Source organism: Solanum tuberosum, unplaced genomic scaffold, assembly GCF_000226075.1.
Source record: "Solanum tuberosum cultivar DM 1-3 516 R44 unplaced genomic scaffold, SolTub_3.0 scf00453, whole genome shotgun sequence".
NCBI lineage: Eukaryota > Viridiplantae > Streptophyta > Magnoliopsida > Solanales > Solanaceae > Solanum > Solanum tuberosum.
In genome coordinates this window covers 325,695-396,531 of record NW_006239393.1, presented here as the reverse complement: position 1 = coordinate 396,531, position 70,837 = coordinate 325,695, and the positions used below count along the sequence as shown (strand labels likewise).

Below are 70,837 nucleotides of genomic sequence, written 5' to 3'. Positions count from 1 at the left end.
ATGACATGATATTTGAGAGCCAATAGGTGGATGAAGGATAGTTTGGCACCCTTTCCAATAGTTCGAGGATATTTTAAAAATCTTTCTTTCCTTACTTTTTAATAAAGATTTTGTACTCTTTTCCTTGCAAATCTTTTTGTAAGTAAAAATAAACGTATAAATCAATATTAATTTTTTGGGAGGCTTAAAACGAAAGTTTTACTAGTCTTCACTTTGAATCGTACTTGTATCACATAACTCAATATGGTATTATCATATGTATAAGAGGATTTGGAATTTGAAGTTTATGAAATTCATAAAACGTTTTAGATTAATTTATACAACAAAAATGAGGCAAAAATATTTCTAATATATAAAAAATGACTGACAAATAACGTTCTTCAACTTTTATATCTAAACATACCCTCAACCTTTAATTTTTGACTTAAGGTTACCCCTCAAACAAATTTTGAATTTGGTCAAATTTTGCTCTTTAAAATAGTATGTGGCCTATTATGATTTGTCTTGTTTTTTTTTTAAATTTTGAATTACATAAAATCTATCCATAATTTGAACTCACCCCGCTCCTGACCCATTTTTCTTTAAGCCCTTGATCATTCATCCTCATTAGAATGTATTTGGTGTTCCAAATAAAAGTATCTACTGTGATTCACATGTATATAGAGTAAAATAACTATGTCACTCGCCTTAGTGAAACAATACGTAATTATTTCAAATTAGTAAATATGAAAAAAATGTTTGTAAATTACTTCTTCAAAATGAACAATTTTAAAGAAAATACAAAAAATTAAATTGGATAGCACCGTATAAATGTTGTAATTATATTATCATACAATATTGTTTCATAAATTGGAGAAAAAATGTTGAGAGTAGATGATCAATCCATACAAGAAGCATGATACTTCAGAGTGCTCTCCATGAAATATCTTCTCTATAAAAGTAAAATAAAATTATCCACAAAGACAAAGGACACAAATTCAAAATAATAATATGAACAAATACATTGGAAACGAGAATAAAAAGTATGGCATTGCATTGTCATAGTTAACAACATAGTATAAATTTTAGTAACAATCAAACAAACATTATATATACCTAAATAATAATATAATAAGTAACAATGATCTGAACAACTTATAAAAAATACAGTAAACTTAAGTAATAATCAAAATAAATATTATATTTCAATAACAAACATAATAAATAACAATCATCCGAATAATCTGTAATTACAAGATGAAGTAAGAGAAAAAAATATTTTCTTTTTTTCTTTCAATTTGTTTAAAAGTAGATGTTCATTTTCACACTTTGGTTAAAACAACAGAGTACTTAATATTGTTTGGTTGTTTTGAGACGTGGATCAATGTCAAGTACAATAGTTCTACATAAACAATCAACAAAGATTTATTTTTTTTGTTTATCATGTCAAATCAAAGACATCTAATAAAGAAATAATAAAGAGAAACATGTGCCAAAACTCTAAAATAGACAAGAATACGGTATGCAATCCCAAAATTAGTAGCAATAAATTATAAATGTCTAAGTCCGAAGAGATGGATCAAAAGGTAGAGAAGAATCAATGGCAGCTTGGAAGAAGTAGCTCAGCCTTGAATTCAAATGTCACTTGTCTCACAATTGAGATTTTGATGCAGCCGCCTGAATATATCATGTACTCAACAAAAAAAGAGCAAGTACAATATCAGTATACAACCACAATGTATCGATAGGATTGTAACACCTTGGTCTTAGAAAGAGCTAAATTTAGAAAGAGCTAAATTGAGTTTGGTACAAGTTACTCTTCGACTGTGAGTTTTGGGTCAACTTCAAACTATCATAACTTTCAGCACATGATGAGTTAGGTGGCCCATGAGATATCAAATCAAAGGTCGTTGAGTCCTTTTTTCAACACCGCCAAGTTTGCTAAATTCCAAGTTTGGATGAAGGATATGCCCGTTTGAGTGCAACCTGTCTAGTTAAGAAAATTCATCCGTTTTAAGGAGGGGTGTTTCGATCTTTTCCTTACCCACTAGGCCTACACGTTTTTTTCACCCTTTTTGGGGTCTAAACTGATTGGAATCCGTTTTAGTCATTCCAAAAGAGCTTAGTTTTTTTTTTTTGAGAAGTTCAAGAGGAGAAAAAGAAGAACGTTCAAGATTCTTGCAAGTTTTGAGGATTTTTGCCAAGAATTAATTTTTTCGAGATATGTAAGCTCTCATAGTATTGTGTTTGTTCATGTAACACCTCAAAATTTTTTGAGCTAAAATTCAAACCATTCTTTATTGTGACTAAGATTTTATCGAGAAATTTAAATTAATAACTTTTTCAAATTTAATTTTCACTTTTCCTATAGTTCAAGGTAATTTTAGCCATTTCCCCTAAATTTTATAGGAAGAAGGCAGCAATTGTAGCCATTAATAAAAATTGAAAAAAAAAGGGACTATACACATATAAAACCGATGTGACATTTTTTTAATCTATCAAAGAGAAGAATTGAGATCACTTATCTTATTACATGAGAAAGTTGCCGGGCGAAAGTATTTTTAAGGTTGCTAATAGTTTGTGAATAAAATTAATAATTTTTTTGAATTTGAATTTCACTTTTTACCATTAACATTTATTAATAGTGAGATGAAAAATCGATAGTGATGAAAAGACAAAGGTGTCCTTCCATCCTTTCTTTCTCAACTTCCTCTTTCTCCCCTCTGAAAATTCCCATTTTGCTTCTTCTGACTAGGGTTTTGGTATCTCTCTTTCGATATTCTCCCGTTCATCGGATATATATGGTCGGAATGAGACTCCTTCCTGAAGATTCCGACGTCGCGCCGGCGCGAACATTGGCAGCAACTGACTTGATCTCCGACGACGATCGATCAGTAGCGGCGGACTCGTGGTCGATAAAGAGCGAATACGGAAGTACACTTGATGATGAACAACGTCATGCTGATGCTACTGAAGCTCTCGCCGCTGTCAATAACCGTGCAGCCTCCGATTACAGGTTTTGTCCCCTCTAGATGCAAAATTTTAGGAGCTAATTCGTTAAAAAATAAATTATGCTTGATAGATAAGTAATTAAGTCTGAACTTCATAGAAATATTATTTAAGAACTATTTGATGCTGGAAATGATGCTATTGAAACTGCATTATAAAGTTAAACTTGAATAAAGTGGAAGCTGACAGTGTAATATGAGTATTTTATGGGTTGTACCAGGTTAGTCACAGGGGCTTAGCCAACGCATACTGAACGGGTACTAATTAAGCCGGTTAGTGACTAGTTAAAACACCGGGAGTGGTCTGATCCCCTGTTTGATCAGACCTCTCCGAGAAAGATAAAAAGCAAACTCTCATAGTGCGGAACCCAGCTCCACCAATTTCTTCGCAAGTTAGGTGAGGTACTTCTTTTGGTTTGATTAGGGGGTCGCCCCAGCAGATGCCATTAACTTTGGCGCGAATTTGTATTTGTGTTCAAAATTCTATTAATATCTATAAATAATTTATGTAGAATCCATCCAGTAAGTTGTCTTTTCTAAAATTTAGAACCCATAAACTCAAAATTCTAGCTTCACCTCCGATTAGTCGTCAGCTTTTGCAGGTAACGAATTCTTGTTTATTATGGTTATTGACATTAAAGTAATCTGATTGTGTAGAAATTGTTTACCCAGTGTCAGTGTTTTGTGGGACTACATGCTGTTGTTGTCGGTGTATAAAAACTAAATCGTTTCATTTTGCACTGGGCTAGACAATTTTATTTGGAGCTAATTAATAATGGAAATGATGCTGAATAATGCTGTTGGGGTTGCATTGTAAGGTAAATCATGAATAAAGCAGTAGCTGAAACTGCATGTTTACGGGTTCCACCATTAATAAAAATGCTTCAGATCATTGATTAGGAACATCTTCCTAAAAAATTGCCAAGTGATATTGCTCTTATGTTGATTTCTCAAGCTGTAAATTCCAACTGCTAAAGCTTTAATAAGCAAATATCTGATTTTTCATCTGTGTGTACGAACAGTTCTGACAAGGAGGAGCAAGATGCTGAAGGAGTGTCTTCAATGCTTGGTTTCCAGAGCTATTGGGATTCTGCGTATGCTGATGAATTGGCAAATTATCGCGAGCATGGTCATGCTGGTGAAGTTTGGTAAGAATTAGCTGGCCAAAAGAAAGCAATGTGTTTCCTTTTCATCCATCCAGTAAGATATCTTTTACTTTTTTGTGATCATTGTGGATCAAACGTTCAACTTGTAGTTACTTAAAACTCGTTGAAGCATATGGGTGATAGCATGTAGCAATAAATTCTTTTTTTCCAGATTACCTGAAGAGGGTAATCAACTAAGAAAAAAGTAATCTACATTTACATTTGTGTCTTTGTGGACAACTTATTAATGAGGTCCTTTGGTTGGTTATCTTGAGTAACAGATCTGATTATATTAGCAGCCTTGCTGGAAAAAGGGTCTGGCTTCAGCTCTGTCATTTTTACAAAGATTTGGTTCAGCTCAGGATATATTTTGTTCGGTTATAGATATGGAAGACAATTTTTGGGCTTTCTTTCCATCTTTTACAAAGATTACCATTCCCAACCCCTAAAAGATAACCTGAAAGAGGAAGTGGTGATGGGATAGTGATTCTAACATTGGATTATTATGTTCCTAATAAATGATAATGATAAACAAAACATTCATGAATGATTTTAATCTATTATTTTCCCTATCTTTCTATAGGTTTGGTGCTGATGTTATGGAAATTGTTGCTTCATGGACCCGAGGTTTGTGCACTGGCATTTGTCAAAATCACTTGTCAAATCATGTAGGTGATGGCGAGCAAGTTGGGGTACATGAGAAGGACTTGGCTGATTGGAGTGTGCTTGATATTGGGACCGGCAACGGTCTGCTTCTTCAAGAGTTCGCTAAACAGGGGTAAAGTTGATTTCCTCCTAGCTATTACTGTATGCTACCCATTCCCTCACTCCGTCATTCTATAACTGCTATAGGAGCTTTTCTGCGAACTATTTGGCGCAATCGCTACAAAATCTTGAAAGTTCCATAATGCTGCGTTGGAAATTTGCAGTTTGTGTAATTGTTAAGATAGTAAACTGTGATCAGTCAAGGTCACAGTTGTACATGAAAAGCATATGGCTTTAGAGAAGAAGTGAAGTGCACATTTGTGTTTCTGCATCTTCTATATACTCCCTCGAATCCAAAATAATTGATTTGTTAGCCTCTAAAAGTTGGTCTAAAATAATTGATGTTTCACAAAACCAAGAAGTATTTAACTCCTTTTCTCAATTTTTCCCTTGATACATTCCTAATTCCCATGATAATTATGTCAACCTAAAAAAAAATCATAACTAAGGGTATTTAGTCAAACCCCCATTTCTAGGAGTAAGTGAATTCCTTAATCTCTGTGTCCAAGCCTAAAATATCAATTATTTTGGATCGGAGGGGGTATTTATTTTTATTTTCATTTTGAAAATGCTAATCTATGCGACAACTTTTGTTTTTATCAGTTACCCTGCTTGATGGTTAGTATTTCCATCAAAAATCGTATATTAAGGTCTCACGGGCAGGAATAGATGATCTATTCTAGGGTGGGAGGTAGCAGGTACCCGGTAGAATAGTCGAGGTGTGTTGAAAGTTGGACCAGACTCCTGTTATAAAATAATAATTAAGTGAATAAAATATCCGTTCTAAGAAATGTCAGATGTAAAACAATTAACATTTAGAGCACAGAAAATTTAATTCAGAAAGCATATTTCAAAAAGAAATAAGCATACTGATGAATGATGAGATAACATATGCAGATCTTCCTTTGAGTTACTTTTGAGTCCTTGGTTGCATATATTTTGGGCTATTTTCGTCTTTCCTGTCCATTTATCCATCATTTATCCATCCTTTCCTTCTTGTTTTGGGCTAATCCTGATATGCTGTAGTTCAGGAGCTCTTTCATCTTGCATGCATGCACATTCTTATTCTGCATTTTGACTTGTTCATAGTATCATTTACTTTTGAGGTGGTGGATAGTTATACATATTCATGTTGCTTCAAAGAGTAGACACCTATCTTCATGTTTAGGCAAGATGATGTATGCATATCTACCCCCACACCCCACCCAAAGGGAAAAAAAGGTCTACTTGAGAAGCTTTTACAGTGATTGATTTAATGGTAGTTAAGGCATGTGTAACTCCAGTGGTTCTATAATGAATTCTAAATCAAGTTCATCATAATAGCAATTCACTGCTTCCATCTTAAATATTTTATGACCTTTTTTTGTTTAATTTCTTGTGTCATGAAATGTTTGATCTAATTTTTAATTCCTCATCCCGTTAGTGGTAAAATTCTCATTGTATTTGGGGTTGACCTAGCAATCTTGATTGCAAGTTGAGAAGCCTCAACTATAAAGATTGGTTGATTTCTTTTCTGCTTTGTCTATATAATCTCGAAAATATTTGAAATAGGGAAACCAAAAATTAGAAAGGAAGAGATGAACTACCTTGATGGCTACTTTATGTTTACCATGAAAGTGCATCTAGTAGTTCAAATTCACATGTCCACCCCCCGGTTTGGGCGTGGGGGATAGAAGTTGTTGGTGTCTAAGAGATCTTAGTTGTTCAATTATGTAAGGAGAGTGCTGTTTTCTAGTTACAGTTGCACATATTTTTCTTTGAAAATGCTGAGGTATCTTGATTTAAGAAACACTCGTAAATGCTTCCTAGTGCACCTGTTTATTTTAAGTCTGAACTTTCAAATGCATTTGTTGCTTTGTTAAACATACATCTGAAGGTTAGATTCTTATTATCGTTTATTTATTGTGGAGTTAGGTTTTCAGATCTCACCGGAACTGACTATAGTGAAGGAGCAATAGACCTTGCGAGAAGGCTTGCGGATCGTGATAGTTTCACCAATATCAAGTTCTTGGTAAAACTGAACTTTATCTCTGAATGTGAACAGTTACTTAAGTGTACATAGAGCTGTTGCAATCCAGTATATGAAAAAACAAATAAAAGCAAAAAACAGTAGTCTCTACCTTGCTTTTGTAGTTTCATGTTACTTCTAATTGCTCTTCTTGTTCTCCTACATGCTAAGTGGTGATCTTGTTCTCCTACATGCTAAGTGGTGATCCCTATTTAGTACATTGTTGGTTATAATTGTGTTTCTGCATGTGCAATTACTTCTAAATGAAAATGACTTAAATTTTGATGTTACTTTGTAATCTGGAATGGTAAAGTTGCTGCCATGTGACCAGGTGGTCACGGGATCAAGCCTTGGAATTGCCTCTGGCAGAAATGCAAGGAAAGGCTGCATACAATAGGCCCTTCCCCAGACCCTGCGCATAACGGGGAGCTTTAGTGCACCTGGATGCCCACTTTGTAATCTGGATATTCCCATAAAATACTGTGTACACGAAAGAACTTTGTTCAAGTCTATAGTGGCAATAGAATGGGATATGGTGCTAAATGTAATACGTCTACTGAATTCTGCAATAGAGAACATAACTTGTCCTACCAGTTTACTCTATCTTTATCATTGATTTCATGTACTTGCTATGTGCGGTTTACCTATCTTGTGTTCTTTAGTTGCTAGAAAATGATTATTCTCAAACAACTTTTGATTGGTGTCAAGGTTGATGACATTCTTGAAACAAAATTGGATACAACGTTTCGGCTTGTTTTGGACAAGGGGACCTTAGATGCCATTGGACTGCATCCTGATGGTCCTATCAAAAGGTAGGTCTGTTGTATGTTAACATTTTTGTCTTTTTGTATTATGCAAGTTATGTTAATATGTTTATGTTTATCTTTTTATATACAACTGCAATTACTTATAGCAACTCCAATCATATTTCACGGTAAATATTGTCGCCTTTATCGGTAGTGCCTTCTCTCATATGACACATTTCTTGTGGCCATTTTAGGATTATGTACTGGGATGCTGTCTCAAGGATTGTTGCTCCTGGTGGATTATTGGTGAGTACTCCAGCCCCTGTCCTCCTCTAATTATTAAAATGGTCGTGAAGCTTACTAATTAGAAGTTTGTCGGTGTTCCTCCAAATGAGAAAAAGAGAGATCCAGAGAAATCTCTACTAGCACTATATTGAAACTGTGAAATAGGAGTTATATTCCTTTCGCGAATTCTTGTCCTTCCCTAGAATAGTCTCTATATTCCGTGGTGTCTCTTATTATTTGACTCTGGACTTGTCCTCTAAATTTTTGTATACAATTTATTTATTTATTTGCTTCATGTTCTCAAAGTAAATTTATCTTCCACTTGCCTGAACGGTCACTATTGTAGGTCATTACATCATGTAATAGTACGAAAGATGAACTGGTAGAAGAAGTGGAGACTCTCAATCAAAGAAAAAATGCTGTTGGAAACCAAGAGGCCTCTTCAGATCCCCCTCCATTCCGTTACCTTGACCATGTTCGTACATACCCTACGTTCACATTTGGAGGATCAGTAGGCTCACGTGTAGCCACCGTAGCATTCATGAGGAACTGAATCAATTATCCCCTGCATTATTTTCGGTTTATTGACACTCTTGTTGCTCCTATAACTGTGCGTGTATGTATGAACGACTTTGCATCCGTGGAAACGCTTGTGGAAACTCAGTTTATGGATTTATGCAATGTGGGAGAACTTGATGTAGTTTCTGTACAGGTTTCTCAGTATTTTGATTTTTGCAAGGTGGGACTAGTTGATATATAGTTTCAATAGAGGCTAAAGTTTCTCATCCCTGCCAACAAGTGATGTGGTGGAGTAGTAAATATTCTTTCATCATTAACTAATGATTTCGGATTCAAATCTCTTTGAATATGGAGTCGCTTTTGGTAGGGAGAATTTTACTATTTATGTGGGACTTCTCTGAATCTGGATTTGGTCGGGTCTCAATGTGGATATCGAATAAAAAGAAAATGCTTCTCAACTTCCCCAAAGAAGAGGAGAGTATCAGTCAGCTGCAAACATAGCTTTCAGCTTTCCCCAGACTGGATTATGGGAGAGGGTGGTGCGGGTGTACATAGTCTTATCCCTATTTTGTGAAATACAGAAATTATTTTTAATAAATACTTGACTGGAGTAAACATATAAAAAAATAAGTTTGTAAAATAAATACATACTGAAAAAGTCGTGTTAAAAACAATTATGAGAAAAACAAGTAATAACATAATAACGGAAGTGAAGGAAAAAACATCTACTAATAAGACAACTTAACAATACTCGAGTAGGATTAGAATATTTACCTAACACATTGATATTTGAATCAATGGTTTAGCACCTAACGAATCATTGATTTGTTGAGATTTATGATTAGAGAGAGAAAAAAAATACATTAACAATTAATTAGAGATTAAATATGTTTAATAGAAAATTAGATTCATTGTATAATAATTTTTCATTACTACTATTTACTGCATAGATAGTGTTTTAAGCTATCTTGGTAACAAAATGGTCAATTTATGCAACTTTTTTAAAAAATAAACGGCGATGTAGGCAAAACTTTATGGCTGTAAAAATGAATTTGCAAAAGGTTATAATTGAGTAGAATGAACTTACAAGAGCTTAATATGACCTTTGAAGTTCAAGTTGCACATGTTATATTATCCGGGGAAAAGACCTGATATATCTATCAAATTTGTTATTTAGAGCTGATATATCATTCGTTATAAAAGTGACTTATATATATCCTTATTGTTACACAAATGACCTATATATACCGTTTTCCTCTAACGAAAGTAAAAAAAAAGTTTTTAAATTAATTTTTATTAAAAAAAAAAGAGAAGATAATCCATGTAGGGGTATATTTGATCCTTCTCACATGGTTTTTACTTTTGACTATTTTTATTCATCGATTAATTTGAATTTATTATTTTAATGGTCATATTTATTTATTTTTCACTTAATTTCTTGTAAAATTTATTATAGACGCCCCTATACTTTTTTACACATATAAAAACTATATTACAATATAGCCGTAAAAAATTAATTTTAACTTTATTAACTTTTTAATCTTTATCCACTCACATTTCTTTCTTTTTATTTCTCTTATTTTTGCACTAAAGTATGCAAGAAAAAAAAAACTCAAAGAAATCAAAAAATAATTTATGTGTGAAAAAGATTAAATATATGATTTTTAAAAAATTAGAAGTTATTTTTGTCACTTTTGTAATGGTAGGGGTATATCTGAGCCACTTTTGTAACAATAGAGATATATATGAGCCTTTTTTGTAACGGTAAAAGTATATGTGAGCCGCTTTTATAACGAATATATGTTAGCTTTAAATAACAAAGTTAAGAGGTATACCAGACCCTTTTTCCTATTATTAATCTTGATGTGTACTACAGTTCTAATAATAGATTAATATGATAACGTGCACAGATGAAAAATCATAATGCTAAAACATGTTACTATTTAATAAAATATACGGTGAGTAAAACAAGTGAAAATTCAAAACCTCAATCGAGTTGTAACTTTTTATCTAAGAGCTTTTGGGATTATCTGCGGAGATTAGGAATTATAATTAAATTTAAATATTTTTTTAAAGAAATGTATAATTAATTTTTTATCTGTTAATAGTAATATAGCAAAACAACCCACGAATATGGATAATATATGTAAAGTTTGTGATCTTGAACATGAATATATAGAACATATATTATTCAAATATTCTCGATCTTTACTTATGTGGAAACAATATCCAATAAATTTTGTCTGATATTAGAAATATTATTCACCTTTTTTGTGGTTAATTTTACTTGTTCTTTAATACTATTTCTTTCCTAAATCTGTAAAATTATTAAATTTGAGCTTAATATTATTTGACAAATTAAAAAAGGTATAGAAATGCTTGAGTATTTAATAAGGAAAAGTTAAAATTATGAGATATTGTTTCTAAAATCTGTCTATTGAGTATGAAGAACCTAAAAATCACTAATTAAAAAAGAGAAAATACATAAATCCCCCTTGAACGTGGCAGTAAAATTTACTTTAGCACTTTAACTCTACGGGTAATCATTTACCCCCTAATTTCTTTTCAAGTGAATTTAAATACACCCAAATAGCTGACGTGACGAGTTAAAAAAATTATACAGCACGTAAATATCAAAAACTAAAGAGAAAAAAAATAAATGGGTCCTAATATTTTTCTTTTTAGCCAATAAATTTCTTTCCTTCATCTTCCTCACACCCTACCACCCCAGCCCATAGCACCACCATCCCCACCCTACTCCTTCATCTTCCTTACACCTCACCCACTTGCACCACCTCTTTCTTCTTCTTTAAAACTCCCATCCCGACCCTATTTCTCCTCTTCGAACCCTCACCCCCACCATTTGTCTTTTTCTTCAGATCTCGCTGCCTCAATCATCACCTGCCTCGCCCTTATCTTCTTTTTCTTCGTTGAGTTTTCCATCTTCTTTCTCCTTCTTTGAAATGCCCCACCCCCATTTCATTTCGATTAATCAAAGGGTGTGATGAATAGGAAAACAAAATGGAAAAATCAACAATTTGTTCTTGCTTCAAATGGTAGTCTTTGAATGTGATGAACTTGAAACTTTTTCTAATGAAAAATTTGTAATTTTTTCATCTCAAATTAATTTTTCAGTTGTTATTATTCATTTGTTTTGATAATATTTCTCAAAAATTGAATGTGTTTTTGTGAGAATAGTTTTGAGATCTTCGATCACTATTTCAATTGTGACTTGAGTTTATTCAATTGCAATCTTGACTGAGTTGAGGAACAAGCGAGCTCATTTTTTGAGATTTTTTTACTTTCAAAATTATGAATAAATAAGAAGAAACAAAAAAAGAATAAAAAAAATTAAAAATTAAATAATGTTCACTATGACGTTGATATGGTAATGATGTGGCGCTCATATATCAATGATATGGCGTGTGTGGATTGCACTATCCATTGTGAGACTGATATTATAATTTTAGAATGATATTAAATTCACTTGAAAAGGTATTAGGGGGTAAATAATTATCATAAAGTTAAAGTGCTAAAGTAAGTCTTGCTCTTCAATTAGAAATCATCATGTGCTTAAACTAACAAATCGGAGTATTTAATTAGAGAAAATACATAAAATTCTTTTTACATTAGTACCTATTTTAAAAAGGCAAAATGGTCTGGTGAATCCTAATACTTGTATGCATTTGTATTGTGAACCATTCTACTTACATCTTTGTCATCTGGACCCATGAACCCATCTAAACTCAACCTGTTGAACCCTTTCAACTCATCGTGACTCTCAATCACGCTGATGTCACACTCCATGTCAGATAAAATTTGCCACATCATTTTTTATTTTTATAATAATTTCTTTTTTAGACAAAAGAAAAATCATAAAGTTTTGATGCAATTTTGACAAATTAAATTTCAATTTATTATTCTTTTAAATTAAAATTTTGTGTCTCCTCACATCATCTTCCATTTTCACCAGTCTCCATCTTCATCGCACACCCTCACCATTTTTCTTTCCTCATTCTCCAACCTCCACAAATCCAGAAACCCTAAGCCGCCGCACCAGCTCCTCGCCACTCACCATCACCGACCGCTGTGAACCATTGCCGATCGTTGCGAACCACTAGGACCCCTATGCTCTCCATCCTCTCCGGCATATCAAAAGGCCAAGAAACTCCTCACTGCCTCCAGCGTAACAACATGCTAGGAGGCTCATCGCTGCCTCTGGTGTACTAGACCACCTAAAGAAGATGGAAGAAAGAAAAAAAAAGGGTCGGGCAAGGATGGGATGGTTGAAAAAGTAGGTGGATTGGTTGAAGAAGAATGATTTTTTTTTCTTTTCTAAGTTTATTATTTTATTCTCTTATAATTTAAATATTTTTTTAAATTTAAATATGGTGTTCACTTGCCTTAATAGGCGTGTAGCCTCACTCTCTTGCCAACTCAACCATTTTAATGCCACATAAGCATGGTCAATGATCAGAGGAATTTGATATATTGTGTTTTATTGAGTGTAAGGGTTCAGATGACAAAGAGGTAAGTAGAAGGGTCTATAATACAAATTGGTACAAGTACAGGGGTCCACCAAACTATTTTATCTTTTAAAAAGATATTTAAGTTTTGCGGGGTATTATGAACCCCTGAATGATGTTATTTGATATTATCATTTTTAGCCACTGGCTGAGAAAGTGTAGCTCACTCTCACTCTCTCCATGAGAGAGATAGATGAACCAAAATATTTTCTATTTGCTTTTCTTTTTTTGGTTGTACTTTATTGTTTTTTCTCTTTTTTTTTTTGTCAATTTTTATTTTCTATTCAATTCTTTGTTTTTCTGGTCTTCTACAACGGCATTGATAAGTGATTTTTGTCATTGTATTTGATTTTTTAAATATGAATGATGAAACGGCAATAAAAATGACAAGAAAAATAAAAAAAGAGATAATTACTATTAACCCCCATTTTATTCGATGAAAAAAAAACATTTTTAGATGACAAAGAGATGTATTTTGGATTGTGTTAATAATGAATTTCATCGGTGATGTTTAATTTTTCAATAGAGATGATGAAAAGATAATAAAAAGTCAAAGGAAAACATGAAGAGGGAGATAGTCACCGGTAATTACCATTTTATTCGGTGAAAAAAAAAGTTTTTTGATGACAAAATATGATATTTTCCCTCTACTTCTTTGGTCTACTTCACTATCTTTTTTTTATCTTTAGTATTAATATATTGACGTGATCTTGAAATAATGAGAATTAAATTTTGTAACAACGACACTCGTCTTGTGTTAAGAAATTATATTGACTCTTTCTTAATCCTCGAGGGGGAGGGTTTTGGATTATTTTTTTTATATATAAAAAGTTATTCTTTTCTCTTTTTATTTTTAAAATTTAAGATATTTTAACACGTGACAATCAAGGATTGGTGCGTGAGTCGGCGTGACATAACTTAATTTCTTATAAGTGGCGTTGATGGAAAAATAAGACAATAGTCATTTCTTAAAAGTAACATAACTTCATTTCTTGAATCCAGTGGTCTTGATCTTGATCACTTGAATTCTTGAACTTGTTGTAGTTTATAGAGAAATCTGCGTCTTTTGATCCATGAGTTTTCTCTAACTTCTTGTTCGAATTCTTGGTTCCTTTTCTGAATTATGAAGACCTCTTTTTATAGTTTTAAAATAGATGAGTTGTGATGGAAACAAGATTCCCTTCGGCTAATCAGATTTAACTGACATGACATATGAGCTTTATGGAGCGAATTTTAATTAATTTCATATTTATTGGATATAAATAACTAACTCAATTATATTAATCCGTAATAATTATTCGGACTAATATATTCATGAATTTAATATAATCCAAATCATTTTATAAATTTATATTTGATAAATTTTAAATGATTACAGAACATATTAGAATTTTATAATTAACGGCTTATTGGTGTGGGGGCGAATTATTTAATTTCCTTATCAGATAAACCGTTAACCCGTTAAAGAATTGCCATACTTACTCTTTTATATTAGATTTATTAGCCTCATTTAAAATGTTGTCATAATATTATTATATATTGGTAGTCCTAAAGCCATAAAGTCAAAAACTCAAAAACCTATTTACTTTTATATTGTATTAACTATTATATTACTATTAATTTATATTTTTTTTGCAATATAGAAGAATTTTATAATTTAACGGCATTTAAAATAGTGAAAAGTGTCCTTTTTTTATAGGTGAGTTCATGAAAAAGAAGAAGCAAATGTTAGCCAATACACCATCCGATGATTGCTAATCCGATATCAAATCAATCGATATTTTATTAGTTGACTAGCAGATTAGTAAATTTAAAATTCAATATTTGATAAATCAAATCACTAAGCGAAATTACCGCCCTATATGCAACCCCTACTTTGGATACTTTTGAAAAACTGCTTTGTCCATGGATCCCTAATCAATTATGTTGGGATAGCGCCACTTCTAAAGTGATTACTAATAGGAAGATTTTTGTACGTGTTATCGATAATGGATGAAAAAATGTGAAAATATTATTCCACGCTAAATATATTTGGATATGATTCAAAACGAATTACTACTTCATGCGAGATATAAGTGATGTATGAAGACATTTGAACACTATCAAACATGTTTGATCGCATCGATTTTTTATACATTTCTAGATGTTTGAATAAAATAGCTTATAATTTAACTAAATTTTCTATTTCTTTACTAAGAGATATTTCATCGGAGACTTTTTTTCAAGTTGAATTATACATAATGCTAACAGTTTGTTTGGATAGTTGTTAGTTGTTATTTATTATACTGTGTTGTTAGTTTAAATGCGCTATTTATTTCAATTCTTATTTAAATTATATCGTATCACTATATTCATAGTTAGTTAAAAATGAAAAATCTCATTTTAGGTAAGGAGCGATTTGGTTTGATCGCATTGTTATCTTTATTTTTTTTCTTTATTTTGTCTGTACTTATTATTTCATAATTCTAATTTTATTCTTTACCTTATCTTTTATTTATAGTAACTCTACTTTGTATCTCTACAATTCTATTCTTACATGTTTAAAATTCAAATATTCTTGATGCGTTAGATTGCATAATAATAAAAAATAATATAATCATTCAAACATTCTATTAGTTAAAATATACGATATATTAAAAAAATACTAGGCAATACAAAGTCGATGAAAAAAAGGAAAAATCGTTACCGTAACGAAATCAATTTTTAGACCAAATCAAAAACAAAATAAAATTTTGTAGCCTATATAAATGAATCTTCTCGGCCGCCTCTCCTCATCCTTTAAACCCTAATTTACAATTCCCACCAATCGTTTTTCCTCCCTCTCTCCCTCATCCAGTTCTCGATTGCTCTGCTTTGTTTCATTGGTAAGATTTTCGATTATTGATTTTTCATCGTTAAACTGCATGATTCTACTTAGATCTTAGTTTTTTTTAGCCTTTTAATCGATTGCGTTATTGAATTGATGTTCATTGCGTGGCTATTGATTATGTTGTGTAACTGCAGCTAGGTTTTTGATTGCTTTTTTTCTCTCCTAATTATTCATGTAAAACTGTGTAGTTCTATTTAGATCTTATTTTTTGCCTTTTTAATCGATCGCGTTATTGAAGTTGTTGAATTGATGTTCATTGCGTGGGTTTTTGATTGATTTTTCTTCTAATTATTGACGTATGTTTTAAAATTTTTCATCGTTAAACTGGATAGTTCTACTTAGATCTTATTTTTAGCTTTTTCAATTGATTGAGTAATTGAAGTTGTTGAATGGATGTCCATTGCATGTTTATTGATTCTGTTGTGAAAGTGCAGCTAGGTTTCCGATTGCAAGTGCTGCTAGGTTTTTTGATTGCTTTTCTCCTAATTATTCACTTTTTTTTTAAAAAAAAAAATCATCTTCAAACTTTTTAGTTTTACTTAGATCTTAATTTTAGCTTTTTAATTGATTGCGTAATTGAAGTTGTTGAATGATTTGTTTCATTGCATGGTTATTTATTCTGGTTATTTATTCTGTTGTGCAAGTGCAGCTAGGTTTTCTGATTGCTTTTTCGTCTAATTATTCACTTATTTTCTTAAAAAAATTCATCGTTAAACTGTATAATTCTACTTGGATCTTATTTTTAGCCATTTTAATCGATTGAGTAATTGAAGTTGTTGAATGGATGTTCATTGCATGGTTGTGTGAGTGCTGCTAGTTTTTTGATTGCATTTTCTTTTATTTTTTTCATCGTTAAACTGCAGAGTTCTACTTAGATCTTATTTGCAGCTTTTTAATTGATCGCATTATGAATTTTAAAGTTATTGAATGGATGTTCATTGCGTGGTTATTAATTCTATTGTGTAAGTCGCAGTTTCGTTCTGATCTAATTTGTTTTCAGTCTTATTTCTGATCTATTTGGTTTTTAGTTGTTCGATTGAGAGAGACTATATTAACTGATGTGTGAGGACTCCTAATTTGGTTTAGAACACAGATTATTAGTATTGGAACGAAAAACAAGTGGAACACATATAGGTAGTTCATATAGCATATTATATCTTGTTTGGGATTGATCGATTGGTTGTGCCTGCCGTTCAAAAAACAGCTTATTTGGTAGCTGTTTTGCCAAAAGTGAGCTGAATTATGAGTAGTATTAATGAAGTGGGTGTGCCTGGATGTCTTACTTAAGTACTGAATGGCTCTACTGGTTGTTGGTTAATTTTTTGGTTTAGTTGTTCAAGGAGTGGAACCTAACTAGACTCCCCCACCTCCGTTGGGGGATGGCTATGCTATGGTAAAATTTCACAGTAATCATGTAGGTTATTTAGTTTGAAAAGTATGAAGACTTTGGGCATGGGTGATATATATGTGGTCTACTTTGGAACTTTGCAATCTTAAGTTTCTCTTTGAAGGGTTTCTAGAGTAATCAATTTGAATGCTTATTTATGCACTGATAAAATTACCTAAGAGAGCGGTGTCTTTCTTTGGCAGATTTATTATTTTGTACCTTTATTGTTTCATTTATTCATCTCTATGAATTTTCCAATTTGTTTCAAATTTTTTTGTTAGAATAGGTGCCGTTTTTCTAGCCTACTATGACCTATAAAGGAGTTCAATTTTAAATCTTAAGTGTGAAATCTTTGTCTGCAGTCTGTCATGACATTCATATTATTTACTTTCTGTACCTTGTTCTGACTCGTGGCTCTTCTCTTTGAAGGTTGAAGGTAGTCTGCTTTCTGTAGATTTTCAAAGCTGTGGTCTAAGTGAAACTTCTTTTATGTCCGAACAAGCCATCTTCTATTTGGGATCCATTGGATTGCTTGGAGAGTATTGTCCTTGGTCAAGAAAAAAGAACCGTCATTTCTCTGGTCAGGTTGACTGTATGCATCTCGAATCATTCAAAGAAGAACAGTTAGACTTTTCTGGTCGTTGGAAGGCACAACCGGCACTTAACAATTGCGCTGCTGTAGAGTTCTCTGAACATTCCTAACACTTCATCCAGGACTCTTACTTAATCAAAGATGGCTTTGCAGAACATAGGTGCCAGCAACAGAGATGATGCCTTCTACAGGTATAAGATGCCCAGGATGCTTACCAAGATAGAGGGCCGTGGGAATGGCATCAAGACAAATGTGGTGAACATGGTTGATATTGCCAAAGCATTAGCAAGGCCCCCGTCCTACACAACAAAATATTTTGGAAATGAGCTTGGGGCTCAGTCGAAATTTGATGAAAAATCTGGAACTGCCCTTGTCAATGGAGCTCATGAAACTCCCAAGCTTGCTGGTCTTCTTGAAAACTTTATTAAGAAATATGTTCAGTGCTATGGTTGCGGAAATCCTGAAACAGAGGTCATAATAACCAAAACTCAGATGATCCAACTAAAATGTGCTGCATGTGGTTTCCTTTCTGACGTGGACATGAGGGACAAGCTGACAACTTTTATACTTAAGAATCCGCCTGAGACGAAGAAGGGCTCCAAGGACAAGAAGGCTATGAGAAGAGCTGAGAAGGAGCGTCTGAAGGAAGGCGAGGCTGCTGATGAAGAGCTGAAGAAGCTGAAGAAAGAAACAAAGAAAAAGGTTTCCTCCAAAGATGCTAGCACAAAACCTAGTTCTAAAAAGAAACATGGTAGCTCCGATGAGGATCGTGCTTCACCTCCTAGAAGTCATGTTAATGTGAAAGAAGAGGAGGATGAAGATGATGATGACGATGTCCAGTGGCAGACTGATACATCGTTGGAAGCTGCTCAGCAGCGTATACAAGAACAGCTAAATACTGCGACTGCTGAAATGGTTATGCTGTCCACAGTTGAGTCAGAGAAGAAGAAGTCCAAGGCCCTAAGTCCTAAAGCTGCTTCGGTGACACCAGAGATTTCCAAGACCGAGAATGGAGTGACAAACCATGAGAGGCTCGTTGGAGAAATAAAAACAAATCTAGCAAAGGGAGTTATTGCCAGTAAATTGCAATCCTTTTTGGGTTCTCTCTCTGGATCTCCTCAGGAAGTTATTACTGCTTTGTATGAGGCACTCTTGGATGGTGTTGAGAAAGGATTTGCCAAGGAGGTTATTAAGAAGAAAAGCTACCTTGCTGCCATTGCTCAAGACGAGGAGTCTCAACTACGATTGCTTCAAGCTATAGAAGAGTTCTCTGGGAAATCCAACTCAGTTGCACTGAAGGAAGTGGCTCTGGTTTTGAAAGCTTTGTACGATGATGATCTGTTGGAAGAGGAATATATAGTACAGTGGTACAACAAGGGTGTTACTGCGAACAAGGACTCCAAAATTTGGAAGAATGTCAAACCCTTTGTCGAATGGCTACAGAGTGCTGAGTCCGAATCCGAAGAGGAATGAGATCAGATTGCTGTCTGGTGTGCTTTAGTTTGCTTTCCCTGAATGACCACCATATTTTAAATTCATGTTTTTTTTTTTTTTTAATTTTTTTTTTTTTATGTTTGTGTTGTTTGTTTGCCTTTGGTGCAGACTCGTATTGGGTCCATATTGCAAGACTCTTTTGCCTCTTGCCTTTTAAGTGTCTTTTACGTGAGTAGAACTTTTAATTATCATGTTTTGGTGTTGAGTCATACACTCCAACCTTGTCTTGCTGTTACATTTTATAAGTCATGTTATTATATTATATGCTCCGTTGTACTGAACAAAAATCCTTGAGTTTAAAAATGTTAAGCTTAATATCAATCAACAAGTGCATATACAAAGTAGCCATTCATTGAATGGACAGCCACCAAATGTGTTGGATTGACAACATTATACAGTCATCTGTTTTATAATATTTCTTATATTATATTAGTTCATGCATAATTTGTGTCCACTTGACAAAATGGTGATGTGCCACTTTGGTGACCAGACAATCCATATAGTTTAAAGTGGTATAGTTCTTCAACTATGTATTTGCAAAATCAGTACACATTCAGTCTTTAGCTAACGTTTTCTACAAAATATCAAGTCATCAATGGAATGCATTAATTTTCATCATATTCGGACATCGGTATATGTGCATAAAAACAATGATTTGGGCAACCAAAATTTAAACTGAAAATAATGACGACATAACTCATGAAACAACAACAAAAATTGTTATAATGTACCATATGCAAATTGTAAGATTAGAAATTAAAAATCAAAGAAAAAAGACTTTGCAATTATACAATTTGTTTAAAATTTCAAAGTTCTATTTAATAAGAACTAACTAAAATTTCAACTTCAAATTAATCTATTTCAAATCATTTCCAAACAAGACATGGGAACCATTTTTAGCTTTTTCTAAAAGTATAATACATAAATGTATTATTTAATTTGACTTTAACTGACAATTATATTTTTAACTTTTACTCTGCACAAATAAATCGTACATAACAGAACACGTGCATTTATTTGTTTAATTCTATTGTGCACATTCTAAATTAGAGGGTATGGATATGGGCCGAATCCAAGTTAAAGGGTGTTTATGTCTTTTGATTTTTCTAAACTCTTCTCTCTCAATTTTTCTTTCAAACCCTGTGTATAAAATTATAAATGAAGGAAACTTCTAGACCGGTTCTCCTCTATCACCACCACTTCCCTATCCTTTATTATTAAACCCTATTCTACGTTTTTCTTCAATTGCTCTCCTCATCGTATTGCAGATTGCTCTGCTTCGTTCGATCAATAAGGTATTTTTGATTACTTTTTGTTCTTATTTTCATCTTATTCTATGCTTTATCAATTGACTAGCGGAATTTTGAAGTTGTTAAATCAATGTTCATTGCGTATTTAATTACGTTATACAACTGTTCATCGTCGTCCTGATCTATTTTGTTTTAGTGTTTTTTTGTTCCGATCTGTTATTTGAATTGATTGATAATATATTTTACTGATCTGATGGCCCCCAAGGCCTAGCTCGAGTGGCAAAAGGTGGAGGATTTGTGACTTAGGTCGCAGGTTCAAGCCCCACACCATGCAAAGTGAAGCCCGTTATTTAAGTGGAGAAGGGTAGAGGGGCGGGCCCATTATCCACCGAGTTTAGAAGGCTGTGATTGGTCCAAAGGGCGGGTCACAGACGGATTTCTCGGTTATCAAAAAAAAATAAAAATAAAATATTTTACTGATCTGATGAGATTATTAGGCGGATGTTTTTAGAGAATTTTCTAGCTTTAGATGAGTCCTAATTTGGCTTTAAAGACTTATTTTTTGAATCGGAGAGGAAATAGGAGAAATAGAGGGGAATGGAGATAGGTAGTTCATATATCAGATTCCAAATAGTTTGGCATTGATTGAACGGATTTTGTATGTTTTCATCTGTATAAAATGGACACTGATTTCTTTAGTCGGAGTAGATTGTGAAAGAATAGTTTATTTTGATAGTTGTTGCCTGTATTTGTGGTGTTCTCTTTTTGTCAAAAGTGAGCTGAATGTCTCTACAACTTGAAATGAGTCGAGTTAGTGCGAAATGGATATAGATAGTTCATATGTCAAATTCCAAATAATTGCATTGATTGAATGGATTTTGTACGTTTCAATCTGAATAAAACGGACATTGATTTCTTTAGTCGGAGTGGATTGTAAAATGATAGCTTATTTGGTAGTTGTTGCCTATATTTGTGCGGTTCCCTTTTAGTCAGAAGTGAGATGAACAGTGTTATTAAAAGCGAGCGTGAGAAGCGAAGCTGGTATCGCTTTTTTTTTCAGTACAGCGAGCCTATAGTGAAAAAGCGAGCTTCTTTGGTCCCAGAATTGAGAAGCGAGACTTCAGTAAAAAGCGAGAAAAAAGCTCATTTTTCTGCTTAAGCAACAGTAACTAGTTCTTTTTTAAAAAAAAATAAAAAATTGTTAAAACATTTTGCGACTTCTTTCTGAACATTTCCCACTGTTTCACTTCTTCTTCTTTGCTCTGTTTCTCTACTGCGAGCTTGCGCTAAGGTTTTCTTTTTCAACTTGTAATCTTCAATTTTCTCTGTTTTGCAATATAATCTTCTCTGCGATTGTGCTACAGCGTTGTCTTTTTTTTTTTCCTTACTTTTTTTGCAATTTTTTTACTCTATTTTGTATTTATTTCTCTGTTTTGTGCTGTTTATGTCCATACTCTGCAATTTTTCCTCTTTTTTGTAATGGTTTTTGCTATTCTGTCTCTGTTTTCACCTTTCTGTGTTTTTGTAGTACATTCTATTTACTTTTTAATTTAAGAAATGAAAGATTTTCTTAATATGTTATTTCTATTGAGTTCTTGATTATTTATCAATGCACATTTGATATTTTTTATTTTTGTACTAAATAGCGCTTTAGTTTTTATTGTTTATTTGCTTCACACTTCTCGCTTTGGTGAAAAGCGAGCGCTTGTTGATTTTTACGCCCCTCACTTTTCAAAACACTGGAGCAGAATGGCTCTACAGTTTGATCCCTAATTTTTTATGCATTTAGATTGTAATGGAGTGGAAACATTTCAAGTGGGAACACAAATTATAACAAGAATTGTGTCGGCTATTCATTCTGTTGAAGAAGTATTAAGACTTCCGCATTGGGGATAAACATAGTCTAGTTTTTGAAATTAAGCAATCTTGGGGTTCTCTTTCATGTTTTTGTAGGTTATGCAGTTTGAAAGCTTATATACACACTGATAAATGACCCAAGGTAATGTTGAAGTTCCTTGGCAGATTAGTTTATCATTATGTACCCTTATTGTTCCTATTCATAGAAAAGTTTTATAGAACATGTTGCTTTTCAAGCTGCTATTGCCAAAAGGAACTCATTTTTCAATCTTAAGGGTAGAACAGTTTGTGACTGTCATTATTAAAATCATTTACCTCATTTATTAATATAAACTTAGTGTAGTAATTTTTAGTTTCCTTGCCTGTAGTTGATTCGTGGTTCGTTTGTTTGAAGGTTGCAGGTGGTGTGCCTTCTGTAGAGTTCCGAAGTTGTAGTAGTCTAAGTGAAACTTCTTTTATGTCCGAACAAGCCATCTTCTATTTGGGATCCATTGGATTGCTTGGAGAATATTGTCCTACGTCAAAGAAAAAGAACCGTCATTTCTCAGGTCGGGTTGACCGTATGCATCTCGAACCATTAAAGGAAGAGCATTACGACTATTCTGGTTGCTGGAAGGCACAATCAGCACTTTGCAATTGTTCTGCTGAAGAATTCTCTGAACATACCTAACACTTCATCCAGAAATTTCTTACTGAATCAAAGATGGCTTTGCAAAACATAGGTGCCAGCAACAGTGATGATGCCTTCTACAGGTATAAGATGCCCAGGATGCTTACCAAGATTGAGGGCCGTGGGAATGGTATCAAGACAAATGTGGTGAACATGGTTGATATTGCCAAAGCATTAGCAAGGCCCCCATCCTATACAACAAAATATTTTGGAAATGAGCTTGGGGCTCAGTCGAAATTTGATGAAAAATCTGGAACTGCCCTTGTCAATGGAGCTCATGAAACCCCTAAACTTGCTGGTCTTCTCGAGAACTTTATTAAGAAATATGTTCAGTGCTATGGTTGCGGAAATCCTGAAACAGAGGTCATAATAACCAAAACTCAGATGATCCAACTAAAATGTGCTGCATGTGGTTTCCTTTCTGATGTGGACATGAGGGACAAGCTGACAACTTTTATACTTAAGAACCCGCCTGAGGCTAAGAAGGGCTCCAAGGACAAGAAAGCTATGAGAAGAGCTGAGAAGGAGCGGCTGAAGGAAGGCGAGGCTGCTGATGAAGAGCTGAAGAAGCTGAAGAAAGAAACAAAGAAAAAGGTTTCCTCCAAAGATGCTAGCGCAAAACCTAATTCTAAAAAGAAACATGGTGGCTCTGATGAGGATCATGCTTCACCACCTAGAAGCCATGTTAATGTGAAAGAAGAAGAGGAAGAAGATGATGATGATGACGACGTCCAGTGGCAGACAGATACATCGCTGGAAGCTGCTCAGCAGCGTATACAAGAACAGCTAAATGCTGCGACTGCCGAAATGGTTATGCTGTCCACAGTTGAGTCTGAGAAGAAGTCCAAAGCAGCTACTCAAACCCCAAGTCCTAAAGCAGCTGCTTCTGTGACACCTGAGAATCCCAAGACCGAAAATGGAGAGACAAACCATGAGAGGCTTGTTAGGGAAGTAAAAACAAATCTAAAGAAGGGAGTTGCCTCCAGCAAAATACAATCCTTTTTGGGTTCACTCTCTGGATCTCCTCAGGAAGTTATTATTGCTTTTTATGAAGCACTCTTGGATGGCGTTGAGAAAGGATTTGCCAAGGAGGTTATTAAGAAGAAAAGCTACCTTGCTGCTGTTGCTCAAGACGAAGAGTCTCAACTCCGATTACTTCGAGCTATAGAAGAGTTTTCTGGGAAATCCAACTCAGTTGCACTGAAGGAAGTGACTCTGGTTTTGAAAGCTTTGTATGATGATGATCTGTTGGAAGAGGAATATATAGTACAGTGGTACAACAAGGGTGTTGCTGCGAACAAGGACTCCAAAATTTGGAGGAATGTCAAACCCTTTGTCGAATGGCTGCAGAGTGCTGAGTCCGAGTCCGAAGAGGAATGAGATCAGAAGTGTTCCCCCCTGATCAGATTGCTGTCTTAAGCCGGTTTGATTTGCCTGTGATGCTATCGTGTTGGACATTCACATGTGTGTTAATCTTGTGATGTTTGTGTTATCTGTTTATGTATGTTTTATTTCATGATATTTGTATTGTCTGTTTGTCTGTGCTGCAAACTCATGGGAGGCTCCTTTTCTCAGTCTCTGGCCTTCATTTTAATGTCTTTACGTTGATAAAACTTCCCTTTATTTGGCATTATCTCCTATATTATTCATAAAAGGAACTTCTTCTTCAGTAGTTTTTTGTCATGATCACTACTAATCCTTATTTGAGGCATGTATGAATCTAGTGGATTTTGGCTTAGTTTGGCCTCCTTCCCTACCTCAAGGGCATACGTAATATATTTTGTTTCGATTTTTCAAAAATATTGACGCGGGTGTTATAATTTTTCAATTTGTTTTTTGTGTCAAGAAAACTATAGGTGGAGACAAGTTTTCAACATATTTTGGCAATACCGCTGCTACATTTGTGAATATAAAAACCACGATTGACCCTGCTCGGCTTTAACGCAGTGCTCCATATTTTTAACTCATGCTAACTATTAACGTGCAACATTGATGAAGATTAAATAGAATGTTTTGCCAAAAAAAATCAAGCCAAAGGAGAGAATTATTGTTAGGATCTTGTCTTAATTTTCTTACCATATGTTGATTTTACTTTTCTCACGAAGGAAAGACATTATCACCAAATACGCCATAATCGAGATTAATGCACAAACTCTATATTATATACAATAGGTTTAAGATTACAATATGCAGAACTCTAAGGTTTTACATGCTTTAATGATATTGATCTAATCTATTCACACATTTTCTTCTGCAGGAAATATGTAGACATTGAACAAAAGATTGGATCTATTAACCTGTTCAAAGACACAAACATCACCTACTTTAATATTATTGTCGAACACAAACTCCTTCCAACCTAAAGTCAATTTTGCATATTCTTTTGCGCGGTTGCATTTTAAAGTCCATGATCTCTTGCTTGGAACTTGCAGCACCAGATCACTACGTTTAGCGGAAAAAATTTCCCACCCAATCACCCGAGGTATGTTCTGTAAAAAAAGTTCAAACCAAAAGATTTACTATCATTAGAGTGTATGCAGAGCTTACCCCTATCTCATAGAGATAAAAATGTCATTTTCAGTAGACCCTTAGCTTAAAAAACGCATTTCAAGCTGTTTAAAAAAGGGAATACAGAAATACAACAACAACAACCGGGTCTGGGAGGTTAGAGTGTAAGCAAACCTTACCACTACCTTGTGGAGATAGAGAAGTTGTTTCTGAAAGACCCTCGGCTCAAGTGCATCAAACCCAAGTAAAAGAAGAAGAAAACATAACAGTTAATAAAAAAAACATGTAAAGTCTACCTAAACAAAACAATAACAGCATATGACAAGAACTACAAAGGTATGACTAGTACTACAACAGACACTAACAAGCCTAAACTTTCGCAAAGCAGGACAACATTCAACCCCTACTAACATTCTAGCCTAATACTCAATCTCCACTCCTTACTGTCTAGAGTCATGTCCTCAGTAATGTGAAGTCGCGCCATATCTTTTCTAATCAACTCTCCCCAATACATTTTCAGCCAATCTCTACCCCTCTGCGTACCCCCTACAATCAACCTCTCACACCTCCTCATTGAGGCATCAATTCACCTCTTCTTCACATGTCCAAACCATCTCAGTTTCGCTTCCCTCATCTTGTCCGCCACAGAGGCCACTCCACCTACTCCTGGATAACCTCATTCTTAATCTTGTTGCTCCTAGTATGACCATACATCCATCTCAACTCATCTCCACAACATGCATCTTCTGAACATGGGAGTTCTTGGCTGGCCAACACTCCACTCCACTCCACTCCACTCCATACACAAGGACGGTCTAACCACCACTTTGTAGAACGTGGTACCTTCTTATCACAAAAGATTCCAGCGGCAAGCCTCTATTTCATCCGTGCTGCCCTAATGCAATGCGTGGTATCAATGTCGATGTCCCTACTACCTTGGATTACGGACCCAAGATACTTAAAACTTTCTCTCATAGGGATAGTCTGTGTGGCAAGTCTTACTTCCACGTCCGCTTCATCCAACACAACACTAAATTTGCACTCCAATGGAAGTGTGAAATGGAAAATAGTGCACAAGTTACAAAGAAAGAACAATAACAATAGCGAAATGATGCAATAACCGAAGCACAAACAAATGCAGGTGATAACCGATATCGAAGAACAAACTACGAGAATATTGCTAATAGTATTGGTAAGAAAGTAGGTAGGTACATGTAGCTTTATTAGGAGTTAGGATACAAAAATTTGAGAGTCCAACAGATCTTCAAAGAATACACATCTTACCAACGAATTGCCAGAAACATATGATGATTGCATAACACGAATGAAGAATGGATTTTCAGATGTAAAAGCTTTTGCTCTTTGATAGTCTGCACTAATGTATTGAGAACATGGATCTTCACTATCAGAAACGACCTCTGCATGCTTTGATGTGTTAAAAACTGCTGGAAATATGATCACATTTATCGACACGGGCATTGTGCCCTCAATCACTTTAAAGACACAAACATCTCCAGTTTTTAACTTGTTGTCTAGCACAAGTGCCTTCCAACTAAATTTAGCATTTTTTGTTCCGATAGTGCATTTGACAGACCAAGATCCTTTGCCTGTAACACTAAGCACTACATTGCGATGGTTTAGGAAATACCTCTTAGCAAATTTCTTCGGTATGGACTGGAAAAGAGAGATAAAATCAGTAACCTGAGTTTAAAATTGTGCATATGCATATGGATTGAATTGAAAAAACAAAGATTTTAGAGTATCGGTTTAACAAAGTTTGGTTAGCTTACCAGGCTGAATGAGTGGGAGACATAAGATGGATGCATAATAGATATGATGAATGGATTGTTAGATTTAAAAGCTTTTGCTTTTTGATAGTTTAAAGCCATCTCTTCATCCCTTTCTACCTCCGATTGTTGCTCGTTCTCCCCTTGTGACTCTTTTTCCTCGATTACGTTATTTTGAATGTCAACTGAAACATCATCATCCTCTTCAACTCCGCCATCTTGTCTTTTTCTTTTGCTGGCCTGTACAAATGAACGACCTATGTTTTCAACAGAACGCTCAACCACATCTGAAACTTTCGTTTTTCCTCTGTGACTTTCTGGATAAACCTCTAAAAGCTTTGGTGTTTGATAGTTTATAGCTATCTCTCCGCGCTCCTCTGCCTCGTTCTTACTAGGAACAATCTCGGATTGTTGCTCATGCTCCTCTTGTGACTCTTTTTCCTCGATTACATTATTTTGATTGCCAAATGAAATATCATCCTCTTCAACTCTATCTCGACATTTTCTTTTGCTGGCATGTCCAAATGAACAATGTCCTATGTGGTTTTCTGGATCAATCTCTATAGAATTATCGGAATCATTCTTTGTTGGTGGATATTCGATTTCTGTTGCACTCAAATCAAAGATGGTGACATTAAAATGGGAACAACCATCGTAACCAAACATCGAAAAGTGTCCACAGCTTATCGAGTGATAATCTACGAAATCTAGCCATCCCTTGTCTAGACAAATTTGATCCTCAAAATGAACCACTTCAACTTCCCATACCTTGCCACTAGGTACCTCAAGATATGCAAGGTTCTTGCAGTATCTGTTCGCAAAGTCTTCCGGAATCCTCTGCATTTAAAGGAAAATAGCTTAACTCAGTTTATCCATCAATGTTATGAAAAGGAATAGATTTAGGGAAACAAAAACACCGGCTTTGATCAAAATCTAAACCTCCCATTATGTTGACTCTCCAAAAATGTTGTCGCCCTCGTGCCGGATCCTCTGAAAAATGCACTACTTTTTGAAGGACCCAACACGTACCTATACGCATTTTCAAAAAGTCCGAGCAACATAGATTGCTACTAGGATTGTGGCCAAATTCGTTGAGATTGTGCAAAGCCAAATGAAATTCAATTCCTCAACAACACATTATAAATTGAGAAAATACTTAAAATAGTCTTCTTCTTTTTTTGGGGTTCAGACTCGTTCTTTCACACAGAGCCCTAATAATCCTCCATATTTATAGTATTGGTGCACCTTGGTTCGCCCTCATACTTTAGTCTCTTTTTTTTTACATCGAGAAGTTCATCACGTAATATTTCATATGCAACCGTATACAATTTTCTTTCCTTGCAACGTCATTTGCCGACAATAAATTGATATAGTTCGAAAAGCAAAGACAGGTTCTTGGTTATGCTGCAATGGTGTTTGGACTGCATGAACACTCTTCTACTCACCTTCTCTCACGTGGAGCTATTGTAGAAGACGATTGAACATTCTATATACTAAATTGTGGATAAACCAACATTAAAAAACAGACCATAATTAGGGGATGACCGAATTTGCACCAATATTGTAAACATGAGGGGCTATTAGTGCTTTATGCGGAAAAAAAAAAAAACCATGACTTTGAGTCATAGTTCAAAGATAAAAGACTATTTTGGGTTTTTTCACTAATATGTTTTTGACTATTCAAAATCCTGGACTGAATTTAGACGGGGTCAGAATAGACTGAGTTAATAAATACAGTTACTCAAGGTGAAAAGGGATAAAATGTAGGTTAAAAGTCAACCTCCAATAGAAGGGGCGGAGCCAGCATAATGTTAGGTGGTAGGGTTCATCGAAATCCTATTCAACGGAAAATATAACTATTTATATATGGTTAATTTATTTTATTTTATGTAAATATAGTAGATATCGAACTCCTATTCCGCCGGGGAGGTGCATTATGGTGAAAAAAAAGAGAGAAGAAAGTAGTTACGAGGGAGGTGCATTGTGGTGAAACAATGATCTTATAGAACTTGGGTTGTGCTTTTGAAACTTCACCGCTTTCATGCTTGCTTGCAGCCATCACAAATCCGCCTGTTGAACGCTAAAAAGTTTTGGGAAATTTATTAAAGCCTAATTTCCAAATTTAAACTCCAACCCTATTCTCTAATTTATCACCAAATATAGAGTTCAGGGCGACAATATGAGTATTATTATTTTTATTTTCTTATTTATAATATAAATCATTTCTTCTATATAAAATTTTGTTTTTTTCAATTTTTTTATCTAATATAAATATATTTTTATAAGTTTTCATTTCTTTTGAATAAAGTGAAAACAAAACTACCTCTTAAAGTGTGACTTGACTCTAAAATAAACTTATTAAAATACGATAAAAAAATAAAATATTCAATTTAAATCTAAAAAAATATTTAAGGAATAAAAATGATGTAAGACGTTAGATTTGATAAAAAAAAATTTACGTATCTACGAAATCATTGATCAATGAAAAATTGCAGAACAAGATGATTGAACCCATTTTATATGCTTTAATTCATAAAGAAGACCTAAATTCATACAGATTGCTTTACTTCACCAGATTGAACCTTACGACCTTTGTTGGATCGATCGTTCTCATGCATCTAACCGAAGGTCTATCAGAAACAACAACATACCCACTATAGTCCCACAAGTGGGGTCTGGGGAGGATAGAGTGTACGCATACCTTACCCCTATTTCTCATAGAAATAACACGACTGAAGAAGTCATGACAAAATACTACAGAACGCATGTCAAAGCATTCAGAAAAAAGAAACATAACTACGACAAAATAATAAGATAATCGAAGTGTAAGAGACAACACTTCCATAGAAACAAGTGGAACAGAAAGCTACCCCAGCTTCAATAGAGAGCATATCAACATTAACAAAGTAGACAATAGCAACTGCTCTAATTTCATCTTTTTCTTCCTTGCAAAACCCCCAAAAAACAGAACTGAGAAAGTGTGAGTATCTAACGGGAAGAGAACAAAGTATACAAGTTGTCATCCTTCTCTTCCTCTTCGTCATCAAACTCAGGACCTTGACTCGTCAGATTCCTCTTGTTCGGCATCTACAACAGCCACTCGCCTGTTATACGCATTCATTCTCTTTGCATATTCTAACTTCCTTTTCTCTTCCTCCGCTATATAAGGAGCTTTCTCAGCATCTGACATCTGCTTCCACTTGCTTCCACCAGCTTTCCCAACAACAGCAATAGATTTGATGCTCGGATTCAGCTCACGGAACTGCTTTCTGAACTCCTCCATGAAAATGAAGTAAGCACTTGTAGGCCTCTTAGGTATATCAAGACCCCTGGCAGGCCTTCTCAACTTTTTTAGTCCTGGAGTTTTCTTCTTCATGTGGAATACATAATTAGCTTTGGCATTGGATTTATCGCCTTCATGAGGAAACCGTTACGGTTGAGAAAATGAACAAGAGAGACAACAACAACAACAACGACATTCCCAGTATAGTCCACAAGTGAGGTCTGTAGAGGGTTGAGTGTACGCATATCTTACCTCTACCTCGGCAAGTAGAGAGATTGTTTCCAATAGACCCTCGTTCAAGAAAAGCAAAAAACACAACATTTATGAAGACATGAGAGACTAAGAATGAGAAACACAAAAATGGTAAAGTAATATAATAAAAATATCGAAAATAATACTAATACTACTAGCAAGAGAGACTGAAAGGGAAATCTTTGGGGAGGGATTCCAAGGGGATCTCAACATATGGTCAGGATAACATACATGTCTCTAACTAGACTAAAACAATAAAAAAATATCGCAAGCTTAATGCAAGTGCAACAACAATTAGGATCCGATCCAAATTAGATGGTATGATCAAACGACATCATTTATAGATGAACTGAAAACAGTTAGATATACCAAACAAGTAAAGTGATCGATGTTTACCTTCTTTAGAGTCACTGGATGGATCAACTTCGGACCTCGACTTGTCAGGTTTCTCTGCTTCGGCATATCCAGCAGCCATTAGCTGGTTATAAGAATTCAAGACCTTTGCATATTCGACCCTCCTTTTCTCTGCCTCAGCATATCCAGCAGCCATTAGCTGGTTATAAGAATTCAAGACCTTTGCATATTCGACCCTCCTTTTCTCTGTCTCAGCTATATAAGGAGCTTTCTCAGCATCTGACATCTGTTTCCACTTGTCTCTGACAAGTTTCTCGACAGCATCAAAAGATTTGATGGTTGAGAAAATGAACGAAAGACACGATTTAACTCCTGACATGGCATGATCTAACAATAACAAACAGCAAATTTAATACAGGTACAACAGTAATTAGGACTCCTCTGTGCAGATTAGTTGGTATGATCTAAATAACGTCAAATGTAAAAAGAAACATGTTACCTAAATGTGAGTAGCTAGGCTATTCCCTGTTTTTCGAGCAACTTGATGGATCGATGCTTTCTTCCACAGAGTCTGATGATTCTTTCGAATTTCTTGAAGCTTCAATATCCTCCTCCTCTTCTTCCGAACTGCTGCTGAGTTCCTTGAAAGGTTGTCTCCCATGAAAGTTTCTACCACTTTTCTGGGTGTAGGGAACGACTAGGAAAGTCGATTTGTCAACGAGAAAGAAGAGCAAGACATCCCCTGGCCTCAGTTTGTGAAGACCACAAACTGTGGCCAGTCTCCTTCACAGATGAAGAAATTGGAATTCTTTCTTATTATCTTTGCTTCCCACAACACCCCTTCGTTCGTGTGCAGTAAGCAAGTCTTCGCCAACATCTTTTTTAGTCCATTGATGAAAGCAGGCGGAATTTGCTAACATATCAAAGTTTCATGATTAGCAAAAGTCAGTTGGAAAAGTAGAAATGGCAATGGAGCGGGGTAGGGACAGTGCAAAAGCTTAACAGCACAAGGTGGAAGGCAAAATATAACAAAAATTTTAAACACGGCAAAGCATGGCGAGTCAGACCCGAATTTGAAATTTCAAATGGCATATATAGAAATTACATAAGCCATTATTGGATGTGTTACATACAAATAATTGGTTCTTTTGACAACAACAACATAAACATAACCAGCGTAGCCCCACAAGTAAGGTCTAGGGTGACTGTAGTGTACACAGACCTTACCCCTACCTTTGTGGGGATAGAGACGTTGTTTCAAGTAGACGCCTCGAAATTGATGCTTTTGAAAGGATGGATATTAAAGTCAAAAGCTGTATCTGTTATGATTCATTGGATTGCTACCATTGTTCTTTCAAATGCAAGTTCATATGAAAATTATTTGAACATAAACATCATTTGAAAAAGTAGTTTTTGGTCATACAACCTTGGAGCAACGATAAAATTATCTCCATTAACCTATAGATCACGAATTCAAGCCACGAAAACAACTACTAATGCTTGCACTACAGTAAGTTATCTACATCTCACCATTGCGCCCTCTCTTACATTTGGTGCATTGATCAAATTGAAGTTTCTCTATTTCAAGTTTTCACTCACTAAACTTCAAACTCCATTCAATAAAATTCATATTAGAACACAATTACAAAGTACAATAACATATCCTAATCACAAAAGTGGGCTCTGCGAAATAACATAAGAGTAATAAAATACAAAATTCTTCAAAGTTACAAACAACAAAAAACTATCCACAGTAAAAGTAAGTCCTGACTAATTACATGAAATAACTGTGAATTATTGAATGGTTTTGAATTATTCCACTTAAATACCCAAAACTTAACTTTTTAACTTCAAGAAAATTAGTAAAAAAGAAAAAGAACTTACTATATTATGCATACAATTTGCATTGGGTAAAAGCAAGAGAAATGATGGATGCTTGCTAGGGTCCACTAGCATTTTTCAGAACTTGAAATGACAAAAAACAAAGAATGAGGATGTTTATAAGATGAAAAATTAGGGTAGCACAATATTCTTGAAAGTTAAAAGTGAAAAATAAATAAATATATAATACTCCGTCTGTTTCAAATTATGTGACATGTTTTGTTTTTGGACAGTCAAACAATTTAAGTTTGATCGAAAATTTGCGCTTGAAATCTTCAATTTTTTTAAATAAAATTTATATGTCTGTAAATTACGTAAAAAAATAGTGTAAGTCACAATAATTGACAATTCAAAATATTTAAAAGATACATGAAAAATTTACATTATAAATAAACATTTGAATCTCAAAATTCAAAATATGTCACATAAAATAAAGAGAGTGTTAAGTTCTTTTATAGGGAAGCGAAATGAAAGAAATAAAATGAGAGCACAATTTTCTGGGATGATTTTCTGTTCATGGTCTTTAATAGGTCAAAAAGAAAAAAGTATTGCCCAACGCAAAACAAGTTAAAATGATTTAAGTAAATGATAAAATCAAAGTTAAAAGGCTAAAGTCATATACAATCCCGAGCTAATACGTGCAACAAATCCCAATTTCTAAAAAAATGCTTTTATTAAATAAAAAATGATGGTGAGCATGGGTTACGTCGCTTGGCGCTTCAGCATCCTTTACTTTGATATCTTAATTAATTGGGCAATTTATATAAATAATATATTATATTTAAGAATTATGATATATTTTTTACTTTTACCAATATTAACCTTTTTTAATCATAAATCGATCTTTCTCTTTATTTCTCTCTCCTTGTCTTTTCTTCGGACCTGTTTGACCATAAATTTCTCAAGGATTAAATGGTCTAACGGACCCTTATACTTGTATGCATTTGTATTATGGACCCTTCTATTTAATCTTTTATCAACTGAACCCTTACACTCCATCAAAAGAAGATTTTGAAACCCTCTTATCAGGTGTGTAGTTCACTCGCATTTAAATAAATTATATATCAAATCCACGTCATCTAAATTAATGACATGTCATAATTATCGTTATTAACTATTTTTTAAAACTATTAACCAAAATTATATAATAAAATATGAAATAATAATTTTTTAATTTATTCTTTATTGTTTGAAACTCCATACTTTATCTCCCCATTCCTACCTTGAAACCCTCAAAATCTAAAGCCTTCGCCGCCGTCTTCATCTCAGTCATCGTCGCAACTCTTGCAGGTGACCACATGTACTCCCTTCCTCACCCGTATCATCTCCGTCGTACCATGGCCACTAGATCTGACCGGAAAACCTCTTCACTGTCGTGACCAGATCCCACCCTCACCGCTTCGTTCTTCTTCCACTGACCTGCGTCGTCTCTCTCACTCCATTGCGAATTAGTGGTCTCGGTCGAGCACGACCACCGCTGCTCACTCACAAAAGCGGGAAGAACAAAGAAAAATGGACCGGACAGACATGGAGATGGCTAAAAATGGAGGTGGGCCGATTGGCCGAGGAAGAAAGCATTTTTTAGTTACTATAATTTTTTAAAAAAGTTTCATTATTTTATTGTTTTATTTTTCTATTTTTTAAATATTTTTAAAACTTAAATAGGATAGTCACTCGCCTTAACGAGAGTGAATTTACGCACTTTTGCCAACTCAACTATTTGAATGCCACATAAGATTAGTCAATGGTCTGAGGGTTTGATAAATTGTGATTTATTAAGTTTAAGGGTTCAATTGATAAAGAATTAAGTAAAAGGGTTCACAATACAAACTCATACAAGTACAGGGATTTATTAGACCATTTCGCCATTTCTCAAGTAATATTTGGGGGGAAATTGGAAAATAGCGTTTGTCCATACAATTTGTCATTATTTGACAAATATTTTCGGAAAATATCCCAAATTCCCAAATACTAGTTTTTTCTATTATTTGGGTCAAATCTCATTATTTGTGATCTTTTAAAAATTGAAATTTTACACCAAACCTTTATCTTTTACAAAAATACCCTCTATTATAGTTGTTTGCGTTGTATTACATAATTTTATATGTGAACACCAAAGTAGTGATGAAATATTCAGTGAATATGAAAGTAATGATATGGTTGTTGATAAAATGATGAACAATCGGCTCATGGTAACAAAGTCATGTGTTTTGTCTACTTCATGATGTATGGAATGATGCTTGCTGCACTCACTCTAAACTACCACATTGCTCCAGTGTCATGGACACTACTTGTTATTTGTTGCAACGAAGATCCAATTAACTTGTAATGCAAACTTATGGTTAGTTTTGATAGTTTTTAAAACCTATAGGTATAAATCATATTTTTCTAAAAAAGTGAAATATGTTTTCCAAATACTATGGCCAAACACATGGTGATATTTCACCCAAATTTTTACCCAAATAGTATTTGCCAAGAATATTTGAAAATTTATGGCCAAACGCTAGCTTCATTTTTCTCTCTCTTTCTCCTTCTCTTCTTTCCATCATTTTCTCTCTCTTTCCTTCCTCGATCTCTTTTCTTCCGACATTTTCTCTTTCTTTCTTTTTTTTAAAAAAAATCAATTATTTTAATATTTAAGAATATTTGGTGAAGATTATTTTTTATTTTGAAAATATGAAGATGTTTTTTAACATTATTAATAAAATAAATAAATATAAACTATATTGGTAATACATTTTGAATTCAATACATTATAACTATTATAAGCATTTTTCAATGCATATTGTGAATATATAACTAATATATTTTTAATACAATAATATATTTTAACACCGTTTATAAGAGAGAAAATAAATAAATAACAATTGTAATATATTTGAATTCAATATATAGGCATGTTTCAATACACATGGTGAAATATATAATCAAAATAATTTTAATATAAATGTAGTAAAAGTATTATATGTGAATGTCTACACCGATACAATTTAAATTAGTTTATGTTGTTAGAAATGTATTATATTTGTTCTACAATAACAACTATCGAAATCGTAATAATGTATAATATTGAATTTAAATTGTATTACAACTATAGTTTAATACAGTTTTAATATAACTTTAATACAATTATTTTTAGAGCTTCACCCTTCTTCTCCGGTGAATCACCACCGTCGGACTATCATCAGATTATCAGTATCTCAGGTCTAAATTAATTTAATATTGTTAGAAATGTATTGTATTTGTTTACATAGCAATAATCGAATTCATAACGATGTATAATATTGAATTTGAATTGTATTATAACTATCATCTATATTTAATGCACTTTTAATACAATTGTAATACAACTTTTCAAAGATACACCTTTTCTCCTCTGGTGATTCACCACCATCAAATTATTAGTATCTCAAGTCAATTTCAAAACAAAATACCACATAGTCTACACACAACCACCAGACTCCATTTTTCCTATTTTTACTAAAGCAACGAACATAAAAACTACAATCTTCTTTGGTTCTAATAATTATAAATTGAAAAATAAAATAAAATAAACATAAAAGAGAACGGAGAATAGAGATCGAACATTATCGATTTTCACAGAGCTCGCCGGAGCTCCTAATTTTTTGTTGAAATTTGATGATTTTCCAATTTGATTTTTGTGTTGTTTGTTGTTATTTGTTTTTTTGGTGGTGGTGTAGATGTGAGAATAAAAAATGAAAGTTGGAGTGGTTGTTATTCGTTGCTTTGTTCATAGATAATATACTTTACAAGAAAATAAGTGGAAAAAATTCATTTGCCATCAAAATAATAAATTCAAATTAGTCGTCGAATTAAAAAATTAAAAATAATGTGTGAGAAAGATCAAATATACCCCTATATGGATTATTATTTTTAATGAAAAATTAATTATTTCACATTTGTTAGAGTAAAGTGGTATATGTGAGTCATTTGTGTAGTAATAGGGGTATATATGAGTCACTTTCATAACGAGAGGTATTTCAGTTCTAAATAACAAAGTTGAGGGTATATCATTTCTTTTCCCTAGAAACTATTTTAGCATGTTGTATTCATTGTTAAAAAATGGGGAAAGGATAAAAAATACCTCTTAACTTTCATTTATTAGTTGACCTTATCCTTACCATTAAAATAAAGTTAATAATTCAAAGAGTAAATGATTAGCTAGTGAAAGATAAACAACTGTAAATAACTAAAAATAATCAATGATGTTGATCAAAGTTAATCTAGGTCAACATTAAAATTTTTAATACCTTTTCTTTTTTATTTTATACGCATTTCTTAAATTAACTATATCTCATTTAAAAGCAATTATGTATTACTAGGTGATAACCACAACAAAGTATCAACCAAATTAAAAATTCATCTTATGCACTTTTAGTCTTCTAACGATTTCGGTGAGTTCAATTCTTCCAACAAGGTTATCAAGTAAGTATATTGTACTAATTATCCTTCCAATATTTAGCTTAAAATCCATGATAACATTCACGATAATTACATTAGACACATCAAATTTAGACTATCAAGTATAATAAGACTTATATAGCAAAATAGAATATACTCTATACTATTTATGTTTGGGTTAATGCACTATCGGAGATGCTCGTAGATGAAGAAACTAGAGTTGATAAGTGTTATAAAATATAGCATGTGTAGTAAAATAAAATGGCAAGAAGAAAAAGAGAGAAAGAGAGAGACACAAAGTAATAGTAGTAGTAGTAGCAACTTGTTTTCTCTATTTTTGAATGTTTTCTTTTCACTTACGCTTACCTTATGTTTCTTACTTTGTTACCAAAAGAAAAAGGTATATATATATATATGTATACACACACACTTGGGCATCAAGAATATTACATGAACACCTAGTTTACAACACTTTATATAATGTGTGCATTTATATCTTACACACAAAGCATTGTGTGTACATATATGTTACCACAAAATATATGTAAGTGGACATCCATTTTACAACAATTACTACCACAAAATTGTTTTTACTTTGTGTTTATGAGATTGTATTAGGAGTTCAATTAATGAAATCATAAATATGCGTACAATTTAAATAAAATAAAAGGATCTTTGAAACTATTCCGTAAAAAAAACAAATTGATGAATCCATTAGGGTTTTTTTCTTTCCGATCCCAAACAAGTTTGGATTGACTTGGTCAGTATAAAAATAAAGCGATTTTTCCGATTTCAAACAAATTTGGATTGAGTTGATCAGTATAAAAATCTCATATTTGTGAAGATTTTGTATTGAAAGCGGTTTTTTCGATCCCCAAATAAGTTTGTTGTATTGAAAGCATTTTTTGTAGAATAATTGAGTGTTTGAGACAATCATAAATAAAAGTATGAAACTAAATTCTAAATTAAGGACAGTTTTATACCAAATGATATAAATCTCATTATTTAGTTTGCTATTAGATTATCGATTAATCCATTAACAAAAAAACATATAACCCGATAATAATTAAAAAGAAAAATTTCAAGTTTTTCATTTGTCTCATTGTGATGAAGAAGGTATATGCACCCCGAAAAAAAGAGGTATATCACCACTGACCACTCATAACAAGTGGTCCTATTTGATAGGCCCAACCAAGCAGAAGTCTTAGGGCATCTCCAACTCTAAATTCTATTTTACTCTCTAATTATAAAGTTCTCTATTTTTTCAGATAATCAGCTTTAACTCAGTTCTTTATTTTATTCTCTAAATAAAAATCTTTTTTTTCTCTCCTCAATATTATATTATTATTTATATTTCATTCTTATTTTCTTATTTCATAATATAAATTCTTTCTTTCTTTTTCTCAAATAATTACTTTATATAATTTTCATGTGATATAAAATTTTATTTTTTTCAAATTTTTTATTTAGTATAAAATTTTATTTTATTTTAAGTTTCTAGATAACCTAAATTGCAAGAAAATATTATATAATATACAAATTAATGAACAAATTCAAATAAAAGTGAAATACAATTACATAAACACTCAACTTTCAAAATTATTACGTTGCTCCTGTAAATGTTCTATTAATGCATTACGGAGTTCAAAATGAGTATTTTTGTCGTTAATTTTTTTATGTCTAGCTAAAAATTATTCAAACTGGAGATTTTCATCTACCATCATATCCTAACTTTTTTTCTTCGAATAGTGCTAGATTTGGAAACGACCTATCGGATTACTAAATTATTGTTGTGATAAATTAATTATTATGTTATGTATTGTATTGTGTTTGATCTTGTATTTAAATTATTATGTTATGTATTGTGTTTTTTAAATTAAAATTTTTCATCTTATCATTTTAATTTTGTGCATTCTTTATAGTGAAAATTAATAATAAAATAAAATTAGATTATTGACGAAAATTAGAAAAAAAATTAAAATATTTTTATTCGGGATGAAAGTAGTATATATTAAATAATATATTTTCTAAAATATTATATTACATCTAAAAGGAATTATGAATATTAGATATTTAATTAATGATATTATATGTAAAATAAGTATGTTAATTAGAAAATAATAGAAATAATAATAAGATATTGAAAAAGTGAAATAGAGAGTGTGAATAGTAGTTCTCCAAATTTGGAGAACTACTATTTAACTCTCTAAAAATGAAGAATAGAGTCTTAAATAAGAGTCCGAAACCTAAATAAGCCACAAAAAGATAAAAGTGACCAAAATAAGCCACTATTCTAGTAAGTAACTAAAATAGGCTTAGTGGAAGAAAAAATTTTGTTTTATGCAATATTTCAAACGTTTTCTGTTAGTCTCATAACGTGTATATTTTAATATATAAAGGAACTATTTCTTACACTTTGTAAAGTGTAAGAAAAACTTTCACTTTACAAAGTATAAGAAATAGTTCCGTTATATATTAAAATATACTCGTTATGAGACTAATGGAAAACGTTTGAAATATTTCATAAAACAGAATTTTTTCCCATTCTCTATTTTACTCGTTGGAGATTATCTTATGCTCTTGGTCAAGTAGATTTTGCAAAAATCCACTATGAGACGTGGCAACTTTGGATTGGCTGCAATAGAGGAAATCAACTTGTTAAGATTTTTTAGACATAATTATAATATATCTAAAAAAAATCTAGTCACATTTTGTGGTGTTGAAACGCAAAAAGTTAACAAATAGTCATCCACCAATGAGGAAACAGATAATGATATTTTAGGATAAGGACTTTTTAGTCCTTCAAAGTCATTTAAATAGACTTGGTGCAAGACCATGTAATTCAAGCCATAAATCAAATATTATTTGAGTGTAGTAGTAGCAGCATTCAAGAGTATTTCATTTTATTTATACAATGGCTGCTTCTACAATGGCTCTATCTTCCCCTTCTTTCGCCGGAAAGGCAGTGAAACTCTCACCATCTTCTTCTGAAATTACTGGAAATGGAAAAGTCATGATGAGGAAGACTGTTACCAAGGCCAAGCCTATCTCTTCTGGTAGCCCATGGTACGGTCCTGATCGTGTCAAGTACTTGGGCCCATTCTCTGGTGAGTCCCCAAGTTACTTGACTGGTGAATTTCCTGGTGACTATGGATGGGACACTGCTGGACTTTCAGCCGATCCAGAAACTTTTGCTAAGAATCGTGAGCTAGAGGTGATCCACTGTAGATGGGCCATGCTTGGAGCTCTTGGTTGTGTCTTCCCCGAGCTCTTGGCTCGTAATGGTGTCAAGTTCGGTGAAGCTGTATGGTTCAAAGCTGGATCCCAGATTTTCAGTGAGGGTGGACTTGATTACTTGGGCAACCCAAGCTTGGTCCATGCACAAAGCATCTTGGCCATTTGGGCTTGTCAAGTTGTGTTGATGGGAGCTGTAGAGGGTTACCGTATTGCTGGTGGACCTCTCGGTGAGGTTGTTGACCCACTTTACCCCGGTGGTAGCTTCGACCCATTAGGTCTTGCTGATGACCCAGAGGCTTTTGCTGAGCTTAAGGTGAAGGAAATCAAGAATGGTAGACTTGCTATGTTCTCCATGTTTGGATTCTTTGTTCAAGCTATCGTCACCGGAAAGGGTCCATTGGAAAACCTTGCGGACCACCTCGCTGACCCAGTTAACAACAACGCCTGGTCCTACGCCACAAACTTTGTCCCCGGAAAGTGAAGTTCTTAAGAATAGAGTCTCCTCTAGTATCATATTGGCTAATGTTCTTGTAAACTATTGTAAATTATTGGGGATTATATATGAATTTTGATCAATTGTGTAGCTCTCAATTATACTTTTTGTGTTATCCATTAATTAAATACAAGTTAAAATCAAGGGGTTTAAGGAGGCACACTGGCATTTTTTGAGGTATTAAATTAAATCAAATATATAGTATTAGTAACAACTAAGGTTCAAACAAGAAGTTTGCAATACAGAAGAAATTATTATTGAAAAGATAGGCTAATGATTTTTTTCTTCCAAACATATACTGAAATTCCATGTATGCAAATTAAACAAGTTTTTTTTTTTTTTGACAATTTGAAGGATTGAACTTAAATATGATCAATTTGGACTAGTTGTATTTAATCACGCTAAGCAGCAGTATGAAAACCAAGTTTACTTTTGTATCTTTCCAGCTTGTTACATTTACATGTTCATGTATACCTAAAAAATGAATGGGTAAAGTTGTTGTCATGTGATTAGAAGGTAATGAATTTGAGTTATGGAAATAATATTGATTATACATAAATATAGGATAAGACTACATCAATAAACCCTTGTGATTTGACCTTTTTCCCGAACCCCACGCATAACAATAACTTAATTAATGCATCGGACTATCATTTTTTTCCCCTCTAGAGCTTCTTTAGAGAGAGTCCCTACTTATGGAAACTATTATTTTGGACCACCGATCCCTTTGACATAATCTCAGTTGTGTAAACACTGCAACAAAAAAAACTTTTAGCGAAAATAAATATACACATCAACAAAGAGGGTTAATGCCTTTACTAGTATTAATTAAATGTCATTGGATCCAATGTCGCTATAGGCTTTAGTAACACTTACAAAGAATTCTAATTGCCACTAAAAATACATATTTAGTGGCACTGTTGCCGCTAATAAATTTGGTATAGTGAAATGATATGGCAGTTTGATTGTGGAGTGACACCCGTGCATTAGCGAAAGATGCAATTAGGGTGAAGAAATGGATAAAATTTAGGATAAAGTATAGAAATCTCATACATTTGAGGGCTAATTATATACCATATTTCCAAAAGTTTTTCCAATTACAAAATCTCTTATTTTCAATCACTCACGGATACATTGCAAACAATACATTACTTAAGATTTTGCTGCTTTAAAAAAGGAAAATAACGGAAAATAAGTGTCGGATACATTCCTTTATTGTCGAATGCATCGGTCTCTATTATGTTGCAGGATACATTTGTCTCTACTCTGTTGTTAGATACATTGATCTCCATATACATAGCCTTTTAAGATAAATAACAATGGATGTATGTACTGGTTAATAAAATATAATGAAATTTGTCATAGTTGTGTATATGATACATAACTATGAACATGATTCATACTGATTTATGTTTGAAATAATTGAGGTTATGTATCAATAATAAGATTTGTACACGTTACATTGTACACAAACAATGTTATAATATATCTGATATTTGAAACACATGTTACATAAGTAACGAAACAAAAGATGGAAGAAACTGATGATACATGGCGAAATTGTAGGCTTGAATTTAGGGGAGTTAAGTGTGGAGTGGGGAGAATGTGAGGGATGTATCCGAGGTTAGGCGAGAGAAGGAAAAAAGATATTTTTATAATTTTTTAAGTGGTCAGGAATACTAGTGATTATGGTATCTTAAGTTGTATATTTATGTAATTTTTCTTAAAATTTATGGTTATTTATTCAACCAAATTCATTTTAAATGAGTTGGTTATCCAATCATTTGAAAATGGTCCAAATATGGATCAACTCATAATCTTCATCATAAAATACAAATAATTCATGGGTATATATCCACCAATTGCACTCCCCTTAAAGTATGTAAGGGCGTAGGAATCTTTTTTTTATTATAAAAATTTGGATAACACACTGCAGGGTCATTTGGGGATGATACTTTCAACATGATTTTCTTCATACTCAGGGCTCAAATCTGAGACCTCTGATTAAGGAAGGAGCAGTCCCACCACTGCACCACAATCCGTGTCGGCTGGTGTAGGAACCTCTAAAATATACATTTATTAAGGATGTGTTTCGCATGAAGGAAAATATTTAAAATATTTTTCAATTTTCTTATGTTTGGTTAGTTTTGAATCTTTTGATAAATGTTTTTTTTAAATGATTTTTTTTTCTTTTAATTTAAGAAAAATGACTTTCATGCCTAAGGAAAAGATATTTCAAAACTTTCCTTAAATTAGGAATATATTTTTTTAAATATTCCTTAAACATCACTACCCGAAATTGGTCTAGAATTAGGATTCCACTTCTAACCCCGACCCAACTCCTGACCACGAACGAAGACCCAAATTTTGACCACCCAACCTTGACTCAAGACACTAATTTTTCAAAAAAATATGAAAATATTTTCTTTCATACGAAAGACATCCTAGAAGGAGAAAAAAAAATTCAAAAAAATCTTGTAATATAGAAATACATATTTATTTGGGTTAATACCTCAGATGGTCACTCAACTATCCACTTTTGCTTCAGAAAGTCACTCAACTTTTAATTTTCACTAAAAAGTCACCATGTGAGTGACTTTCTGAGGAAAGACTGGATAGTTGAGTGACCATCTGAGGTATTAACCCATATTTATTTTGCATAATAAGAAGCAATGAATAATATGGATGAGTTTACTCATTTTAATTCATGTCAAATATGGGTTGGGATCAAATATTTTATTCGTTTTCATCTGACTTATTTTTGACCAACTCATATATCTGACTCGACTTACCCGTTTATCACCCTTAGACGCAGTATATCTTCATTGTGATGCGTTCCTTAAATCATTACAAATAAATTTGATCCCAAATTTCATTTTCAATGTACCTATAAAGTAAAAATGCAATATTAGGCACAACTCACTATAAGTAACTACACTCAAACCACGATTAAAAGTATTTATAAATAAAATGATGAATTATGAAAACATGTTAGATAGTACTTTATCTGTTTCAATTTATTTGTTTTACTTATTCTAATAAATCTGTTTAAAAAGAATGTCTTTTTTATTTAGGCATGTGAAGAAGAAATTAAATGCTCCATTGAGGAAGTGTGAGAGGTTGGATATAGTGAGTACGATCGAATAGAGGTAGAGGTAGGTTGAAAAAAATACTGGAAGAGGTGATTAGACAGGACACGATAAAACTTCAGCTTACTGAGGACATGACCATAAATAGGAGGGTGTGAATGTCACAAATTAGAGTAGAATATAATGCTAGTATGTAGTGAACTAACGTCTTTCTTCTTGACGGGTTAAGGTTTGGTGGTGTCTGCCCTAGTGATAGCTTTATTCTTGTAGTGTCTTGTTTTCTATTTTCTGTCAGCATTTGTTATTTATGGTGTTTCGATTAGTGCTTTATTATGTTGTTGTTACTATTTTCGTATTAATTGCTATGCTTTCTTAAGTATCGTTTTCCCTTTTCACTTACTTTGATTTGTTATACTCGAGCCGAGGGTCCTCTGAAAGCAACCTATCTACCGCTATGAGATAGTGATATGGTATGCATACAATCTACCCTTACACCTCACTTGTGGAATTTCACTGAATATATTATTGTTGCTGTTGCATAAACTAACATGTTGTCTTTTATCTACTATATTTAAAGGAATTAAATAGTATTTATTCATGGAGTAAATAATTTTATATTATCAACTATTTTGCTATAATACATGGCTTAAATTATGAATCAATTATTAATTTTGAATTGATATTTAGAATTTGTTGTTTAGTTTATTCTAAATTATAGCGTGAAAAGGTAAAATAGAAGCTTTTTTGAGTTAGCTATTTTAAATAGCGGTAAACATCAATTTGGGAAAAGCATTTTAGGTGCTCATTTGAATTTCTTTTTGGATAAAACTTACCTGGATGTATACACCAATCCAATAAATGCATGCCATGTGTTTAAATTTATAGTTCATTTTACTTGACCTTAATTAATTAACATGTGTTTTACTTCATTAAATCATATAATAATAGAAATTGCATTAGTTTGGTGTAAACATCCGGTGCGGATAAGTTTTTTCCTTTTTTTTTTTGTTAATAATAAATAGTTATGTTGGAGAGAGGTACTAAAATTAAATAAGGCCCCAATTAATAATAAATAGTTTGTGTTAGAGATAAAATAAAAGTTAATAAACATTTCTTCTACTAAAAATATTGAAACATCGTCAAAACAATATGCTTAACAACAGTACCTTTTAAATAAATCTAAACACAAATTATTATTATTTTTAAAAATATTTTTCTGAAAAAATTATTTTAATAAAAGAGTTTACAAAAATAAATAAACTTAAACTTATAGGTTAAACAACCCGTAAGTTCAACATACTAATGACGTAAAAAAAACATATTCAAATAAAGTTAATCATTAGATAAATATCTTGATAAGCCATAATTAAGAAGGAAAAAAAATAATCTACAAACACTTTTTAATTTACCTAAACACTTCAAAAGTAGGGGTGTGCATTCGGTTTTTTGGTTTGGTTTTACACTATTCGGTTTGGATTTTCGGTTTTTGGTTTTGTAAAAAGTGTAACCAAATCCGATCCAAAATAAATTTGGTTTGGATTGGTTTTCCTCTATTCGGTTCGGCTTTTTTCGGTTTGGTTATTCGATTATGTCAATAATTAATAACATATATAACCAAAGTAATAATATTTAATCCCTTAAATATACTTTCTAATATAAATCATGAGTAAAACTTAAAACACAATACTTACAACTATACCTATTATAGATGTAATTCAAACATAAAATATAAACGTAATCATCACGAAAGACAATAACCAAAAAGGGACAAAAGTGGTTGACTCCAACTTAATTCTAAACCTAAACATTAATTATTTATATATATATATATATATATATATATATAAATTCAGTTTTTTTCAATTTTTCGGTTTTTATTTTTTAAAATTCGAAACCAAAAAACCAAACAAAGTAATTTATTAATCCAAAACCAATCCGAAAAACCAATCCAAATAAAAATTCGGTTTAATTTGGTTTGGTTATTCGATTTAATCCGAATAGTGCACACCCCTATTCAAAAGTACTTAAAATTAATTTCACTTACAAATACTTAAAACAAGTCAATTCAAACATACTCTATTACTCTTAATCAAACACCATCACGATATTCTCAGGGTCATTGGTGCAAGTCGAAATTTTTTTGAGGTTTTTTTTGTATTGTTTATGTTTTTTTTTTCCGGCAATTTTGGGGCATTTACGTAATATTTTGCCATTTTCGGGCAGTTACGAAAAGAAGTAAAGTTTTGTTCTCTTATTCATCACGATATTCTAAGGTCATTGGTGCAAGTCGAAATTTTTTTGAGGCGTTTTTTGTATTATTTATGTAATATTCTTGATTTTTCGGCCATTTTGGGACATTTCCGTAATATTCAGCAATTTTCTAATAGTTACAAAAAGACGTAAAATTTTGTTCTATTATTCGTCATAATATTCTAAGGTCATTGGTGCAAGTCCAAATTTTTTTCTGAAAAATTATTTCAATAAAAGTGTTTACAAAAGTAAATAAACTTATAGGTTAAACACCCCCGCAAGTTCAACATACTAATGACTTAAAAAAACATATTCAAATAAAGTTAATCATTAAATAAATATCTTGATAAACCAAAATTAAGAAGAAAAATCTACAAACACTTTTTAATTTATCTGAACACTTCAAAAGTACTTAAAAATTAATTTCACTTACAATTACTTAAAACAAGTCAATTCAAATATACTCTATTACTCTTAATCAAACACCGTCCAAGTTCAATGTACTAATAATGTAAAAAAATCATTAAATAAATTTCTTGATAAACCATAATTGGTAATCTAATTACTCATTTTCTTAATTCATAAAGAAAAAAATCTATACACTTTTTTAATTCACCCAAAAACTTTAAAAGTACTTAAAACTCATTTTTTCTTAAAAAGTACTTTAAGTAATTTAAACAAACTCATAATCAAACATCGTCCAAGTTCAATGTACTAGTTCGTGAAAAAAATAAAATCAATAGGAAACACATTTTCAATAAAACATTTAAAATTCAAATCTCACAGTGTTTGACCAAATTCGATTTTGTTACCAAATTTTGTAAAAAATAAATATTTTTCCATAGGTAGCTTTAAAAAAAACACAGCATAAATATATGATGATAATAATAATAATATAATAAAATATTGAATAATATTTACAAAAACTGAATTTTGACCATGATAAGAGTGAACCATTCATCTAGTAGCGAAGAAGAAGAAGAAATGGCGAGATTTTCAGTTGGAAGAGAAGAAGATGATAATGATGAAGGACCCAGTAACCCCACAAGAAGACCTGAACCCAAGAGACGGAGAACTACCGCCGGAACTTTCTCTTGTAGCGCCGTTATCCGTCAACAAGAAGAAGAAGAAGAAGAAAGAGAAAGGGAAAGGGAAAGGGAAAGAGTTGTTGAGGAAGAAGTAGAGGAGGATGCAGAGGAGGAGGCAGAGGAGGAGGCAGAGGATTGGGGATCAGAATCGGAATCTGAGGGAAATTTCCGATCGAGCGGTGATCGGAGAGTGCCGGTTCGTGAATCGGAGGTTTCAAGAGAGAACAGGTCCATTTCTGTGGAGGACCCAGACCAGAATTTGGAGGGTTCAAGAGGAAACGGGTCAATTTCTGTGATGTTATCGGATCCGGATGTGTTGGATTGCCCAATCTGCCTCGAACATCTCCGTGTTCCAATCTTTCAGGTTTCTTCTTTTTACCCTTTTCATTGCTATTAGGAGTACAAGAATTTATCTGTTGGAATTAATTGTGTTTGGAGAATTCTTGATTTGCCTTGGAGGTTTTTGAATGAAATGGTCTTGAATAGAAGGGAATTCATATTGACATTTATAATCTGACCCATATAGTTTATTGCTCTAAAGGAGGTGTAAAAGTTGCCTTTTTTGTTAATCCAACAGGTGGGGTTTGGGAGGATAGAGTTTACGGAGACTTTAGCCCTACCTGGTGGAGGCATGTCAGATAATAGAGATATGATTACTTAGCATTCAGTATTGCATTGAAAGAGCTTAGGAAATGTGGATCTGTTAAAGAGTTTAGTTGGGAGAATTGCTGACAGAGGAATGACTACTTTAGGTGTTTATCCCATCTCATGTGGTTTGAATTTTGAAGTTATAACATTTCATTCAAATTGGAGAATAACTGGCTAGTGTAGGTCTTTGTTTTACTGCTGAAGTCATAGTCTTAATGTCGTAATATTCAAGTTAGAGGAATCACTAGGGTATGGTGGTGGAGTATAACAAGACACTTAAAGTGGGTAGAGGGCTACCAGATTCCGATTAGAGATAACAAATGGGTATCATTGTATCCCGATTTAATGTGGGCTTAAGTTACTCTGTAATTAGGCTCTCTTCTTCCCTAAAGGTTATTGTTGTGTTTGCTAAGATCCCTAATACCCAGACCTCCCTGTTCCTCTGGTAATATGACTTTGACCTCCCATAAATAGATATCCCTGCCCATAGGAATGCCCTTCTCAGACCAATTAATTGCTCTTTCACCTCCCATAAATAGATATTGCATGTTCTCCACCTTTTCCACCACTCCATTCCGTATCTCAGGTGCTTTGTATTTTGCACCCAAATAAGTAGAGTGGAAAGATCATGTGTCATACCCCAGAATTCCGTGCCAGGGTATTCAAATTTTAGACTTCATTGATAGGGTAGATCTTGTTCTTCATCATGTTAATATGTAGTCCAGAGACAACTTCAAATAGCATGAGAGTTAGATTGAGATGTAGAACTTGGAGAGTCTCTGCCCCACAAAAGATTTGGGTATCATCAATGATAGAAGTTATTAACTGGTTACTATTCCTTTGTTGGAGATCTATCTGATAGAAGTCATTAACTGTTTACTATTCCTTTGTTGGAGATCTATCTGATAGAAGTCATTAACTGTTTACTATTCCTTTGTTGGAGATCTATCTGATAGAAGTCATTAACTGTTTACTATTCCTTTGTTGGAGATCTATCTGATAGAAGTCATTAACTGTTTACTATTCCTTTGTTGGAGATCTATCTGATAGAAGTCATTAACTGTTTACTATTCCTTTGTTGGAGATCTATCTGATAGAAGTCATTAACTGTTTACTATTCCTTTGTTGGAGATCTATCTGATAGAAGTCATTAACTGTTTACTATTCCTTTGTTGGAGATCTATCTGATAGAAGTCATTAACTGTTTACTATTCCTTTGTTGGAGATCTATCTGATAGAAGTCATTAACTGTTTACTATTCCTTTGTTGGAGATCTATCTGATAGAAGTCATTAACTGTTTACTATTCCTTTGTTGGAGATCTATCTGATAGAAGTCATTAACTGTTTACTATTCCTTTGTTGGAGATCTATCTGATAGAAGTCATTAACTGTTTACTATTCCTTTGTTGGAGATCTATCTGATAGAAGTCATTAACTGTTTACTATTCCTTTGTTGGAGATCTATCTGATAGAAGTCATTAACTGTTTACTATTCCTTTGTTGGAGATCTATCTGATAGAAGTCATTAACTGTTTACTATTCCTTTGTTGGAGATCTATCTGATAGAAGTCATTAACTGTTTACTATTCCTTTGTTGGAGATCTATCTGATAGAAGTCATTAACTGTTTACTATTCCTTTGTTGGAGATCTATCTGATAGAAGTCATTAACTGTTTACTATTCCTTTGTTGGAGATCTATCTGATAGAAGTCATTAACTGTTTACTATTCCTTTGTTGGAGATCTATCTGATAGAAGTCATTAACTGTATACTATTCCTTTTTTGGAGATCTATCGTGATAGAAGTTTTTAACGGTATACTATTCTTCTGTTTGAGATCTGTCATGATAGAAGTTATTAACTGTACGCTATTCCTTTGTTGGAGATCTATCGTGATAGAAGTTATGTACCTAGGCCTCTTTTTAGAACTCTTGGTTTTAGCTCACTGTAACTTCAGATTTAATCTTGTTACTGCATTTGAAGGCATAGACAACTGAGATTCAGATCCTAAGATCTACATCCTTCTCCTTGCCAGGGTGGTTAATTTCTGTCTTTTTTCATCTAAGAGTTGCAGAACAGCCACAATGGTTTTACTCTAAGGTAGAATATAGCTATTGGTAATCAATTTGTTGTTATTACAACAAAATATGACATTTTAATGCATGAGCATGTTTAATGAAATTATTGAGTGTTTTGAACTAAGCAAGAAATGATGAAGAGCAGGACTCTAGAGATGTGATAAATGCTAATATGAAAGGCTAAGTAGTGAAGTGAAAGTGGATGTATGAGCCTTTTGGACCAAGCAAGAAATTAAAGCCATGACTCTAGGTTTATACAAAAAGCTAAATAGTGAATTTTAAGTGCAATTTGTTTATGCTTTCCATGTAACACATTTTGCTTTTTCCCTACTTCTTAAGCTGTGTACTTTGAGAAACCTTGAAATTTATAAGCAAGCAGAGTGGAGTAAGCTGTCATCTGCAAACATTCAAACTGCTTACTATGAACATATCTTCTGACATTCTTTTATCTTTCTGGACAAAAATATAGTGTGAGAATGGGCACATAGCATGTGCCTCCTGCTGCACCAAGATTGCTAATAAGTGTCCATCATGCTGTTGGCCAATTGGATATAACCGTTGTCGAGCTATGGAGAAGGTTGTAGAATCTGTGAAGGTCTCATGCGTGAACAAAATGTATGGTTGCAAGGAGATCCTGAGTTATAGTAAGAAAACTGACCATGAAAATGCATGCATCTATGTGCCTTGTTCTTGTCCTTCCCATGGCTGTGACTTTATAGGTACCTCAACAAACGTATATGCACATTTTAGCGACAAACATGCTTCTTCGGCAGAGCACATTTTTTTCAATGCTGTCCATCCAATTCATATTGAAAAAGATCAAAGTTACAAAATTCTTCAAATGAGGACAGAAGGTATACTTTTTATCATCAACCATGCTAGCGACCGTGTTGGAAGTGCTTTCAACATTATCTGTGTTGGACCAAGTAGGCAGAAGAGAAGGTTCTCGTACAAGCTTGTAGTAACAGACGGGGAAAGCTCCTTTAAACTAGAATCTGTTGCAGAGTGCATCCCAAACTGGTCAGAAAATAGTCCTTTGAAAAAATTCCTCGTGGTCCCAAGAGACGTCGTTAATTCCAGTGCTCCGCTGAAGTTGAATGTTTTCATAGAAGAGAAGGAATACGTCTGCAATGGTTGCAGATGTTGATGTAATCTTATTTTATCATGTCTTGGCTTGTTCATACCTTGCTAACTTCTTTAGAAATTTTATGTCAAATAGTTATTGGATTGGTGCTGCTATATTTGGGGATTTGAATTTGTGCTGTTGAATGTCAAAGGGTTTTGAATATTATGTTTGATATTGTTATGCTAGAGTAGTTTGTTTAGCCTTGCTTCTTAAATCAGCTTGTTCCCAAAAGTGTTTATTTCAAAATTGCTTTGTTAAAATGTACTTCTTACCGAGAAGTAGTTTGTGTTTGGTCAATAAATTTTAGATGCACTTTTAAAAGTGTTTCTAAATATATTTTTCTCTAAACTGAATTCGAATGCCAAATATGTTAGTAAGTATTTCTAAATTAATTTTTCTCTAAATTGGTAGTACTTTTGGGTAATGCAGGTGGTAACAACAAAGGAAATGACCAACATAGGTTGTGGTGCAAGCACCACCATTGAATGGATCCTACAATGTGTGATCTAAATTTAATCAAACTATAATACGAATTTCAAACACCAAATAAAAAAACCAAAAAATAGAAAAAGAAAAACAACAAAAGAAACGGGCTAAACCCGGTGCCCGATTGTACTCTTCCTCTTTACCGATGAAAAAAATCAAATTAAAGCAAAGAACCTAAAGGTACAACCCTAATCAGCACAAAAACGAACGCCTGAATTCCCCGGAGGCCGACGAGTTCGCCCCCATCTAGTCGTCGATCAACTTCCGTCACCGTTCATAGCTGCCGGAATCCTAGTATAATTGACATGGTTGAGGTTGAGGCTGAGGCTTCTCCACCTGATCTCACCACACAATGACAATGGTTTCAATTCTCAATTTCCTTCGATTTTTCATCTTGCTTTGTGCCTTATATTACCTTATATTTTGTTGTTTTACAGTCAATTTTCGATTTCTTTGTTTTTGCCGAACAGCAGCAACCACTTATTGTTCATCAAGGATCATTTGGTTCTCTTTCAGTTTAAAATAGCTTAAACTTTGAAGTTTCTCTTTTATGTTTTAATGAAATGATGTATAGCCATGCAAATGTCTAAGGCTTGTTTTTAGACTACCAATTGGGATGAAGGAGTAGGCAACTGCTAAACTGTTTGGAAGAGGGAAAACAGAGTTCCTGAATGTTACTGCACCAATTGGTACTTTTAGAACCTACTGTAATCCTACAACTGGGTCTGGAGAGGATAATATGTGCGCAACCTTACACCTATCTTTATGGGTAGAGAGGTTGTTTCGATCGACAATCGGCAATCCTCCTTTATCCGGGCTTGGGACGGGAAATTTGAGCCAGCTCACACAGGTGAAGTTGTAGTGAACAGAGCACAAGACATTTATATCACATTTAAAAGATGATGTAGGAAAATGGAACAATCTAATCTGGGTACGGTATATTTAGTCATTTGTGCCTGAATGTATGATAGTCCAGGTTTTCTTTCGTGGAGTTATTGACTTGTCGAAGTACTAGTGGGCTTCTAAAGAGACTGAGGATATCTACCATGTAAAAATGATAACTTTGTCTATAAAGTAAGGACATGATATATCAAAGTGCAAGTATCAGCTCTGCTTGGCTGTTTTGTATTGGACTATCAGCATATTTCACTCCATTACATGGTTTAATAGCATATCAGTCACAAAACAAATGCACTGTTTATTGAGGAAATTGGCAGTATGAAGAAACTGACATTGAGGAGTAGCTGAATCTTCACGAATTAGCAGTACGAAGAAGCCTAACATTTAGGAGTGTATGCATAATACTGCAGCCGGCTTGCAGACATGTTTTCAGCTGATGCTGTAGTTGGGAGCATCATAGCATATAACAGTCACATTTTCTAAATGTGGTAAAATGTTCATTTGCTGTACAGTCAAAATAGTTCATTTTTTTTTCGGATTCTATGTGCTTTGGTATCATCTTCGTGATTTGACTCGTTTGTAACATTGTTGGCCTTGTGGAGTTTTAGCATACATGTTTTCGTGTTCTTTTATTTTAAGGTGGATGGTTATTATAGGTAACTGAATTTCTCCATTCTTTAATTTTAAGGTGCCTAGTGAAGGAGAATTTGCAACGGGGAAGAGGATGGATCAAGGTATTAGTGAACCTGAAGGGAGTAGAAAAAAGAAGAAAAAGCAAGTAGCCACTCCTCATCCTACTTGCTCTTGGGTGCACTTGAGGTGACATGTTTATTTGAGTAAATAATCTTTGTAACTTGTTTATCTAATTTCCACTGCTTTTGAACCACCATGTTCTGCTAACACTGAGAATAATATTTGCAGCTGTGGCTTTATTAAAAAGCATAGTGCTACAACACATCCTGAATCTTTAGGCCTGAAAGCTGTAAGAATCTATTTCTATGTATGAAATGCCTTAGTGCACACCTGTTTGTTACACTCAAGCTAACGTAAGAGCACATCACTTTTCAGGCCACAGAGATGGAAGCTGATGGGTCCTGAGGAGAAGGTAAAGTACACTACTCGTGCCTGCAAAGTGTGGGATAAGTACCTGAGCAGGTTAAACTCCCCCGAATGTTTTCTTTATATGATGATGAAACTGGCAACTCTAAGAATGTTTAATATCTTTGACTTCTTATGTCCAACTTTATTGATTTTCAGTTAACGCTTCCGCTTCTCTATATGTGATATTGTCGTCTGCTTCAGGTTGTTCTCTGTAACATCTTTTGATAAGATTACCATGTTTAAGATCCTTATATGCATTAAGTTTATGTGATAGCATGAACACCTGTGCTTAAAGCTTATGTTTACATGTATTTCTTTGGTTAATTCCGATCCATTGATGACATTCGTTCCTTTGTCATTAACTCTGATCATGTCAGTGATATTCTTAGGTGATTTTGGAGTTGTTTGGTGTGACTCTAATATGATGCTAAAATCTCTAAAAACACGTCGCTAATCAATCTATTTATACACTGCACCAAAAAAAGAAAGTCATAATAAAATCCTAACTTGTTCATCAAATTACAAATAGAAAGCTTACACATATATGTAACAAAAGATATAACTAAATTTATAATACATAAACATGACCTGTAACTTGGTGGCAGCTGACAACTATGACCTTTAACTTTGGGTGTGTATAAGTAGACACTTAAACTTGTATAAAATTGAACAAATAGACACATTCGTCCTACATGGCATCCTATATGACAATTTTGTGTCCTATGTGGCGTCCTACGTGTATTATGTCACATAGGACACGTGTGTCTACTTGTTCAATTTTATACAAGTTTAAGCGTTTACTTGTGCACACTCAAAGTTGGAGGGCATAGTTGTCCGCTGAAGCCAAACTAATGGTCATGTTTATGTATTATGCCTTACATTTAATATACACCTTTAATGTGTGAAAAGACTTGTAAAAATACAATATGATACGAAGGATAATACATATTTTCCCCTTTTTCTCAGTGATATTTATGTGATAATTCAAAGTTGAATGACTATCGGTAAAATTTACTCTTACATAATTTAACATGTTTGGGCATGTGAAGATTAGATGCACAAATGCTCCATTGAGGAGGTGAGAGAGGTTGGATATAGTGAGTACGATCAAAGAGAGATAGAGGTAGGTCGAAAAAGTACTTGGAAGAGGTGATTAGACGGACACAACAAAACTTCAACTTACCGAGGACATGACCTTAGATAGGAGGGTGTGGAGGTCACAAATTAGAGTAGAAGGCTAGTAGGTAGTGAAGTGTTGTCTTGCTTCTCGACGGGTTAGGTTTGGTGGTTCCGCCCTAGCGTTAGCTTTATTCTTGTAGTGTCTTGTTTTTTTATTTTCTATCACCATTTGTTATTTATGGTGTTTCAATTATTGCTTTATTTTGTTATTGTTACTATTTCTGTTTTAGTTGCTATGTTTTTTTCATTGTCGATTTCCCTTTTCACTTACTTTGATTTGTTATACTCAAGCCGAGGGTCCTCCGAAAACCTCTCTACCTTCACGAGATAGTGATAAGGGATGCATACAATCTACCTTCATACCTCACTTGCGGGATTTCACTGAATACATTATTGTTGTTGCATAAACTAACATATTATCTTTTATCTACTATATATTTAAAGGAATTAAATAGTATTTACTCATAGAGTAAAGAATTTTATATTATTAATTAATTTTTGATGACATATTACTTAAATTATGAATCAATTATTAAATAAGAATTAATGTTTAGGATTATTTTTTTTCAAGGCAAAGTACTCTACAATTTATACATTTTTACTAATATATCCCTTCTTAATTAGTTAGCATATCTCATAAGTTTGGTCAAGTTTCATGTTAGAATTTATCCTTCATCTACACAATATTTTATTTTATTTTACATTTTATATATTACTATTTTATATTTTAACTTGTGGAATATTTTTTTAATTTATTTGACTTGATGTTTTTAATTATATTTAAATCATCATGTTAATATTTTTGTTTGATTTATCTATTGAAAATTTATAATATGTACTTTTAATCAAATAAACATAAAAAATTAATTTATAATTTTATAATGGCAAAAGTACTCATTACCCCTCTGAACTTGAAGCTTTTTATATGGTGTACACCTAAACTAAATTCCGTTTTAATTACCCCCGAACTTGTTTATTCCTTCATCGCGTACACCTTTTTCGTCCACCTGCTCCTATTGTGACTACATGCGCGCGACAGCTGGCAAAAAGTGGTGATGTGGATTTCCACCCGGATAAATAATAGCCACCTAGATAAATTAATATTGCAAAAAATAAATTTCTTAAATTTAAAATTCATTGTTTAAAAGTTATTTTTGAATAAGGGCTGATTTCGCGGAACTCCTTGAATTTCAAATTTGTCAAAAAATTTTACCAAATAAGTGTTAATCTTTGTTTCCTTTACTTTTCATTTACATTTTGCCCTATTTTTCGTTTAAAATATGCCAAATATTAAAGAAAAAATGGAGATTTTACGTGTTTTTACCGTTGTAGCTTTGTGATGTGGCAAAAAATCACTTCCTCACGCGCTTAGTAGAGTGTGTTGTCAATTTCTACGCCAGGTGGACAAAAAGGTGTACGCGACGGAGGAATTCGGGGGTAATTAAAATGGAATTTAGTTTAAGTGTACACCGTATAAAAAGCTTCAAGTTCAGGGGGTAATGAGTACTTTTGCCTTTTATAATAGATATTCAAACTAGTTTTTTTTTTTTTTATATAAAATAATCTTAATATTAAAAGTGCATTGGTAACTGTCCTTTTCATAATTTGACTCTCAAAAATACTTTTTAAAAAATATTAAAAGTGCTTAAAAAAATAAACATTTTCTAGCTGCTTGGCCAAATAGGTCAAACACCCTGCAAGTTCAATGTACTAATGACATTAAAAAACATAATTCAAATTAAGTTAGTCATTAAATAAATTCTTGATAAATTATAATTGGTAATCTAATTACTCATTTTCTTAATTCATGAAGAATAAAAATCTATCAACTCTTTTTAAATTTATCCAAACACTTCAAAACTGCTTAAAAATTATTTTCACTTGAAAACACTTAAAACAAGTCAATCCTAAAGACTCTTAATCAAACACCGTCCAAGTTCAATGTACTAATGACAAAAAAATATATTCACATAAAGTTAAGCATTAAATAAATTTCTTAGTAAACCATAATTGGTAATCTAATTACTCATTTTCTTAATTCATGAAGCAAAAAAATAATCTATAAACACTTTTTTAATTTACCTAAACACTTCAAAAGTGCTTACAAATTTTTTAGTTAAAAACACTTAAAACAAGTCAATTCAAACACACTCATAATCAAACACCTTCCAAGTTCAATGTACTAATGTGACATAAAAAATACATATTCAAATAAAGCTAATCATTAAATAAATTTCTTGGTAATCTGATTACTCATTTTCTTAACTCAAAAAAATAAAATCTATACAACTTATTTATAAATTAAATAAAACTATTATACCTCATAGTCAAACACTTTTTCAAGAAAACATTTAAATTCAAATCTCATTGTATTTGACCAAATTCGATTTTGTTACCAAATTTTGCAAAAACATAAATATTTTTCCATAGGTAGTTTCAAAGAAATAGTATAAATATATGATAATAATAATGATATAATAAGATATTGAAATAATATTTACAAAAACCGAATTTTGACCATGATAACAGTGAACCATTCATCTAGTAGCGATGAAGAAGATCATGATGAAGAAGAAGAAGAAGAAGAAGAAGAAGAAGAAGAAGAAGAAGAAGAAGAAGAAGAAGAAGAAGAAGAAGAAGAAGAAGAAGAAGAAGAAGAAGAAGAAGAAGAAGAAGAAGAAGAAGAAGAAGAAGAAGAAGAAGAAGAAGAAGAAGAAGAAGAAGAAGAAGAAGAAGAAGAAGAAGAAGAAGAAGAAGAAGAAGAAGAAGAAGAAGAAGAAGAAGAAGAAGAAGAAGAAGAAGAAGAAGAAGAAGAAGAAGAAGAAGAAGAAGAAGAAGAAGAAGAAGAAGAAGAAGAAGAAGAAGAAGAAGAAGAAGAAGAAGAAGAAGAAGAAGAAGAAGAAGAAGAAGAAGAAGAAGAAGAAGAAGAAGAAGAAGAAGAAGAAGAAGAAGAAGAAGAAGAAGAAGAAGAAGAAGAAGAAGAAGAAGAAGAAGAAGAAGAAGAAGAAGAAGAAGAAGAAGAAGAAGAAGAAGAAGAAGAAGAAGAAGAAGAAGAAGAAGAAGAAGAAGAAGAAGAAGAAGAAGAAGAAGAAGAAGAAGAAGAAGAAGAAGAAGAAGAAGATCATGATGAAGAAGAAGAAGAAGAAGATGATAATGATGAAGAAGAAGAAGATGATAATGATGCAGGACCCAGTAACCCCACAAGCAGACCTGTACCCAAGAGACGGAGGACTACCGCCGGAACTTTCTCTTGTAGCGTCGTTATCCGTCAACAAGAAGAAGAAGAAGAAAGAGAAAGGGAAAGGGAAAGGGAAAGGGAAAGGATTGTTGAGGAAGAAGTAGAGGAGGAGGCAGAGGAGGAGGAGGATTGGGGATTGGAATCGGAATCTGAGGGAAATTTCCGATTGAGCGGTGATCGGAGGGTGCCAGTTCATGAATCCGAGGTTTCAAGAGAGAACAGGTCTATTTCTGGAGAGGACCCAGATCAGAATTTGGAGGGTTCAAGAGTAAACGGGTCAATTTCTGTGACGTTATTGGATCCGGATGTGTTGGATTGCCCAATCTGCTTTGAACATCTCTGTGTTCCTGTCTTTCAGGTTTCTTCTTTTTACCCTTTTCATTGCTATTAGGAGTATAAGAATTTACCTGTGTATATATGTTGGAATTAATTGTGTTCGGAGAATTCTTGATTTGCCTTAAGGTTTTTGAATGACATGGTCTTGAATAGAAAGGAATTTGTATTGACATTTATAATCTGACCCATATAGTTTATTGCTCTTAAGGAGGTGTAAAAGTTACCGTTTTTGTTAATCCAACAGGTGGGGTTTGGGAGGATAGAGTTTACGCAGACTTTAGCCCTACCTGGTGGAGGCGGTTTTAAAAAATAAAATACAGAAGTAGAGCAGACATGTCAGATAATAGAAATATGATTACTTAGCATTCAGTATTGCATTGAAAGAGCATAGGAAATGTGGATCTGTTAAAGAGTGTAGTTGGGAGAATTGCTGACAGAGGAATGACTGCTTTAGGTGTTTATCCCATCTCATGTGGTTTGGATTTTGAAGTTATAACATTTCATTCAAATTGGAGAATAACTGGCTAGTGTAGGTATTTGTTTTACTGCTGAAGTCATAGTCTTAATGGCGTACTATTCAAATTAGAGGAAGCACTGGGTTATGATGGAGAATAATAAGACCCTTAAAGTGGGGAGATGGCTACCAGGTTCAATCAAGTTAATCCCATTCTGACTAGAGATTACAAATGGGTATCATTGTAAATGGGTTTCTTCTTTTTACATCCCGATATAATCTGGGCTTAAGTTACTTTGTAATTAGGCTTTTTTCTTGCAAATTATCTGGTGACATAGTTTCTTCCCTTAATGTTATTGTTGTGTTTCCTAAGATCCCTAATACCCAAACCTCCCTGTTCCTTTGGCAATATGACTTTATCCCACTTCACAAGGTGGAATTTATGCTCTTCACGGTTTCCTTCCCATAGGAATGCCCTTCTCAGACCAACTAGTTGCTCTTTCACCTCATATGGCATTGGGATGAGGGACATGATGTAGGTAGGTATGCTGTCCAGTACACTATTGATGGGGTTAGCCTTCCTCCCATAAATAGATATTGCATGTTCCAGTTTGCCACCGTTTTCTCCACCTTTTCCGCTACTCCATTCCATATCTCAGGTGCTTTGTATTTTGCATCCAAAGGGAGACCAAAATAGGTAGAGTGGAAAGAGCATGTGCCATACCCTAGAATTCCGTACCAGGGTATTCAAAATAGACTTCATTGATAGGGTAGATCTGGTTCTTTTAATATGTAATCCAGAGACAGCTTCAAACAGCTTGAGAGTTAGATTGAGATATAGAACTTGAAGAGTCTCTGCCCCACAAAAGATTAGGGTATCAGCAGTGATAGAAGTTATTAACTGTTTACTGATCCTTGTTGGAGATCTATCTGATAGAAGTTATTAACCGTATACTATTCCTTTTTTGGAGATCAATCGTGATAGAAGTTATTAACTGTATACTATTCTTTTGTTAGAGATCTATCGTGATAGAAGTTATTAACTGTATACTATTCCTTTGTTGGAGATCTATTGTGATAGAAGTTATGTACCTAGGCCTCTTTTTAGAACTCTTGGTTTTAGCTCACAGTAACTTCAGATTTAATCTTGTTACTGCATTTAAAAGCATACACAACTGAGGTTCAGATCCTAAGTTCTACATCCTTCTCCTTGCCAGGGTGGTTAATTTCTGTCCTTTTTCATCTAAGAGTTGCAGAATAGCCACTATGGTTTTACTCTAAGGTAGAATGTTGTTATTGTAACAAAATATGACATTTTAATGCATGAGCGTGTTTAAATGAAATTATTGAGTGTTTTGAACGAAGCAAGAAACTTGAAGACCATGACTCTAGGGAAATGACAAATGCTAATATGAAAGGCTAAGTAGTGAAGTGAAAGTGGATGTACGAGTCTTTTGGACCAAGCAAGAAATTAAAGCCATGACTCTAGGTTTATGGCAAATGCTAATACAAAGAGCTAAATAGTGAATTTTAAGTGCAATTTGTTTACGCTTTCCATGTAACACCTTTTTCTTTTTCCCTACTTCTTAAGCTGCGTACTTTGAGAAACCTTGAAGGCAGAGTAGAGTAAGCTGTGATCTGCAAACATTCTAACTGCTTACAATGAACATATTTTCTGACATTCTTTTTTCTTTGTGGACAAAAATATAGTGTGAGAATGGGCATATAGCATGTGCCTCTTGCTGCATCAAGATTGCTAATAAGTGTCCATCATGCTGTTTGCCAATTGGATATAACCGTTGTCGAGCAATGGAGAATGTTCTAGAATCTCTGAAAGTTTCATGCGTGAACAATAGGTATGGTTGCAAGGAGATTCTGAGTTATAGTAAGAACACTGAGCATGAAAATGCATGCATCTATGTGCCTTGTTTGTGTCCTTCCCATGGCTGTGACTTTATAGGTACTTCAGCAAAGGTATATGCGCATTTTAGCGACAAACATGCTTCTTCAGCAGAGCACATTTTTTTCAATGCTGTCCATCCAATTTATATAGAAAAAGATCAAAGGTACAAAATTCTTCAAATGAGGACAGAAGGTATACTTTTTATCATCAACCATGCTAGTGACCGTGGTGGAAGTGCTATCAACATTATCTGTGTTGGACCAGCTAGGCAGAAGAGAAGGTTCTCGTACAAGCTTGTAGTAACAGACGGGGAAAGCTCCTTTAAACTAGAATCTGTTGCAGAGTGCATCCCAAACTGGTCAGAAAATAGTCCTTTGAAAAAATTCCTCGTGGTCCCAAGAGATGTCGTTAATTCCAGTGCTCCGCTGAAGTTGAATGTTTTCATAGAAGAGAAGGAATGAGTCTGCAATGGTTGCACATGTTGATGTACCATATCTTCATGATGTAATCTTGGCCTGTTCATGTAACATTGCCTTGGTAACTTCTTTAGAAATTTTATGCCAATAGACAATAGTCATTGGATTTCTGCTTGCTATATTTGGGGATTTGAATTTGTGCTGTTGAATTTACTTTGTTCCTTATTTTGAAAGGATTTTTCATATTATGTTTGATATTGTTATGCTAGGGTAGTATACTAATTGCATGTTTTGTCAAGTTTCTAAAATAAGCTTATTTTGAAAGCGCTTTTCAAAAAAAGTATTTTTGGTTAGAACCAGTTTATGTTTGACCAATAATTTTTAAAAACACTTATGGGCAACAAGTAGTGTTTAACCAAGCTTTTAAAAGTGTTTTTAAATGTATTTTTCCCAACCGTGCTTTTCAAAAGCGTACTTTTGAGTAAAAGCTATTCTTTTTAGCTTCTGCTACTAAACAAAAATGCTTATTTTTTAATAATATTTGTCCTTGGGATAAATTTTTAATAAGAATAGTTTCTAGACCAAAAGAATGGTTTCTCATTTTTAGTTGTGCTAAATCAGAAAGAAAAGTAGGTGCATGAAGATTTTGCATGCTGAATATGTGATCTGCCTTTATAAAGATATCGACCCATGAGTGAGAACATAACTATGAGATATACTTTTTGTCGAGTACCTCATCTCGAATATAGTAATAATCTACTTCGATATGTTTGGTCCATTCATAAAAGAGTATTGCAGTCAGTAATATACCACCCGGATCATAATTCATTGGGTATTCATTCATAATCTATCATTGCAAATCTCTATTGTCGCGATAAATCCTAACTCGACTCCCAATCATTATCTCTGCCACGGTGCACCCTAGCAACCATGTATCATAAGCTTTGGAATGAAAACCAATACATGTTAGAGATTCTAGGGTGCGTAAAATAGAGTCTTTTGATTGCTCAACCTAGTTCCAATCATATATGTCATTCCTTCATCAACTTTTAATGACAATCCAAAAGTTAGCCAACTTCAACTTGTGCATCCCACCACGTTCAGCATTATCGAACACCAAAACATTATCGTGTTTAGTATATATCACAATGGACCCACCCTTTCTTATGAACGTGTTGAATACCTTTTAAGAGTTGATATGCATATATAGAAACCCACTTCCAGTTCTGATATTGTTGTGCTAGAGTATACTAATAGTTTGCTTGACCAAGCTTTTAATATCAACTTATAAAGTGTTTATTTCAGAAGTGCTTTCCAAAAAATAGTTTTGGTAAGAAGCAATTTGTATTTGACTTTTAAATTTTAAAAACGCCTATGAGCAACAATTAGTATTTGACCAAGCTTTTAAAAGTGTTTTTAAGTATAATTTTTTTCTCAAAAATGCTTTTCAAAAAAGTATAATTGAGCAAAATCTACTTTTTAGCTTTTGAAAAATAACTTGAATTACTCCGAAAAAACACTTATTTTCTCTCAAAAATTTAGATAAACACCTCATTTTTAAAAATAAAAAATAAACATTTTAATTTTTTTTTAACATTTCACCTCCTAAAAGCTTGTCCAAAATTAGACGAGAAAGTTGTGGGGAAATAGAGTTTTACTAATGTCCATGGGATGAATTTTTAATTACTGTAGTCCTTAATTGGATGAAACAGTGGTTGACTTGGATTTCTTGGTATAATAATGTAGCATTATCATCAGATGTGACCATTGATAAACTATTTGATGTTCCTATGTGGCTTTCCGCTCCTCTACAACTACCTTTCGCCCAACATGATCACTAACGAAGACAGAGAATTGCGTAGATAGGAGGACGAAACGAACCAACCCACTTGTCCGGCCTCCCTGCCATCCCCCCTGCCCACACCCTCTATAACGAAAGTACGTGTGGAAACCTTAATCTATTTACTTCCTTCTTTAATAAGATCGAGGTGAGGAGTGACCTTTTACTGGACCTCGAGTTTTCATATCAAGCATGTTTGCCCTCAACTATTCAACTAGATATCTGCTATCTTATACCAAATCAAATACCATAGACATATTTGAAAAGTCATCTAGAAAATCTATATTTACCATATTTACATTTAATATCTGTCTCAAGTTGGTGCATATCATTCATTTTATGATGTTTTTATGTGCCAATTACCCTTACTACTTTATAGTTACTTCTTAATTACTCATTTAAGAAGATAAGGGTAATTTAATTAAATTCCTCTTATTGATTAATGCTTTGAAATCTTAGTGAATGTGTCAAAACCTTGAACATATAGTGACTCAAGACCCTAGCCATGACATAAAATTGTGACACATTTGCTTTTTAATACCAATGATGCTTTTAGTTGTAATCTAGTTTAGTGGTTAGAGATCCACGTTGGTTGGGTGATGGACTGGTGATCTGCTTATATGGACTTGGATAATCCTCCTCGCATGAGCTAATTTTTGGGTTCAGTGAGGCACATGTGTCATATCTTTATTTATAACTCAAGCCCAAAAGCTAGCTTATGAGGGGAGAATTGCTCAATGCTATCATATAAGGAGAGTACAACCTATCCCCTTAATGTGATACTTAACACTCCCGCGGCACCCTCAGGACTCAACTATAGAATGGATTACATTGAAAAATACAACAATGGTGATTGATGAGTCTGACTTTGATACCTTGATCTTCACATGACTCTTGGGAATGTGGGACTTTTTTTTTTTTTTTTTGGTTAAAAGAAGATTTATTTATAAATACTATGCATCCATACAAATCAGGTGACTACTAAAATCTACTATCGGTAGAGCTTGTAGGTACATTACTACATGTGGTGCATTGGGATTCTACCACAACTGATGAAAGTAAAAGGCACAAATATAATGCACTCCAATTGACATAACATGATACATAATGTGACATATAATGCATTTTTATTAATATTAAACTGTTATATTAACACTTCACGTATCAAAATACTTTAAAAATAAAATCAAACGTTATAGGACTAGAATTTTGTTTCGTTATATTTAACCTTTTTATGATAACGTATTTATTGCTTCAACTTGGACCTTCATAAGAGTCAAAGATAAAAATAAAATAAAACTTTTTTTAAAAGATAAAATAAAATAAAACTCAAAATTTATCGAAAGACAACTGGCGAAATTTCCATATTCAAATCTTAAAGATAGAGTACTTCCTCTTCAAACTTAATCTTACCTAACATAAATTTAAATGAGCCGAATTAGTAAATTAATTAATTATACAAATAATACTTGACCAATCTAATAAAGTGGATACTCACTATTAGGTGAACACTCTAGTATGAATGCAATTTGAAACATATTTTTAAATTAATTAATTATAAAAATAATAACTTGACCAATCTAATAAATGGATACTCACTATTAGGTGAACACTCTAGTATGAATGCAATTTGAAACATATTTTAAATTAATTAATTATAAAATAATACTTGACCAATCTAATAAAAGTGGATACTCACTATTAGGTGAACCACTCTAGTATGAATGCAATTTAGAAACTATAATTTAATTAATTAATTATAAAATAATACTTGACCAATCTAATAAAGTGGATACTCACTATTAGGTGAACACTCTAGTATGAATGCAATTTGAAACATATTTTAAATTAATTAATTATAAAAATAATACTTGACCAATCTAATAAAGTGGATACTCACTATTAGGTGAACACTCTAGTATGAATGCAATTTGAAACATATTTTAAATTAATTAATGGATATATATGGAACAAAACCTAACAAAAGTGCACCCACTTGGTTCACAAAGAAACTTTCTTCTATTTTCTCACTTTATTTTCTTCCAGTGTCTTTCCTATTCAAAGCCATCATTTCTATCAACCTTCCTAATACCCTATTTAAAAAGTCAAATTAAAAAACATTTTTTTAAAAAACAAAACATAAAAACAAAAACAAGAAGATGGAAATCACTTGGTTGGTACTATATATTTGGTTGCTAAGTTTGACTCATACTATGTTTTGACCAATTAATATTGACCAATATAAACAAAATCTTATATCAGATAAATTCAAAAGTTTTATAAAAATATATTCGTTCATAACTTATAATAAAATTGATTATACATATATAATCCTCCCTCCATTCACTTTTACTGATCAATTATTCCTAAAATATATTTTCATTTTTATTTGTCACTTTTAACAAATAAAAAAAATATAATTATTTTTTTCCATGTTTTACCATTAACATTAAATATTATTCTCCAAATCATTCTTGAGGATCTAATACTAAACATCAACTAATACCTATGTCGCTAACTAATGACAAGTGAAAATGAACGGAGGTAGTACTGTTAATCTTCAACAACCACCATTTTAGTGTTTTTCCTAGCAACCCCCTCTCACATATTTTGTTTACCAACCATCATTTGTTCCTCTCTATTTATACTCACCACATGATATCTCATCTACCACAACCAAAACAAAAAAAGTTTTATAAGTTCACAACATTTTTTTTATATACATACAAATAAACTCCAACCATTTTATCTTCACTAAAATTTCTTCATTACAAATCTAACCATTTTCTTGATACAATGGCACCATCAATTGCACAACATGGACATATTAATGGAGAAGTAGAAGAAGTGGCATCAATTGCACAAAATGGACATGTTAATGGAGAAGTAGAAGAAGTTTTGTGCAAGAAATCAATTCATGATCCATTGAATTGGGAAATGGCTGCTGATTCTTTAAGAGGGAGTCATTTGGATGAAGTAAAAAAGATGGTGGATGAATTTAGAAAGCCAATTGTGAAACTTGGGGGTGAAACTTTGACAGTTGCACAAGTTGCATCCATTGCAAATGTTGATAACAAAAGTAATGGGGTCAAAGTGGAACTTTCTGAAAGTGCAAGAGCTGGTGTGAAAGCTAGTAGTGATTGGGTTATGGATAGTATGAGTAAAGGTACAGATAGTTATGGTGTTACTACTGGATTTGGTGCAACATCTCATAGAAGAACAAAAAATGGTGGTGCTCTTCAAAAAGAACTTATTAGGTAAACAAACTACTTTTTTCGTTATATACACGGACAATGTAAAGAATTTTTATATTTTTTGTATATATAGCTTATTGACTACCTTGAGTGCTCCACTGATTTTTTTTTCTTTTTGTTTTTACACGAAGGGGTTTCGGATGAATTCAGTTAAAAATGTTATGTTGATGAATTATGATATTTTTTTGTAGGTTCTTGAATGCTGGAGTTTTTGGCAATGGAACAGAATCATCTCACACATTGCCACATTCAGCAACAAGGGCAGCTATGCTTGTTAGGATCAACACTTTGCTTCAAGGCTACTCTGGCATTAGATTTGAAATTTTGGAAGCAATCACAAAGTTGATCAATAGCAACATTACCCCGTGTTTGCCCCTCCGTGGAACGGTCACTGCCTCAGGTGATCTTGTCCCTCTGTCCTACATTGCTGGTTTGCTCACTGGCAGGCCTAACTCCAAGGTTGTTGGGCCCAATGGTGAGAAACTTAATGCTGAGGAAGCTTTCCGCGTGGCTGGTGTTACTGGTGGATTTTTCGAGTTGCAGCCTAAGGAAGGACTTGCACTTGTGAATGGCACAGCAGTTGGTTCTGCTATGGCATCAATAGTCCTGTTTGAGTCCAACATTCTTGCTGTTATGTCTGAAGTTTTATCAGCGATTTTCGCTGAAGTGATGAACGGAAAGCCCGAATTCACTGACTATTTGACACACAAGTTGAAGCATCACCCTGGTCAGATTGAGGCTGCTGCTATTATGGAACACATTTTGGATGGCAGCTCTTATGTCAAGGAAGCTCAGAAGCTCCATGAAATGGATCCTCTTCAAAAACCAAAGCAAGATCGTTATGCTCTCCGAACATCTCCACAATGGCTTGGCCCTCAAATTGAAGTCATCCGTGCTGCAACTAAGATGATCGAGAGGGAGATTAACTCAGTGAACGACAATCCATTGATCGACGTTTCAAGAAACAAGGCCTTACATGGTGGCAACTTCCAAGGCACCCCTATTGGTGTCTCCATGGATAATACACGATTAGCCCTTGCATCAATTGGTAAATTGATGTTTGCCCAATTCTCAGAGCTTGTCAACGACTATTACAACAACGGGTTGCCATCTAATCTGACAGCAGGAAGGAATCCAAGCTTGGACTATGGTTTCAAGGGCGCTGAAATTGCGATGGCTTCTTACTGCTCGGAACTTCAATTCTTGGCAAATCCAGTGACTAACCATGTCCAAAGTGCTGAGCAACACAACCAAGATGTGAATTCCTTGGGCTTAATCTCAGCCAGGAAAACAGCTGAGGCTGTTGATATCTTGAAGCTAATGTCATCAACCTATCTCGTGGCGCTTTGCCAAGCTATAGACTTACGGCATTTGGAGGAGAACTTGAAGAGTGCTGTCAAGAACACAGTTAGCCAAGTAGCTAAGAGCACTTTGACAATGGGTGCTAATGGTGAACTTCATCCAGCAAGATTCTGCGAAAAGGAATTGCTTCGAGTCGTGGACAGGGAATACTTGTTTGCCTATGCAGATGACCCCTGCAGCTCCAACTACCCTTTGATGCAGAAGCTGAGACAAGTCCTTGTTGATCAAGCAATGAAGAATGCTGAAAGTGAGAAGTGTGTCAACAGCTCAATCTTCCAAAAGATTGGAGCTTTCGAGGACAAATTAATCGCTGTGTTGCCTAAAGAAGTTGAGAGTGTAAGAGCTGTTGTTGAAAGTGGCAACCCTTCAATTCCTAACAGGATCACAGAATGCAGATCATATCCATTGTACAGATTGGTGAGACAAGAACTTGGAACAGAATTGTTGACAGGTGAAAAAGTTCGATCTCCCGGTGAGGAGATTGACAAGGTGTTTACAGCAATGTGTAATGGACAGATTAATTGATCCATTGTTGGAGTGTCTCAAGAGCTGGAATGGTGCTCCTCTTCCAATCTGCTAAATCTGTTTTTTTTTTTCAAATTCTTTTTTAACCTTTTAGTGAATCACTAGAATCATAATAATTTTTTCAATTCTATTTTTCTTTTTGACTGTATGTAATATTGGCTCAAAGAAGCTGTTGGAAGATTTCCAAATTCTATGTTCAATCAATATCTATAACATCACAGATCATATCTTCATATTTCTTAGTACTTCATAACATTCCTAGTTTCTCCACATGACATTTCAGGACTTGTTCAAATATATATTTGGATATATTTATATGTATGTGTAATAAATATATGTGAATGTAACTTTACAATATTTCAGGAACTAGAAGAAATAGAATAGAAGACCCCGTGCCGTCTGGTAGGTTTCATAATTCAGGTGATACATCGACAGACAACTTGTGGAATGAGCAAGCATTGTCACAAACTTGATCAGAAGTAGTAGTACCTCTTATTGATTTTGCTAAATTGGCAATTATCACTGATAACTAAGATTGGAGCAGGGGGATTCGGCCCTGTTAACAAGGTATGTAACAACGGATTGCAACTTATTTACAGAAATATATTGGTGTTTTTGATACAACATAGACGGATATCAACTCGAAGATGAACAAGTGATAGCTGTCAAAAGATTATCTAGTAATGTTCTATTAGATGATGATATGAAGGTCATCAGAAGTAGTAGTAATGTTCTCTTAGATGATGATATGTTATCTAGTAATTTAAGGGTCATTCACCGAGATCTGAAGGCCAGCAATGTTCTCTTAGAAGATGATATGAATCCAAACATCTCAGATTTCAGCTTAGCTAGAACCTTTCAAGTGACTTAAGAGCTAAACACTCGGAAAATTGTCGGAACATAGTACACATTTCCTCTATTTCTGCATTCAGAGAGTAAAAAAGTTACTCAATTACTGACCTGTATATATGTTGCAGCGGTTATTTGTCCCCTGAATACGCGATGAGAGAACTATAGAAATCTGATGTCTACAGCTTTGGTGTTTTGCTGTTAGAGATTGTTAATGGCACGAGAAACAGTAGATTTTATGACCACGAAAGGCATCTCAACCTTCTCAGTTATGTAAGTGCAACGAATTCAGTATTCAATGTTATCAACATATTTACCGGTCATTTTGGAACACTTTTTTAGGCACAGAAGCTATCGACTGAAAGCAAAGGACTAGACTTAATGGATAAATCAATTTTCGACTCATGTTCATTTGCAACAGTGTTGAAATGCATAAATATTAGCCTGCTTTGTGTCCAGGACCATGCTGCTGATAGGCCATCAATGTCATCTATTGTTCTAATGTTAAGTAGTCATGACATAAATTAGGAAATAGGGTCAAAGACCTCATTGCGATGGACCCTGACTAATATGGATTCGTGCCACATAAGGCTCATTTAAGGAAGACTTAGGTCTCGAACCTAAGATCTTAACCAGTGGAAGGTTCCAACTATATTTTCTGCATTGGCATATTGTTTGATGAACATAATTCAGTCCTTATCCTCTCATACCCATTAACAATATAATTTGTTTATATTAGATATATAAATCATTCCCTGCTTCAAACAACAAAAACGTTAATGACGTCCGGAGATAGGATAGTGTATATGCAGATCTTACTTCTACAAGGTGGAGATATACTCATTTGAAAAGGATTTGATCCCCTGCAGAGAGTGAAGGAATCCGAATATTACTTTACTATATTACTCTTATTTAGAAATGATAGTTAGAAGGACTAACACTGCATTAAATTAGTTGTACAACGTGCAAAGAATTTTGTACATTAACTTTTGACTTTATTAAATTAGTTGTACAGCGTGCAAAAAGAATTGTACATTAACTTTTTGAATAAATAGGTATTATATGTTGCCAGCTGTCTGATGATTCACTATATTGAAGACATGTGTACTACCTTTTATTACTCATACATATATACAGTTACCACCAGACACAATAGCTCCAAATATATATTACTTTAACTGTCTCAATTTAAAGATTTTGAATGGTTAATTATTGTGATTTATATTACTCCTTATTAGAAGTGAGACTTTAGAGGACGAACACGGCACTACCAAGTTGTACACAAAGCCTTTCAAAGTGTACTATAAAATTAATTGTGGCTCATTAATTGTACACGTGTCTTTCTACATATACAACAACCCACATGAATAATTATTTTTCTGACTTTTTTTCCTCAAT

The 70,837-nt window shown here is 33.5% G+C and overlaps 9 protein-coding genes across 11 annotated transcripts; 6 read left to right on the top strand and 3 right to left on the bottom strand.

The window, feature by feature from the left end:
- The first annotated feature begins 2,653 nt into the window (after positions 1-2,653).
- On the top strand, positions 2,654-8,645 carry LOC102587567 (protein-lysine N-methyltransferase Mettl10). The gene is made up of 7 exons (XM_006363967.2): positions 2,654-2,995; positions 4,010-4,135; positions 4,716-4,910; positions 6,812-6,908; positions 7,614-7,717; positions 7,906-7,957; positions 8,283-8,645. Exons 1-7 carry the CDS (start codon positions 2,781-2,783, stop codon positions 8,487-8,489), a joined length of 996 nt encoding a protein of 331 aa, XP_006364029.1. The 5' UTR covers positions 2,654-2,780; the 3' UTR covers positions 8,490-8,645.
- A 7,073-nt stretch (positions 8,646-15,718) lies between these two features.
- Positions 15,719-19,587, top strand: LOC102587245 (eukaryotic translation initiation factor 5-like). The gene is made up of 2 exons (XM_006363966.2): positions 15,719-15,845; positions 17,667-19,587. Exon 2 carries the CDS (start codon positions 17,971-17,973, stop codon positions 19,300-19,302), a length of 1,332 nt encoding a protein of 443 aa, XP_006364028.1. The 5' UTR covers positions 15,719-15,845; positions 17,667-17,970; the 3' UTR covers positions 19,303-19,587.
- Positions 19,588-20,470: 883 nt separating this feature from the next.
- LOC102586907 (eukaryotic translation initiation factor 5-like) lies at positions 20,471-24,772 on the top strand. 3 transcript variants are annotated; one of them, XM_015303738.1, is made up of 3 exons: positions 20,471-20,618; positions 22,527-22,572; positions 22,825-24,772. In XM_015303738.1, exon 3 carries the CDS (start codon positions 23,134-23,136, stop codon positions 24,478-24,480), a length of 1,347 nt encoding a protein of 448 aa, XP_015159224.1. In that variant the 5' UTR covers positions 20,471-20,618; positions 22,527-22,572; positions 22,825-23,133; the 3' UTR covers positions 24,481-24,772. The 3 variants fall into 3 exon arrangements, with proteins under 3 accessions (XP_015159224.1, XP_015159225.1, XP_006364027.1); XM_015303739.1 differs by lacking the exon at positions 22,527-22,572 and having other exon boundaries at positions 22,832-24,772; XM_006363965.2 differs by lacking the exon at positions 22,527-22,572.
- Positions 24,773-25,337: 565 nt separating this feature from the next.
- LOC107058252 (B3 domain-containing transcription factor VRN1-like) lies at positions 25,338-30,439 on the bottom strand. The gene is made up of 6 exons (XM_015303728.1): positions 30,256-30,439; positions 30,097-30,149; positions 29,365-29,475; positions 27,399-28,232; positions 26,893-27,282; positions 25,338-25,589 (listed from the first exon to the last, which is right to left on the bottom strand). Exons 1-6 carry the CDS (start codon positions 30,437-30,439, stop codon positions 25,338-25,340), a joined length of 1,824 nt encoding a protein of 607 aa, XP_015159214.1.
- On the bottom strand, positions 30,086-30,862 carry LOC102586570 (HMG1/2-like protein). The gene has a single exon (XM_006363964.2). It carries the CDS (start codon positions 30,769-30,771, stop codon positions 30,445-30,447), a length of 327 nt encoding a protein of 108 aa, XP_006364026.1. The 5' UTR covers positions 30,772-30,862; the 3' UTR covers positions 30,086-30,444.
- A 160-nt stretch (positions 30,863-31,022) lies between these two features.
- On the bottom strand, positions 31,023-32,191 carry LOC102589193 (HMG1/2-like protein). The gene is made up of 2 exons (XM_015303735.1): positions 31,784-32,191; positions 31,023-31,671 (listed from the first exon to the last, which is right to left on the bottom strand). The coding sequence occupies exon 2, from the start codon at positions 31,661-31,663 to the stop codon at positions 31,265-31,267; it is 399 nt and encodes a 132-aa protein (XP_015159221.1). The 5' UTR covers positions 31,664-31,671; positions 31,784-32,191; the 3' UTR covers positions 31,023-31,264.
- Positions 32,192-40,414: 8,223 nt separating this feature from the next.
- LOC102586241 (chlorophyll a-b binding protein 40, chloroplastic) lies at positions 40,415-41,477 on the top strand. Its single transcript, XM_006363963.2, has one exon. The coding sequence runs from the start codon at positions 40,502-40,504 to the stop codon at positions 41,303-41,305; it is 804 nt and encodes a 267-aa protein (XP_006364025.1). The 5' UTR covers positions 40,415-40,501; the 3' UTR covers positions 41,306-41,477.
- A 6,081-nt stretch (positions 41,478-47,558) lies between these two features.
- Positions 47,559-61,857, top strand: LOC102583504 (uncharacterized). Its single transcript, XM_006363956.2, has 7 exons — positions 47,559-48,108; positions 50,940-51,612; positions 52,736-52,932; positions 53,671-53,801; positions 53,904-53,964; positions 58,373-58,858; positions 61,001-61,857. Exons 1-7 carry the CDS (start codon positions 47,596-47,598, stop codon positions 61,652-61,654), a joined length of 2,715 nt encoding a protein of 904 aa, XP_006364018.2. The 5' UTR covers positions 47,559-47,595; the 3' UTR covers positions 61,655-61,857.
- Positions 61,858-66,306: 4,449 nt separating this feature from the next.
- LOC102587888 (phenylalanine ammonia-lyase-like) lies at positions 66,307-68,810 on the top strand. The gene is made up of 2 exons (XM_015303730.1): positions 66,307-66,706; positions 66,895-68,810. Exons 1-2 carry the CDS (start codon positions 66,387-66,389, stop codon positions 68,588-68,590), a joined length of 2,016 nt encoding a protein of 671 aa, XP_015159216.1. The 5' UTR covers positions 66,307-66,386; the 3' UTR covers positions 68,591-68,810.
- The last annotated feature ends 2,027 nt before the right edge of the window (positions 68,811-70,837 follow it).

What these genes read in the sequence shown, in the direction of transcription:
- LOC102587567 (XM_006363967.2), top strand. Translation starts at nt 2,781, where the DNA reads ATGGTCGGAATGAGACTCCTTCCTGAAGATTCCGACGTCGCGCCGGCG. An exon ending in CGTGCAGCCTCCGATTACAG is followed by an intron (nt 2,996 to 4,009) that starts GTTTTGTCCCCT and finishes GTGTACGAACAG; the next exon opens with TTCTGACAAGGAGGAGCAAG. An exon ending in CCTGATGGTCCTATCAAAAG is followed by an intron (nt 7,718 to 7,905) that starts GTAGGTCTGTTG and finishes TGGCCATTTTAG; the next exon opens with GATTATGTACTGGGATGCTG.
- LOC102587245 (XM_006363966.2), top strand. Translation starts at nt 17,971, where the DNA reads ATGGCTTTGCAGAACATAGGTGCCAGCAACAGAGATGATGCCTTCTAC.
- LOC102586907 (XM_015303739.1), top strand. Translation starts at nt 23,134, where the DNA reads ATGGCTTTGCAAAACATAGGTGCCAGCAACAGTGATGATGCCTTCTAC.
- LOC107058252 (XM_015303728.1), bottom strand. Translation starts at nt 30,439, where the DNA reads ATGACGAAGAGGAAGAGAAGGATGACAACTTGTATACTTTGTTCTCTT. An exon ending in TCTCCCACTCATTCAGCCTG is followed by an intron (nt 27,283 to 27,398) that starts GTAAGCTAACCA and finishes TCTCTTTTCCAG; the next exon opens with TCCATACCGAAGAAATTTGC. An exon ending in ATGTTTCTGGCAATTCGTTG is followed by an intron (nt 25,590 to 26,892) that starts GTAAGATGTGTA and finishes CTTTTTTTACAG; the next exon opens with AACATACCTCGGGTGATTGG.
- LOC102586570 (XM_006363964.2), bottom strand. Translation starts at nt 30,771, where the DNA reads ATGAAGAAGAAAACTCCAGGACTAAAAAAGTTGAGAAGGCCTGCCAGG.
- LOC102589193 (XM_015303735.1), bottom strand. Translation starts at nt 31,663, where the DNA reads ATGTCAGGAGTTAAATCGTGTCTTTCGTTCATTTTCTCAACCATCAAA.
- LOC102586241 (XM_006363963.2), top strand. Translation starts at nt 40,502, where the DNA reads ATGGCTGCTTCTACAATGGCTCTATCTTCCCCTTCTTTCGCCGGAAAG.
- LOC102583504 (XM_006363956.2), top strand. Translation starts at nt 47,596, where the DNA reads ATGATAAGAGTGAACCATTCATCTAGTAGCGAAGAAGAAGAAGAAATG. An exon ending in CGTCTGCAATGGTTGCAGAT is followed by an intron (nt 51,613 to 52,735) that starts GTTGATGTAATC and finishes TGTTTGGAAGAG; the next exon opens with GGAAAACAGAGTTCCTGAAT. An exon ending in AATCTTTAGGCCTGAAAGCT is followed by an intron (nt 53,965 to 58,372) that starts GTAAGAATCTAT and finishes GAAGAAGAAGAA; the next exon opens with GAAGAAGAAGATCATGATGA.
- LOC102587888 (XM_015303730.1), top strand. Translation starts at nt 66,387, where the DNA reads ATGGCTGCTGATTCTTTAAGAGGGAGTCATTTGGATGAAGTAAAAAAG. An exon ending in CTTCAAAAAGAACTTATTAG is followed by an intron (nt 66,707 to 66,894) that starts GTAAACAAACTA and finishes ATTTTTTTGTAG; the next exon opens with GTTCTTGAATGCTGGAGTTT.